Raw genomic sequence first — 68,624 nt, forward strand, 5'->3', positions numbered from 1 at the left:
TTAGTTCAGATCATGTGAGCTGCATGCACATTGGAATTGTACACTACAATGCTTTTTGGTCAAACAAATCTGTAAAAGTAACACATGGCTAATGAAATGGGTAGCTAGGAGCAGATAGTACCTGACAAAAAGATGCTTTCTTTGACTGGGTCAACTTAACAATTTAATTCATGAATAAATGCACAGTTTAAGTAAAATCAACACCTTGAAAAACAGAATCAGTCGACTAAAACAGCATCAGAGCATCAGAGATTAAAAACAAAATCTGGTTAAGTAAATCAGCTGACTGATTTTGAAAATCAATCAATTGAAAATCGTAAAAATGAACTTTATTTTTCCAGATTCAATTTTAATGAAATCAACATACTGAATTGTGAAAACAGTAGATTAAAAATCATACCAGATCAACATTTCATCATTCAGTGGCAGTTTAAGAGAAATAAACATGTTGAAATACAGAAACAACAGGTTGACAAATCATGTGTTTGCAAACAGAGGCATATTTAAGTGAAATGAACATGTTGAAATGCAAAATCAAAAGGTTGAATATGATAGTTTTCAATTTTTGCATACAGCAGCAGATTTTTATGAAACCAATGCATGAGTACATAAGATTAACATGCTACAAACACATCAGACCACATTCTTGATGTCTAATATGCCTAGTTCAGTTCTTAGCTTGTTAAACCTATCTCTAGCCAATGGTTTTGTAAATAAATCCGCCAATTGATTTTCAGTTTTAACAAATTTGATTTCACAATCTCCCTTTTGAACATGATCACTAATGAAATGATGCATAATCTCTATATGCTTGGTTTTAGAATGTTGTATTGGATTCTTGGTTAAGTTGATTGCACTAGTATTATCACAATACAAAGGTACTTTGCTTAACCTTACACCATAGTCTAAAAGTTGATGTTTCAACCATATGATTTGTGCACAGCCATGTCCAGCAGCAATATATTCAGCTTCAGTTGTGGAAAGTGCCACACAAGCTTGCTTTTTGCTATTCCATGAGATTATACTTGATCCAAGCAAATGGCAAGTACCACTTGTGCTTTTCCTATCCAATTTGCACCCTGCATAGCCTGAATCTGAAAAGCCAATAAGAGATATGTTAGAATCACATGGATACCATAAACCAACATTGGTTGTTCCTTTAAGGTACTTTAGAATCCTTTTTGTAGCCTTAAAGTGTGATTTCTTTGGATTTGCTTGAAATCTAGCACATAAGCATACTCCAAACTAAATATCTGGCCTACTTGCTATATGATAGAGCAAAGACCCAATCAACCCTCTATATTTGGTTGAATCCACTGGTTGGCCAGCCTCATTTGCATCCATAAGACAATTTGTTGCAATTGGAGTGGCAGCTTCCTTGCAATCCTCCATTTTGAATTTTTTCAACAAGTCAAAACAGTATTTTGATTGGTTTAAAAATGTTCCATGCTTGAGTTGCTTGACTTGTAGCCAGTGGCAGACCACTGTTAGAGCAGGGAGGGGCCATGGCCCCCCCTAAAAGTTTTAATTTTTTTTTATATTTTATATAGTTTAATTTTTTTTATATTATAGATATTAAAAAATATATTATAATTAAATTAAATATTTTATTTCTTTTATAAACATAATGATTAATGTTAATAAATAATAAAATATAAAATTAAATATAATAAAAAATAAAGAATAAAAAGATTTATCAAGATATTTTTTATTTTTTGATTTATTATGGTTTGAGTTTTTCACAAATTGTTCTCATCTTCCATTGTCACCTGTTTTTTCTTGTTTTTGAAGAGGAAAAGATCCATTATTTTTGCTCTTATTTCTCCTCTGTCCTCTTCCATTCATTCTCATGGGAGAGAAGAAGGTAATTCTTTGGTATCAATTGATAGTGAAATATTATTTTAATAATTTATTTAATGATCATCTTTTATATTAATTGTTTATTTCATGAATATAGAAGAAAAAACAGTGTACTGTGTCTTTTTTTATAACCGAATCTTAATTGTGGTTCCATTATATGTTTTGAGTTTCTTACAAATTGTTCTCATATCTCATTCTTAATTGTTTTCTTTTGTTTATGAAGAGAAAAAGATCTATCATTTTTGCTTTTATTTCTCTTTTGTTCTCTTCCATACTCAAGGGGAAAAAAAAGAAGGTAATTCTTTGGTCTCAATTGATAGTGAAATATTAGTTTAATAATTTATTTAATGAGTCTGTATTATATTAATTTTTTATTTTATGAACATAGGAGAAAAATATTATACTATGTGTTTTTTTTATAATCAAATTTTAATTGTAGTTCCATTATATGTCTTGAATTTCTCACAAATTGTTCTCACCTATCTTCTTTTGTTTCTGAAGAGAAAAAGATCTATTATTTTTGCTCTCATCTTTCAGAGGTTTTCTTCCATTCTTGAAGAAATAAAGAAGAAGGTAATTCTCTCTTGTCTCACTTGATAGTAAAATATTAGTTTAATCATTTATTTAATCAGACTCTTTTATATTAATTTCTTATTTTATGAAAATAGAAAAAAATGTTGTACTTTATGTTTTTTATAACTGAATTTTAAGTGTGGTTAGATTATTATTGAATTTTCTTTTGACAATATTTTAGATATGTGTGATTTCTTTGTTAGTTATTGTTATACTAAATTATGTATTTATTTTTTATTTTATTAGTGACAATAATTAAATATATAAAATTTATATGTATTATTTTGGCTCCCCCAATAATTTTGGTCAAGATCCGCCACTGCTTGTAGCCCTAGAAAGTAGGTAAGCTCACCCATCATGGACATCTCAAATTCTCTCTGCATAGCTGCAACAAACTCTTCACACAATGTGTTGTTATTTGAACCAAAGATGATATCATCAACATACACTTGAACAAGTATAACATCATTATCATGTTTTCTAATGAAGAGTGTTTTATCCACTACACCTCTAGCATAACCTTTTGATAAGAGAAAATTGCTTAGTCTTTCATACCATTGCCTTGGTGATTGTTTCAAACCATATAAGGCCTTTTTCAATTTGAAAACATGGTTAGGATAGAGATGATCCTCAAATCCAGGAGGTTGTGATACATACACTTCTTCATTTAGGAAACCATTCAAGAATGCACTTTTCACATCCATTTGATGCAATTTAAAGTTACACATGCAAGCATATGCTAAGAGTAATCTCACAGCTTCTAGCCTAGCTACAGGTGCATAAGTTTCATTAAAATCAATGCCTTTTTCTTGATTATAACCTTTAACAACTAGTCTAGCTTTGTTTCTTAAAATATTACCATCTTCATACATTTTGTTTCTAAAAACCCATTTAGTTCCAATTATATTCATATCATCAGTTTTAGGCACTAGAAACCACACATCATTTCTTGTGAATTGATTGAGTTCATCTTGCATAGCCACAATCCAATTACTATCATTCAAAGCATCATTCACCTTTTTAGGTTCAATTTGAGATACAAAAGCAACATGTTCACAAAATACAATCCTATGTCTAGTAGATACTCCCTCTTTGATATCACCTATGATGTTGTCCTTTGATAAACCTCTAGGTTGGATCCAATCCTTGGGCAAGTGACTGTCTGCAGCTTTTTTAGTTGTCTATTTTGCCTTTTTAGCCGATTGATTTCCTGCAACAATAGACTTTTCAATAGCAGAAATCTATTTCTGCAATAGATTTTTTTCATCTGCATTCTTTGGCCCTTGATCATGCAACTTTGGGTTAGTTTCATCGAATACAACATGCATAGACTCTTCAACAGTCATCAATCTCTTATTATAGACTCTATATGCATGACTTTGTGTAGCATAGCCTAGACAAACACCTTCATCCGCTTTTGCATCAAATTTGCCAAGACTTTCTTTGCCATTATTTAAGATGAAGCACTTACATCCAAATACGTTTACGTTTAGGTGACTTAAAACAGGCCTCCTCCCTTTGAAAAGCTCATAGGAGGTTTTCTTAAAAATTGGCCTAATCAACACCCTATTTAAAACATAGCAAACAGTGTTGACTGCATCAGCCCAAAAGTACTTAGGTAGTGAGTTTTCATTCAACATAGTTCTAGCTAGTTCCTCAAGTGACCTGTTTTTCCTTTCAACAACACCATTTTGTTGTGGGGTTCTTGGTGCAGAAAAATTATGGTTAATACCATGCTTTTCACAAAAGTGTTCAAACTTTTCATTTTGAAATTCCCCACCATGATCACTCTGAATAAACACTATCTTGGAACTCTTTTCATTTTCAAGCATCTTGGCAAGTCTTTTAAAAGCATGAAAAATGTCATTTTTGGCAGCTAAGAACAAAGTCCATGTGTACCTAGAGAAATCATCAACAATGACTAATGCATAAAGATTGCCACCAAGGCTCATGGTTCGAGATGGACCAAATAGATCCATGTGAGGCATCTCTAAAGGTCTTTCAGTTGAAACAACATTTTTGTATTTAAAAGAGACCTTAGTTTGTTTTCCTTTTTGACATGCTTCACACTCTATCCTTCTCAAACTTGAGTTTTGGTAATCCTTCAACCAGTTGTTTTCTATTTAGCCAATTGAAATGCTGCATGTGTATGTGACAAAGTCTTCTATGCCATAACCAAGTATCATCCTCTTTTGTAAGCAAACAATGGATGCTAAATAATGCATGATGCAGATCAAGTAAATATATATTATTGAATCTTTTGCCTATCAAAACAATACTACCATGTGCATCACATATCAAACAACTATTTGGTTCAAACATGACTTTAAAGCCTTTATCACATAGTTGACTTATACTTATCAAATTGTGTTTGAGTCCTTCTACGAGTAGCACATTCTTAATGTTGAAAGAGGATCAATTGCCTATGACTCCATTTCCAAGGATTTTTCCTTTGTTGTTGTCTCCATAGGTTACAAACCCTTCCTCCTTCAACTCCAACTTTGCAAATTTGGTTTTATCTCTTGTCATATGTCTCGAAAAACCACTATCAAGGTACCACAAATCTTTCTTATCACCTTTCATGACATGCAAACCAAATTTGGATTATTTGGTACCCTTTGATAGGTTGGGTCCATCATGGTTATGCCTTTCTAGATCCTTGTGGGATCCATTTCATAATCCCTTTAGGAACACCATATTTTCTAGCATGACAATTCTTAATAACATGACCTTTTTGCATACAGTAGTTGCATGAAATGAATGGCATGTCACTTGATATACTTTTTGAAAAGAAACTAGAGAACTTCTTGGTTTTCTTTTGAAAAGAAGGATTGAAACCAAGTCCAGCTTTGCCAAACACACAATTTTGAGAACCAAGAATAGCCTCTAAGTTTGCTTCCCCTCTTGTGAACCTTGCACAGGTCTTTATAAGGTATTTCACTTGATTTTTCAAAACTGTGCAGTTTTCATAAGATTTTTCAGCCGGTTGATTTCTAAAACAGTCGGTTGAATTACTGTAAATCATTTCTAAATGCTCAAAATCAGTTTTTAAATCAACTGTTTCTTTTTCCAGTTGGCTAACTTTGTTTTCCAGCCAGTTGTTTAAGCTTTTCAACCGATTGTTTAATGCAGAAATCTTGTTTGCTTCATTATGCAACTCTTCAAAATCATGCAACAATTGATTATAGTCATTTAAGTCTAGAGAACTTACTTGGCTTGAGGAAGATGACTCATAACCAGCCATGAGACACAAGTTGGCTTCTTCACTCTCATCTTGTGAGTTGTTGAATCATCATTATCCTCCCATCCAATGTAGGCACGTTTCTCCTTTGGCTTCTTCTCCTTTTTCCTATCAACACTCTTCTCTTTTTCTTTTTTAGCATTTGGACATTCAATTTTGATATGTCCTTCTTTTCCACAGTTAAAACATGTAAAATTAGAAAAATTTGATTCATTGCGTTTGGAAGTATACCTCTTGGGATTACCTTTGATACCTTTCCTTTTGAGATACTTACCAAATCTCTTGACAAGGAGATTCAAGTTCTCACTTTCACTTGATTTAGCCACCTCATCCTCGAGTTCCTCTGATAGCAATTGTTAGTTTTGAAATGGTTGAAAAGCCAAGAAGGGGGGTTGAATTGGCTAGTTAAAAATTTAGGCTATCTTTGCAAGTTAAAAACCACCTTTAATTGAATCAAATAGATCACCAAGTTAGGATACAAACAGTACTAAACTGTACACTTTCAATCGATCAAAAATAGAGTTAATCGATTGATTTTACTAAACAGATTCTGTTCTGGTATAATCAACCGATTGAAACAGGAAAACAGTCGACTAAAATACTGGGAAAAATGCAGAAATGCGAATTTGAATTTTAAACCAGAAACAATGCTCAAGAATGATCAAGACCAGTTCCAAATGATTATACAAACATGCTCAATGTTGTATATGCTATGAAAACATGCAAGAACATGAAAAAGATTATTAAAGCACAAGTTCTTTAAACTTTAAAATGAAAATCCAAGAGAGAAAGGTTAGAGAAGAGAGGACACCATGATATTTTTATACTGGTTCACTCAAACCTGAGCTACATCTAGTTTGTCAAGGCAACCTGAGCTTGACTTTGCACTATTTCAAAAGATTTACAAAGTATCAACCTTTACACTTTCAAAATATGCAAAACACCACAAAAAGACTCTTGAATGACACAAGAATCAAACCAACACAGCAAGAACACTCTTGTAGACTTGGAAAACCACCAGGCACACACACAAAGCTTGAGAAAGATCAAACCTTAGTGGTAGCACAACCTAGCCTACCACAACCCACTTTCGCCAAGCTTCAAACCAAGCCAAATGCTCCAAGAATTGATCCAAGATCAATCTTCAACAGTTGCAACACGTATGATCACGAAGGAGAGAGTTTCCACTAGTTTCCAAAACAAAATTGTGCTCTAAAATGATCAACAGACCTCTCTTTCGAAAATCACAGCTTTTATAGTCAAACTGTTACGAAATTCAACAGGCTGATTTTCAAATCAATCAGTTGATTTCACTTGACTTAAGTGAAATCAGTCGATTAAAAACTAAATCAACTGATTGAATTTGTTGTAGTTTAAGAATACTACATTCAACCTTTTAACCTGTTAAAAAGTCATTCAACAGATTAAAAGAGACATTTTATCCTGTTGAAAAACCATTCAACAGATTAAAAACACAATAAAGACGAAACTACATTTAATTAATGCTATAAGGTCGACAACATGAATTACAACCTACAAATACATTTTCTTAATGATGTAACTACATGGAGAGCACTTGTTCCAGCCTTGATCACCATGGATATCATCAAATTTCCTTTCCTTCATCAATGTAGGCTTCATATCAATGGTAATGGCTTCAAGATAGTTCAAAAGAGCTTCATTCAATCTTCATCAAATCTTCAAGAAGCAAACCACCTTGACTTCTCATGTCAACATTCCCGAATAAACTATGATAGCGACTCCAAATCTCTATTTCAAACCAATTTCTTTTTAGTTTGTCATCGCATTGCAATTTAGGTTGTGACAATAAAAACTATACAAAAGGGGTTAGTCAAATAATAAAAGTAAAAAGATATAAAAACAATGATAAAGAAGTTTCAAATTCGTCTTTCTGTTTGTCTCTTAGTCTTTTTATATAAGACTCATTTAGACTTGGACTTTATCTTTTTTGTTGCTGAAATCTTTTATCTTTTAAGGCAATATCTTTCAGTTGATATTATCTAATTAATTATCTAAAAATACCTAAATAATTATCAACAACAAAATCTTGCCCAAAATTTCAATTTAGTTGTTGTGTGTTTGACCAACTTTGTAATTTTTTACCAAAGTTTAAATGTTTGACCAACTTAGACCTGTTGATTGTTCAATTAGAGGCTGCCAAATGCCAGATCCCTCTTTCTTTGAATGTTAGGGTTTCTCAAAAAATCCAGGCACGGTGCAATTGAGTTTCTTCGACGAGTGCTACGTTTTGATTCTGTTACAGGTTCATGGCTTTGTTCTTTCTCCAACAAAGGGTTCAATCTTGCAATGAGGGTTCGAAGGTTTGGACTCGCATTTTGTGGTTTTAGGTGATGCACATGGAGTTTTGATGGTTTGTGGTTCTAGTTGGTTCATGGTGGCTTACGAGTAAGACGAACTCTGGTGCGTCGTTCTGGTGTGGCTCAGACTACTACTGGTGAAGTTGCAATTTAGAGTTTGTGATCTTGCTTTGCATCTTTGAGTGAGTGGTAGCAGTGTGATCAGGAATTTTTATTCAAGTGAACAAACGTGAGCTGCTCGCGAAGGCATAGGAGATGAGTGATGACGCTAGCGTTTACATTTATGGAGAGAAGATGTCGTCGTGTGATGGTTGACGGTGATTCGTGGGCTCGCTAGGAAGATGTTGGTGGTGGCCCAATCAGCCTAGGGTTTTTATTAAGGAGAAGGGAAAAAGATCACAACTGGCAACACCCAATTGGTTTAACTTTATGGTACCTATCTGAAAAGGGTGAAGTTTTATGAGTAAATTAGGGGGTGTAAAACAAAATTTTCCGAAACTTGCTGATTTTTGTTTAATTGAAATTATTTTTGTGACTTTGATCAATTTATTTTCATACCTTAAATGAGCTTAATCTTAATTTCAGCTACATGAACAAACATTAGAATATCTAAAAAAAATTTATTAAACTAAAAAGCAATTTTTAAGCCATTTTTATCTCACAAACTAATTAAGCCCAATTATCAAAAATTCTGATTTAATCAATCTTTTAAGCACTAAAATCAATTAAGTCCAAAATTTAAACATTAAATGAGGAAAAAAATATCAACTTATCAATTATGGATTCATGCCTATGATCTAGTGTGTTCAAAAGACCACAATTCATCACTATTTCATTATAAACGTAATTAATCATAAGCAAACATTATGGATTCATATTAAGTCACTATGTTTTTCTTGATTTCGTTTAATTCATGATGCTTAAGTGTTTCTTTGGATTCGGTTTGGTGATAGAATTCTTTTGCAACCTGTTTTAGCTTTTAATTATGTGTTTCGAATCAAAATCATTCAATGAGAAGCTTAGGTAATTATTTTAGTTTTCTTCATTAATTTTCGTTAACCTAGGATTTGTAACATTCAAATTTGTGTTCTAAGCATGTGTATTTGTTAATTTTAGTTTCGTAATCATTCCTTGGGTCATTTCAAAGCATTGTGCATTGGTAACCCATACTAAAAAATCACAAAAACTAAAAATCGAATTTAAGTTCATTATGTAGTTAGGGTTATAATTTTGGGATTTTGTGTATAATGCCTCAAATTGATTCATTCCTATTTCTATGTCTAATTGAAGTTAAACCAAGTTGTTTCGTATAATTTCTACATTCATTCCATTATTCCACTATGAATTATGCTCATGCATTGTGTTTACACATGAACATGCCACTATGTTGTTTCAACTTGAGCTTTTACTAATTTTAACTAATCTTAATCATTTTTTTTAGTTCTATTTAGCTATAGAATCAAGCATTAAAGGTTCTAAAATCTTATAGTTCATTTTATACATCTTTTCGAATCGAATATCATCATTAATTAAATCCATTTCATATACAAACATTGTTAGTTAATAGATTAGATTAGTTCAGTGATTAAATTTTCCCAGTAATTCATATACAAACATTCACATATTTAAATCGTTGTGTCCATGAATTGATAGCCAAGGTTTTCCTCTATATTGCATTTTAGGGGAAAATTAGTTTTGATTAGAATCTTATATGACTAAAAAGTTTTATCATCACTAGAAAGTCTTTTGCAGGTGGATCTTCTCCTATGTTCTAGTCTTCCAGAGCATTGATTAGGAGTCATCAAGCCACTCAGATATTGTCACTCGTCCAAAGGTACACACCCAGGATCCCGATAAGAACAAAATCTAAGATATTTCAATTATTCCATCCAAACAAATTATTTAATACAGATGAAGATAATTCAATTAACCTGGAAAAAGCTAGCAGAATATCCATACACCCAAGTTAGTGAGTATTACCGACCACAAAGCAGATTCACAAGCTGTAAAACAGTGGAATAGATTAAAAATGGGTTACCATGGTGAACCCTAGTTAGAATCATGATGACAGAGCTAGGAATGAAAAAGGTACGGTGGAGAATCAAAATGGACTAAACAATGGAGTTGAGCTAACGCAAAGAAGGGTAAGACCCAAACCCTAGCAGAGCTTCTACGGAGAGAAAAGGGAAGAGTGAAAGCATTGATTTTGGCAAGTGAGTGCAGAATGAGGGACCTTGGCTGCTTTTGGGGCCATGGCACCCTTTGGGCCAGCCTTTAGGCCCAATTGATTAGGGACAACCCTTAAAAATAAGAGCAGAAAATAATTGAGCCTTACACATTTTCTGTCTGGCCCTCCCCTCATTACACATACAATATTATATTTATATCACAATCCACTAGGGCAGAAAGTGATTTTTACCTCGCCTTATATGCCTCGGTTGTCCAGGAATCGAAGCATATAATGGCGCGGTGGCTTTTTTGCAATTTCAGACAACTTTTATGCCTCGGTTCAGCTTAACCCGAAGCAAAAGAGGCTCATATGCTTCGGTTCGCCAAAAACCGGTGCCAAAGGAGGCTCATATGCTTCGGTTACACAGACCCGAAGCCAAAAACCCACTAGTCGTTACCTCTTTGGCCTCGGGTGGGTCTGAACCAATGCCAAATAAGGCTATATGCTTCGGTTCAATTAATAACCGAGGCCATATGGTTTAATTAAGGCACCGAATTCCCGAGCCCCCTTTCTCTTCTTCTTCCCCGCGCCCGTCTCTGCAACAATAATCTTTCTCTTCTCCCTCCGACATGGCTGTTCCAGGCGTGGTGGTGATGTCGTCGACGTTCTAGATGCAACAATGGTGGCTCTGGTGGCGCGGATTCGCTGCTGCTCTGATCTGTTCGAAGGTGGTGGTGGTCTTGCGTTGTTGCAGTGGTGGTGATTCTACAGCAATGGTGGTTCGCTGCCTTCGTTCGCCAATGGAGGTGCTGCTATCGTGTGTTGCAATGGAAGAAGGCTCGAACAGGTGGCACTGCTCGCTTCATCTAGTGCGTCGTTCACAGTGGCGTGATGATGGTGGTCCGCATCTGGATGTGCGTTCGCGTTTCGCGCAGATTAAGTGCAGGTTGTGGATCTGTGTTGATGGTGAACGTTGTAGGTGCTATCTTGGTGGTTGCAGGTCCAGAGGGTGTTGTGGCGCGCTGTTGCGACGTGCTGCGACGCAATGTGTGGACGAAGAGCGGTTTTGTGTTGGTTGCAGGTGGTGGCTCACGGTGTTTCTGCTGCAGAAGCTATTGCAGTGCAGTGGTGCGTTGCGGAGAAGAAGACGAAACTGTGGTGGCCGGAAAGTTTGCTTCCGACAAGGGTGGCGGCTGCCATGGTGATGGAAAGAGATGATGAAAATTAGGGTTGCTCGAGCATAGTGCAGATGCGTGCAAGAAGATGGTGGTGGCTGCTGCGTTTCGCCGGCGAAGATGATTGGCTTCGGTTCTATTCTGACCCGAGGCAGAAATGGAACTCTATGGCTTCGGGTAACAACCGAGGCCAAAAGGGGTGCCTTTTGGCCTCATCCCAATATGCCTCGATTCCAGACCCGAGACAAAATGAGGAAAATAACCGGGGCAAAAAACCTTTACTGCAGTAATGATCGAACCCATTTAACATTTGTATGGACTTAAATGAATCTTTCTCTAAAACGTTCCACAAGACTTCCAATGTCATCCTCAGAATACTTTGTCTACAAGATATTTCCTTCACTTAGATACATATCACAACTTTCAAGGTTAACCTCTCTGGCTTAAAGTCATACACCAAAAAGCTTGTCTCATCGCAATCAACAATTGATAACTCTTTCTCACTTCGACAATGTAAGTTGTTAACTTGATTCTGTAATTTGCACAATTTTACTAGCAAGGTGTGAAGATCACTAGCTGCATAACCTTGAACTGTTCAACATTTCCTCCTCCATTCCAACTCGACTTACCAAAATTACCAATATTTTCGTAACCTGATATAGATGTAAAAACCTTAAATATCATGCCTAAACAAAAACAGAATTTTCTTAACTGATCTTCTATAAATTGAGAACCATATATGAGGCACAAGTGATCCTCTCCATGAAGAAAATATATATCCACCGGAATGAAACATACAAATTCTTTCGAATTATTTAGAGAAATCTTGTAAAATTGGAAATCATATTAAATAAAAGCAATTTGGATCAAATAGCTTGGCATAAGTCAAGACACTCTATTTCTATTTAACCAACAATAATCTTGAATACTTTTATCTTGTATTATATATATTATGTTGTAATATGCACTATTGTTGATATGACTTTCCATTTCCTTACACTTACAATTTAACAAAACCATTTAATAGTTGACTAATTCATTTTTGAAAGAGAGAGACAAGAAGTTATTAAACTCACATTGAAGAGGAACCAAAATAAATCAATAATATTGACATAAGAACAAACATATCGAGACAAAGAAAAAAGCCTTATTTAAACTCAAGGCACGTCATCATACATATATGGTTGAAACATATTATTAGGTTCTAAAACTATATATAACGGCTCCAATAAATTAACATTATATTCAGAAAGTGCATAAAATAATCATGTAACGCCCAATAAATAAAACCAAGTTGCATATTTTCCAAATAATGATTGTATTGAGTGATTCCTATGTCCCGTAATTTGCTACATCATAATCTCTCAATGGATAAAGCTGTCGTATAGGGGAACTAAATTGAATATGTATACAATGCTATATGCCCTCCAAATAAATTGAATGTATATAATGCAATGCATTTAAAAAAAATAATTTTACCTAATTACAACATGCAAAATTGCGAGAGCAAATGCTAAATATGAAAAGCAAATCTCGAAAATGATTTGAATATTTGGTACGTAGAAGAATCACGGAGTCTTGTATTTGTTTAAAACACATCAGTGTAACGTAACGTAAGCAATGATAGCTTTATGGGTATGATTGATTGGGTTTGTTTGTCTCTTAGTAGCAAAAAATGTAGGTAGAGTGTTAGCTACACGTGTAATCTCTGAGCTTATCTCGTGGGTGCTTACGATCGTTCAGCTGTTTGATTTACAAAAAATAAGACAAAGTGTGTTGCTTATGATCCCATAAGAAATAAAATAGGCTTTATACTAGGGTATATTCTAGTTCCATAATTAATTTCTCTTCCGGTGCCAAACCCTTAACACTGTGTTGTTGTAAGGGAACATTCCTTTGAATCTTCTAGGGTGGGTGACACTTGAAAGAGAAAAATATTTTACCTACCAAACGCTCTCTTCCCTTGCTACTCTAACGTTAATGCTACAAATCTTAATTATTAATTATAAAAACCAAAAAATAATTGTAACAACAACAATAATAAAAGAGAAAGAAACCACTCCTGCGGTTGTCATAGATTCAATGAAGGGCATGTGTCACATGCAGATGGGATCATATCAGAATAGGGAAGAAGCTTTTTGGTACTTTAATTAGTTTAAAACTCATAAACTTATACACTAGTGTCTCGTAACGAGCTGGCCTGTACTAGTTGGGTGCTTAAACTTCCTTTTATTATATACCTAAAATCTCTTTGATATTGCTGATAAAAAAAAAGTTATTGTTTAAAGGGTGCTAATATACATTGTTCCACATATATTGGTTTCACAGAGTTTCCATCAATACCAAAAGAGAATATGGCAACAATATGTATTTAGTATCATTACATCCCCATATAGTCTAAATTTTGGAGTTAAAATCCAAGCTATTATTTTGTGACATTGTTCAACCATTTTCTTAGAATTTTGTTATAGAATATATCAGTTTTTCTTGATTTGCTCATGTATATTTACTTCGGTATAGGTTCTCTTAATGCAGCATCTGAGTTTGATATGACTTGTCACTTTTCTTCTTCAAGTTTTTATTTAACTCCCGTTTTCGCTTTTGTTCTTCCTTATGTAAAACAAATATACAAGTTTTCTAGTGTACTTACATTTTTCTGTGTAGAATCAGAATTAAGATTAATAGACCATTGTATACAGTGTATTTATGAGTTAAGCTGGCCACAAATGAAAATATATTGGACCATTAGAATACGATTATTATCAAATCACAATTATTTTATGTCAAGGTTACTCGACCATTGTTCCAATATGCAATCCCCATGCTTTATAAAATATATGTTGTCTTAAATTTATTAGCACAACATGCCCTTTTAGTTAGTAACACATTTCAGCTTACATGGATAGAGATGTTAACCTTATATTTGGATGAAGTATTTCAATAACACTGAAAAATTGAAATGCATTGTATTTGAATTGCTTGTAATTAAATTTCCTTCATTTTATAAATAACTTGTTTGGATAAAGAAATTAAAATACCTGACATTTCAATTTCTTGTCTAGATAAAAAAATTGAATTTCTTGTGAGATAAAATTTCATTTTAACAATATTTAATTTAGGCTTAATTATGTTTTGAGTTTTTGATAAATTTGGTAACAGTCTCGACGACCCAGTTGGTTCTGCCCAATTCAATGACCCAGACAAGCTTGATCAGCCTAACGGCCCATACGGGCCGGTCGTGCCTGTCAAGTTCATTGACTCAACTAGGCCTGGCCCGCCTTACCAACTAGGTTGTCAGGTTTGTTTGTGTCATTGGGCCCACTCGACCAATCTGTATCATTGGGTCAGTCTTACCATCACTACAAAAAAAATTGAAATTACCGACAGAATTTTACCGACGGATATACTTCTGTCGGTAAATTTGAATTACCGACAGATTTTACCGACGGATTCTCAAATTTTAATTACCGACGAAAAAATCCGTCGGTAAAAAAAATTTCATTTACCGACAGAAAAATCTGTCGGTAAAATCCGTCGATAATTCAATTTTTTTTTACCGACAAATTTACCGACGGATTTTTCCGTCGATAAAAGAAGCGGGAAATTTTCCGCCCAAATTTGAATTACCGACGGATTTACCGACGGAAAAATCCGTCAGTAAAAAAAGCGGGAAATTTTTTGTCCTAATTTGAATTACCGACGGATTTATCCGTCGGTAAAAGAAGCGGGAATTTTCCCGCCCAAATCTCACCTTATAAGAAGACGAGGAGAAGAAGAAAAGAAGAAAAAGAAGAAGAAGAGAAGAAGAAGAAGAGAAGAAGAAGAAGAGAAGAAGGAGAAGAAGAAGAAAAAGAAGGAGAAAGAGAAGAAGAAGGAGAAGAAAAGAAGGAGAAGAAGAAGAAGAAGAGAGGAAGAAGGAGAAGAAGAAGAGGAAGAAGGAGAAGATGAAGGAGAAGAAGGAAAAGAAGAAGAAGAAGAAAAAGAAGGAGAAAGAGAAGAAGAAGGAGAAGAAAAGAAGGAGAAGAAGAAGAAGAAGAGAAGAAGAAGGAGAAGAAGAAGAGGAAGAAGGAGAAGATGAAGGAGAAGAAGGAGAAGAAGAAGAAGAAAGAGGAAGAAGATGACAACGGCGGCGGCGGCGACGGCGGCGGCGACAGTGGCGGCGACGATGGTGGTAGTGGCGACGGCGATGGCGACGGCGACGACGGCGGCGACATTGACGGCGACCACGAAAAAAAACGAAAAAAAAAATTGAAAGAGGGAGGAGGAAGAAGATGAATAGTGTAATTAATTTACCGACAGATTTTTGGTAATTACCGACGGATATTTAGGTCGATAATTATCGACGGATATTTTCCGTCGGTAATTACCGACGGATTTTACCGACGGATTTTTCCGTCGATAATTACCGACAGATTTACCGACGGATTTTTCCGTCGGTAATTACCGACGGAACATGATTTCCGTCGGTAAAATTTTACAGACAAGCATTTTACTGACGAATTTTTGACCGTCGATGATCCGTCGGTAATGTTGATTTAGCGACGGATTTTGGCCATTACCGACGGATTTTGACCGTCGATAATAATGATTTTTCTTGTAGTGCATTGGGTCGGTTGGTACCACTTAGATCGTTAGGCCGATCAAGCCTGTCCATGTCGTCGAGCCTATCTAGGTGTCGGGCTGGTTAGGCTGGTCGAGTCAGCATGTTGGTCATTCCCATCTAGGTTGTCATATAGGTTTAACGTACGAGTTATTGGGCCTGTCCGATACGTCTAGGTTGTCAAACCCACCCGACACCTCTAGGTAGTCTGGCCTGCCTGACCCGTGTGGGTCGTTAGGCCCGCCCAATCTGTTTGGGTCATTGGGCTCGCCTGACCCATCTTGGTCAATGGATCAGTTCGGCTCATCTTGGTTGTCGAGCTCGTTGGGCCCGTTTGGGTTGTCGGGCCCGCCCGACCTATTTGTGTCTTGGGCCAACCTGACACATCTGGGTCATCGGGCCCGCCCGGCTTATTTGGGTCGTCGGGCTTACCCGAGCTATTTGGGTTGTTGGACTCACCTGACCCGTTTGTGTCGTTGGACCATCCTGGTCCGTCTAGGTCGTCGAGCCCACCCAGCCCATATGGGTCATCGGGCCTGTCTGACTCGTTTGTGCCGTCAGGCTAGTCTGGTCCGTCTAAATCGTCTGACTAGCCCAACCCGTCATGGTTATCGGGCTTGTCGAGTTCGTTTGGAGTTGAGTCTAGAGTGAGGTTGAGTGAGAATAATTTCAAATTCCACCTATTTTGAGGGTATCTAAATTTCTACTAATTCTCTATCCAAACAAAACATTTCATTACAAAGAAATTTAAATTATTCAAAAAATTGAATTGTTTCATTAAAATACTCTATCCAAACACACCATAAAGGTAATGTCGTAATCATTTCCAACATCCCACGTAGTGTATTGTATCTTTTCACCTTGTGGATTATGATACATCAGTAGCTAAAGGTTACAATTACAATTAGACAAACAGGATCCCATAATTATGATCTTTCACATACACAAAATAAGTTATTAACTCAACCAATTTATGTATTTTCAATACAATGTGAAAAATGTGTAATGATAATTTTGTAGATAAGTTGTCAAAATTTACGTTTGACCTATAAGTGTCATACAGAAAAATTATATTTTACTCTTGACCCATATGGGTTAGACATAAATTTACGTTTGACATAATTTTTACATCTAACACTTATAGCTCAAACGTAAATTTGTTTAAATAAACTCTAGCGTGCTCTATTCCTTTCACTTTCTCCACTACGTCACAAACAAAGATAGATAGAATAATGGGAGGGTTGAAAGGTTGGACTTTAAGATGCATATGCGACCAAGAAAAGACAATAGTCTACAATTCCATCTATTTAGCTTATTTCTGACTTTGCCAACCATACCTTACCTAAGTTGTTGTTTCCTTGGATTCTCCCTATAGGTAGTCCTAAGTACTTGAATGGGATTTTCAAGTAGCTATAATTCAAGATCCCTAAATTTTTTTCCATTATACCCTTCTTTATCTTTGTTCTGCCTATTTTACTTTTTTATGGAAGTTAACCCTTAGTCCTACTACCAACTCAAAGGTTCTCATAATGGTTTTTATAACCAGTATATTATTAATGTTAGCTTCACATACAAATAATGTGTCATTTGTGAACTGTATAGTACACTTTTCCCATTTCCCATATTCCCCGCTCTTACTCCTTCATACATACACTTCTTAGTTTCCTATCTTACCATCCCTACTAATCCTCTACTTCTATTAGGAATAAGAATGATCAAATATCTTTTCAGTCTAATTACCTATGTCAAAATGACATTGACTAATACAAAGACTATGGATGATTTCATACAAACTTCATCCGACCAATCCTTTTACTATAAAATCCTAGCCTACCCAACATATAATACATAAATTCCCAACTCACTAAGTTATAGGCTTTTACATAGTCCGCATTGACTATTGTCATGCTCTTCTTTTTTTCTCTTAATCTCTACCACTACTCTATTAGCTACTTGCTATATATGTTCATCTTATTTTTTTCTAGACTTTAGAGGTGACCTTTTATACAAATTCCAACCAAATATATATACCTATTTTGTTTTGTTTTTTATGTACTAATATTATGAATGATGGATTACAACATGAAGGAATTTTTCCAAAACATTCAAAACAATTTATTGCTTGGATTACATCATGCTTTATAGTCTCCTAATTGGTTTTTATAAAGTAAAAAATTAAACTCATCTAGCATAGGACTCTTAGTATTACCACTAAGTCGGCATTAGTCAAATTTTGGCTAAATTCGGCCGAGTCAATCGCGATTAAAATTCGACTAAATTCAATCAAGTCGGGCCTTGCTGAAATTTGGTAATATTCGGTCGAGTTTGTCCTAGCCTAAATTCGATCGGATTTGGGAGAGTCAACTTCAACCGAATTTCGGCCAAGTCGACCCCAACACAAATTTGGCCCCACCCTTAGTCATAGGTCGAATCGAGTCGATGTTTGGGACGGTTTGTCCTACACTGAAGGTCAAGATGGCTAGCCTAAGCCAAAGGTCAAGATTGGTCAACCTAGCTCAGGCCGAAGGTCGACTTGGGCCAACTCCGGCAAAAGGTCGAGACGAGTCAACTTAGGTTGAAGTTTCAGATGGACCGACTTAGGCTGAAGGTTGACCTTGGTCGGTTTGGCTAAAGGTTTAGACAAGCCTATTCAGTCTGAAAGTCGAGACGGATCAGTCTAAACCGAAGGGCTAATAATATATTTAAAAATATTAATATTTTTTTCATGTTTAAGAAGAAAGTCCATGGGTTTATCGTGACCTATGGGATTTTTATGGGCTTTTTGGCCTTGTGGACTTTTTCAATGGGGGGCTCTTTTACCCTGTGGGACTTTTCGATTCAAACACAGAGCCGAGTTCTTTGGGGTAGACTAAATTGAACACTTTGTCTACCACTGATTTACATTTCCTTTGTTTTCAATTTATCAATATAGTTAATCAATGTTTTATCATCATTGCCTTTTAGAGATTGAAATTAAATATTTTCAAGGATAATACTAACATTAATTATTGCATTGAACCTATATTTAAAAAACATAACCTTACTTGGATCCTTAATCAAATTGTCTTTTTACTTCCACTTATTTTAACTTATTATCAATCCTCTCCATCTAATCCTAGAGTGGATGTATTCAAAGTTTGTATCTCCTTGTTTTAGCCAATTATTCCTTACCTTCTATTTCAAAATTGAATTTCCTTTATTACAAACCAATTTGAGTTTAGTAAGTAGCTTCATACATTCTAACCTCATAACCTCATCTTAGTGCTCACATCCAACTGATCTAGTTCTCCAATATACCTAGTTTTTTTTTCCTATGTGTTTATGATCCCAAACACATCTTCATTCCATGCTTTAGATCATATTTGAGCTTTTTCAGTTTATCTTTCATTACTACAATAGGATTCTTGGTTCCTTTATATGAATTCCTTAATTTCTTTAACATGTCATTAAACTTGTATGTTCTATTCCACGCATTCAAAATCCTAAATGGTTTCGATCACATTCAATGATGTTGTCTCTAATACCAAAGGTAAAATATTTTGTTGTAGGTCCAACAAGGCATATGACCTAATGGTCCTTCAAAGCATAAGATGATCCAGTTATATATTAGACGACCCAATGATCCACAAAGGAAGCTTCTCAATGATCCACATATGATCCTCCAATACAACTCTCACACGAATATGTTGTGCACAGATGAGATGAATCAATAGTCAAACGAGCTAGTGGTTCGTATCTCAAATGAGGTTGTGGTCCACACATCATATGTCTAGTAGTTTATCAGTTCAATAATTAGATGTCTAGTGGTTCAAAGATCAAACGTGATGAGCCCCTAACCCCTACCAAGGATGAAGGCAAGTACTTAGTGAAAATAAGCTTGTTTAAGAAGGAAGTTTCTTTACCTTCTTTCTTTTATTTAGTTTAGTTTTTCTTCTTTTTGGCTTAGGATAAAATATAGACTCATGCATTACTCCTTTGATTTTGTAGATTGCTCTTGGACACCCTTAGTTTGCTAAGGGGTGAAAAGCTAGAAGGATAAATAAGGGCCTTGGGAGCTTGGCCCAACATGTGGGGGCTACATTTGAAGAAGAGATGAGCTTTTGTTGACCTTCTAGATGGCTTGGGCACTTTTAGAGAGTAAGGAAGATATCATTGGCTACCTAGATTGCTTTAATTTATAAAACATAATATTTTTTATTTGCTAAGAGGTCTCTAAAACCATGCCTATTTAAGTGATCCTCTAGACCACATGTAAAGTGTTAATTAATATTGGATTTGAGAGACACCTTTGTGTGCATTTATGAGCTTTACTTTTATGAAAGTGTTCAACTCTTAGTTTTATCTTGAACCTTGGATCAAGTGGCAACAACCACCACTTATCTTGGGTTTGGTGAGATTGTTCCCCCCCTCCTAAGTGGCGGTAACCACCACTTATCTTCCATTTCTTTATTTTAATTGAACCTCTTTTCATCTCTTTTGAACTCTTAGAAGTGTAGTATCACATCTAGATAACTATTTGATTATCTTAATATCTAGTGGGAATCTTCTTGGAGCTTTCTTAAGAAACATTAACACAAACACCTTGCACTCACTTAAATCATAAGATGGATTTATATCATTTAATTAGATGTCTAGTAGTTCAAAGATCCAATGCCTACTCCATTGAACTTAACATTAATTAACTCAACTTTTCAATCTTCAAAACATTATATTTCTTCATTAAGATCGTAATCATAGCTTCTCATGGTCACTTCCTAAATCAATCTACTAGCATCATCTATAGGTTCATTAGATCACCTATCATTATACTATCTATAGAAGACTTTTGAGCTTTCTTATACTTCAGTTACACAAAACATAAGTTAGAACATCCATGAAGCATTTATGTAGTATATCATATCATTAAAACCCAACCCATGGATGATCCATCAAATTGTCTAGTGAAGTTCAATAAACTAACCTATTTAGTTAGACTCATTTGTCTAGAGAGTCTAACGAAGGTCATCTATCTATAATATCTAGCCGCTACCAAGGCTTTAAAAATTAATTTTAACAAACAAGTTAAAGTTCAATTAATTCCAATTAAAACTGTGAATTTAAACTCAATTATAATTAATTAAAGTTAATATTAAGTGTTCTAAATGTAATTGAAAATATACTTATTAGTACCCATACTCTAATTCTCGTATATTCCCCCCTCTCTCATGATAATGTAGCTTCATCAGTTGACACCGTTAAGTATCGGAGCCACCACTTTATTAAGACAAGTCTCATTCCATGAAGATAAAGGTAATCCTTTATACGGACACACAATACCTTATTCTCTACAATTTCTCGATTAGACCAAGGAACTATTGATTCGAATTTAGATTCCCACCAATCTTTGTTATCTTCAATTCACTTACCTACTTATGCGCCACATATCCCATTAAGCAGCATGTTGTCCCCTAGTTATTTTACTCAAGCATATCATATCCCTCGCTTGATCAATTTTTCCTTAAGGAATTCCATATCTGTATAACTTTCAACCCTCCATTAAAGATTTCATTGAGCTATGCCTTTTTTATTTTTTTAGTTTTCGTTTATTTTAAAATAGAAGGAAAAAAAAGTAATATGTAAAAGTTATAATAAGTTAATTTAGTAGTTGATGTATTTTTTTTGAGACCATTATATTATTAGTCAAAGTATTTAAGTGATCTAATTAATTAATTTTATGGCTAAGAGCATATATATGTCATGATATATTAAATGTGTAGATGCCAGCAATATTCTAATTTGATCAAGGGACCAAATTAGGAATATTGGAAATTAAGTAAGTAACTGATAGTAGTTACACAAGGGGTTATGGTCCTCATCTGCGAGCGCACTACGTTACGCATTATTCCTGCTCCTTTCTCTTCCTCCCCATCAAGAGATAAAATATAGAGGGAACCTTCAGGTGCTCTACAGTTGGAAGACTAGGTATCTTCTTTTTATCTACTGTTTCCAATAATAAGGTACGCTTCTGCTTATAGTCTTTTGAGAATTTGGGAACCGTATATTTATTTATGAGTTCATTGTACTAATGTTTTCATAAACCAACAATTGGTATCAGAGCGGTGTTAGTTTATCATTATATTTTATTCCCGTTTAACATGATCTCACGTTTTTCTCTAATTTTACGTAAAACCCTAATTGTGAGGTTTAGGGATTTTAATTGTCTTCGCTGCAAATGAAAAAGAATGTCGCAGTTATATGAAAACAGAGCCAAATGAATTAAGGATGAAAGAAAAGAACAACCTTGTAGAGTGAGAAACGTGAGGGGAGGAGCGTTTTCTTCATACAGTTTGTAAACTAAAAAAGGAAACTTTATTTGTGGGGTTCTCCAATATTAATTGTGATTAAATAATTAAGTGATTAATTAGGATCTGGCTTTCAAGATCATGAATTGGACTTGCAGAAGAAAAAGAGGGGACTGAATTGGAAAGGCAAAGTAAAAGGTAGAAGTGAAGAAAAGGACATGTTTGTTCTTTGGCTTTGCTTTATTAGCTACAATTCTTCATGTTCCATGGTAGAGTCCTGGAACTGTTATCTAGCTGCAACTATGTTGGAAGTCTCATATCGACTAGAGATAAGGTCAATTCACAATATATAAGTGAGGTGCAAACCTCACCTTACAAGCCAGTTTTGTGGGGTTGAGTTAGGCTTAAAAACTCACTTCTAACATGGTATCAAAGCCAAGTTAAAGCCTATCTTAGCGAACTTTCTTGGACATTCCACCCGATATCGAGCCGCTAACAGACCACCCACTAATTTCTTGTCCCACGCACGAGATGAATATACCTCGGCATGAGGGGGTGTGTTGGAAGTCCCACATCGACTAGAGATAAGGCCAATTCACAATATATAAGTAAGGTGCAAACCTCACCTTACAAGCCGGTTTTGTGGGGTTGAGTTAGGCTTAAAAACTCACTTCTAACAAACTATTTTCTTTCCCTCTTGAAATAGTTACGCTAATGCGCGAAATGAAGATAAATTTGTACGAGGAATCTCTTGCTCCTTCGAAAAGTGTGATTGGAAAAGTGTTCATTTGGAAGCACCTTAGCTTGCATGAGCATGATTAAAAATTCAATTTAATGTATCAGCGAGAGGAAGGCACACATTGACGTAAGGCATGCGGCATATATAAATGCATTAAAGTAAGCATGATTAAGTTTCTTTCTTTATTTATTTATAAAAGAATAAATAAATAAATAATTTTGGTTATATATATTTGGTTTTAGAATAATTAAGTATTCAAATTTTGGTTTCGTTTAACATTTTATTTACGAGCAAATTGAATTGAGATGTCGCCAAAGTGACCTATCTTGAGGAGATAGTCCATGAAAAATGTTAAATGTTCGTATTTATGTATATCCATGCGAGTATTGGTCGGTCCAAAGGAAGATCAATATTTGGATGGATTATATACACACCTGTGATAATAAACATGTGATAATTATAAGGTTTGGCTTTGTCGACCTAAATCAATCCAAAGATGGGTTTGGTGTTGGACATGCTTCATTATCAATGTTTGATCATTACAACAAGATACCCCTAGCAGTTAATATTAGTGTCCAAAGACTTGATATTAATGGTGTATTAGGTGTCTTGAGATGGGCTAAACCATTATTTGAATTTATTTATTCTTTTAGGATGTGAGCTTAATTATATTCTCTTGTTCTAAATTCGGCTATAATTCCTTTTATATTTGTCAACCTGAACCCAATTCTAGTTCTTAGTAGAACAAGTTTTAAGAACTCGAGTGAGAACAGGTAATTGTTCTTGGCTGCAATCTTGACCTTACACTAAGGTTTGAGAAATTCACTTCTTCTACGGACTCTAGTATCTTTGAAGAGATAAAAGGATATGAGAGGTGAGATTGATCAAATCATGTAAATCTTTCATTGGTCTACTCTAAGATCAATTTAGCTTTAGTACCAAGAAATAGTTAGTGGTTAGCTTTGGTATAACAACTAAACATTAGTGTTTCAATGAAGGGTTACATAAGCTACCGAAAGTCAATTGATTTTGCATTCGTTTGGAAACAATATATTCAGGTAGTCTTTAAATTCAAATATAATTGGAACCAGTTCACTTTTAGGTAATGATAAACTGTATATGCTTGTTAAGTGACCTTCTTATAATGAATCCATCGATATGGAATGATGTGGTACTAAGCATAAAATTGTAAATATTGATTTAGGAAAACGCCTAGGTCACACCTCTAAGCAAAGAGTTGAACGACATATGTCAAATGGGATCTTGGATTCCATTGACATCACAAACATTAATGTTTTTGTTGAATGCATTAAAGGTAAACATACCAAATCAATGAGATCAGAGGCTATGAGTTTTGTAATCCCAAATTAAAGACAAGTTTTGAGACGAGAACGGTCACATTCTTTAGGATATTGAGTTTGGGGGAAGAATAAGGTTAGATACTTTGTCTTTGAGGAAGAATCGATGACAATTCTAGATCCGATTCATACACCGATTCATATAGTTGCTTGTGATGAAGCAAGTTCAAATCTTCAAGAACAAACTCAAGATCCTCAAGAACCTGTGCTTCATGAGCCAATATCTTTGCAGATATCATTACAAGATCCTAATTCGGAAAAATGGATTGAAGCAATAAATGAGGAGTATAAATCCATGTAAGACAATATGGTTTGGGGACTTGTCCCATTATTATAAGGTGTGAAACCCATTGGTTGTAAGTGGTTTTTTAAGACCAAGAGGGATTCCAAAGGTAATATGGAGAGGTAGAAGACTTGTATTGTGGCAAAGGGTTATACTAAAAAAGAAAGGAGCTTCATCAAATGGATATCATGACGACATTTCTCAAAGGCAACATTGATGAGACGAATTATATGGTGGAACTAGAAAAATTTGTATTAGGAAACTCATAGAATATGAGTTGCAATTTGACAAAATCCATTTATAGCTAAAACAGGCATCTCGTCAATGGTACCACAAATTTCATCAAGTGATTCTCTCATTTAGTTTCGAAATGAATGATGTTGATAGTTGTGTGTATCACAAGTTCAGTGGGAGCAAGTTTAGCTCAATCTCATTCAATGTCCAAAAGGAAATTTGGAAATTTAGGAAATGCAGTCGTATAGAGTTTTGATGTATTTACAGAGAATAAGAGTTTATATGCTCACATACAGGTAGCCATATTAGTAAGGGATCATTAGGTATTTTGACTCAGTATTTTGCAAGATGCTATGAGGCATCAAATAAGGAATATGGCTGAGGGATTTTGTCACAGGGCTGTGCATTATGAAGTAATTGAAACACCACTTAAGTTACATTGTGACAATAAATCAGTTGTGTTGTATTCTAACAACAATAAGGTATAGAGTGAATAATTTTCAATAGAACAATAAGGGAGAAACTCCAAAATGAAAGATCCTCTCACTAAGGTATTACCACCCATGGTCTTTCATGAGCATATTGCTCATATGGGTGTTTTGTTGTTTAAGGAATCTTTGGTTTAGTGGGAGTTAGTCACTTTTATGTGTTTTGTGTTATATGTTTGATTTTATGCATGCATGCAAAGTCTTTGGACATACTTTGGATATTATTCAGAATTTACACTTTATATTTTAAGGTTCTGATATTGATCTCATTGATATAAAATAAGGACCAGTTGAAAATAGATGTGTACAGATCACCTTCACGTAATTTTCATGCTACACATGTCATGATGAATCCATGTCATTTAGTTCTGTCAGCATTAATGACCATTGTCAGGTTTAGTTGTGATTAATGCAATTAAAACTATTTTGGTTTTATATGTGGATGTAATTAATGGACGGGATCTTTAGAGTATGCTCAAGACATATAATGGCAATTTTGAGCTCATAAAGTCTAATACATTTATAAGGATTTATAAGGATATACATATATATATATATATATATATATATATATATATATATATATATATGATCAGTGGGAGATTGTTAGCAATTTGGGTCATATATATATATATATATATATATATATATGTGTGTGTGTGTGTGTGTGTGTGTGTGTGTGTGTGTGTGTTAGGACCATTATATTATTAGTCAAAGTATTTAAGTGATCTAATTAATTAATTTTATGGCTAAGAGCATATATATGTCATGATATATTAAATGTGTAGATGCTAGCAATATTCTAATTTGATGAAGGGGCCAAATTAGGAATATTTGAAATTAAGTAAGTAACTGATAGCAGTTACATAAGGGGTTATGATCCCCATTTGTGAGCACACTATGTTACCATTATTCTTGTTCCTTTCTCTCCCTCCCCATCAAGAGAGAAAATCTAGAGGGAACCTTCAGGTGCTTTAAAGTTGGAAGACTAGGTACCACTTTTTATCTATTGTTCCCAATAATAAGGTACGCTTTCACTTATAGTCTTTTGAGAATTTGGGAACCGTATATTTATTTGTGAGTTCAATGTATTAATGTCTTCATAAACCAACATAAATGTGTCAAACTGTGTAAACAACTCAAATGTTATCATGAAAACGTGTTGGTAGAGTAATTTACCTTGTACATTGTTTTCCTAGTTATATAGTAGAGTAGATATAGTAGATTTGTTTCAAACATTTTCTTTTTATCTTATATCTTATTTGAGTCATGTGTTCATTAATTTTTGAATTATTAGCCTTTTCATTCTATTTATAAAACATAATTTTATGAGATGAATTATTAAAGAATCTTCATTATTTGAGATTGAATTTTGAAATTATAAAATAATATGCTTAAACTAGCAACTATGTTGTGAGGGTTATTTTAAATGTGAATATAAATCTTGAAAAATTAAAACACAAATTAAGCAAATTACTTAAGCATGGATGGGTGGCCTAAGTGTGATAGCATAAGAAATAATATAATGTATTTGTTTTATATTCTTTTTTAAACTTAAATTTATTTTTAATTGAGTTCTCTATTCCACATTCAAATTAATTCAGTTAATTTGATTATTCTTATTTATTTCTTACAATTTGATTCTTTTAATCGCTTAACTTACCTGACTTTACAAGTTTATTATGATTATTCTAAATATATTGTTTTGATTACTTTTGTTTCTTAAAGTGTTTTGTTCACATATTTTGTTTTGTTCTATTTTACTTTACTTTTTTATTTTATGTTTTTTAAGTTTTGCTTTTAAAATTCAATGAATTTATCTTTGAGTTTTTCATTTTTTTTTTCCCCCTTGAATTGAACTTGGATTTATCAGCTCTTTTACTTTAAATGTAAAACCTATGATGACTTGATTGAGAATTTTTCCTAAGAACTAAATATAAATTTGAAATATAAATTTGAGACCAAAAGTGTTAATGAATGCAAATTTGACCACTCATTTAACTCTTCTAAAATTAACTTCTTATTTGATTTTTGTGCTTTAAAATGTTGATATAAATAGAATTTATTCTGGGGTAGCTAATTGAGTTTGAGATATAAAATCATGTTGAAAATAGTTTTTTAGTTGCATAAGTGTTCTTTGAATATTTTGAGGTGTTCTTATGTAGTCGAAGCTAAGTTTAAGTTCATGGATTAGCTAAGTTACAAGGAATTAAAACAAACATTGGAAGAAAAAGACAAAAACACATGTAAGAAGTGAAGAAATGGAGAAAATGAAGAAGGAAATGGTTGAGGAAACACCCAACAAAAATTGGACTTGAAGAAATAATATGGAAATGGAGTACGACAAACAAATGACGGACTATAAAGATTATGTGAAGGTTTCCCATTGCAAGGACTTTGATCACGTATTATTATAATTGATAAAAGATTATTTTAAGACAAAATTTAGATTTTGAGTGAAAATTTAGGTGGATTTGATTCACAAAATCTATCAAGAATATCAATAAACAAGATCTCCACTATCTCTTCAAATTTGATTAGATCTTCTCAAATCTCTACAACAACATATATTATCATGAAGATAACATAATTATTTAGAGATAATTGATCAATAGAAAGATTATATCATCAACAACAATTGTCTAAGAAGGCTTAGTCCAAAACCTATATAACGAGACATAGGGAATGCATTAGGTTACCACCTTTTGGTGGCTAAATTTCACCAGCCCTTCATCTCCACGTCCTTTCCTTCTCTTTTAACCTTCTCCCCTCTTCTTTCCACACATTAGAGTTTAGGGATTCTCATTTTTATGCACTTGCATACTGTTTCAATTCGTATTCTTCATCATGGTGATATATTTTTATTTACTTTTGCTTTGTAATTTCAATTTCATGGCTTGCTAATTCAGTGTATTAACTTATTTAAAGAGATGCTATTAAGCTTTGAGGTATTGTTTGGTTTTTGTGTTTTTGTTCTCTTTTCATCTTGATTATGTGTTGAATGGATAATCTTGCTCTATTAATGCTTAATTTACAGATTGGGTATATTTGTTTTTGGTTGAGTTTTGTTCATGCTTAATGAATGTAGCATGGCTGCCACAGATTAATAGATGTAAGCATTGCTTAATTGCGTATTGAAACACATTTTTAACCTTCACTTAGTGGATTTTGAACGAGTGGATTGGGTGAGACCAAACCCCTAATTTGTGAGCCATCATAAGTGAAATTACACTCAAATTCAAGGAGTCAATATTGTTTTTATCACTATTTCATTGAACCTTTTGAATTACATTTTAATTTTGTGTTGCAATTTTGAATCTGCCAAACCCTCTTTTTTGTTTATGTTGTGTTTGCATCTAAAACCTTTGTTTGGAAATATTGGTCAATAGGAGACGACCTTAGGATCACTTCCTAACTACTACATTTAAACTGTTCTATTTGGTCAGGTACGAACTCGGTCAAATTTTTTAAGTCTAGCTAGTGCATTCTTTTATAATCTCCTTTAGCCTTCCTCCTCTAAGATTGGCCCGACCTTCTTATAGTTCCTTAATCACCACTCAATTCCCCTACACCGAAACACCAATCTTCACTTTGCTTCCACTGAATCACACCATGGAGCCTCCTTCTTCCATTAAGCTCACTCAAGGAGGTGTTAGAATCGTGTAGCGGAATGTTTAATGTGTGGACAAAAACTAAGACGGAGTGAACTCGTTTAATTAATAAAATTAATACTTTAAAAAGTTTTCCAGAAATTTTACTGTTTAAATTAAAGTTTCAATTCTTTTAAAGCAAGTGCAAATAAATAAATAAAGTATTAGGAGATTAACTAAATCACTAAAATAAACACAGTACAATTAGATAAGAGAGAAGGGTTTAGAGAACATCTCTCTTGAATACACAAGAGATGAAAACACTTCCTCTAAAACACACAGAGGATGATCAGTTTTCCTAGCAACAACAACAGCAGTCAATTTTCCAAGAACCCACTTAGGAAAGGTTATCGCTCTACCCACACTAGGTTTTTCAAAGCTCCTTTCTTATTAACACTCAGACAGTTCTTTAGCAATCACAACACTCAACTTCCGATGCTTAGAAAAAGGGTCAAGAAACTAAAAAGACAAATTCCAACTGTCAATTATAACTGATTATCACTTATGATAATCGATTATTCCAAAGCAGTTCCTGAAAACAATAATTCTTGTTGATAATCAATTATCCACAAAGATAATCAATTATTTGAAAGACTTTATTCAAAATTGAAGAAATCTTATGATAATCGATTATCACAGTGTAATTTGAAAAAATAAAAACGTTCCCAAAGAGGTTAAGTGCTTGTTGTAGTTTTACTTCTAAGCTAACTTAAACGTACTTAATAATATAAGAACTTATTACAAGAGACTTTAAACAATAATTAAATGGTCTTCAAATAATCTTTCAATATTTGCTTCGTGGTTCCTTGCAATTGTCTTCATGAAAACCTTTACAACTCAACTCTTCTTGTTTGATTGGTTCTTCTCCTTCTCTTGAACCTTTTGAAGTGCTTATTAACATCCAGATAGTTTACTATCTTAATATCCACTAAATTTTTTTTAAAGAACTTATCACCGTATTTGAAATGTATAAAAATGAACCAACAATATCACACATCACTTATTCTATATGAACCAAGTACTGCAAGAAGATGATAAGAAAACTAAAAGCATGAACCTTGCTTTAAAAACAAACCATAGAAGTAAAGCGAGTATCTTAGTAAGAATGCTTGAAGCAATGAACGAGTCTGATTTAGAGGATTTGATTGATAAATTGTTTAATTTACAAATTTTAATTCTTTTAAATTGTTATAAGTAATAATATTATATCATATTGCTAATAAACAGTATTTGGAATTATGACTTGATCTTCATTCAATAATATATAACGAGTATCACATCGGATTAGAATATTCTTTTAATTTTAAGATATTAAAATACAGAATTTGTAATGGTAATTAAAACACAGTTAGTATACATTAATTAAAAGTATATTTAAGTCAAATAATTATAACAAAAAGAGAAGTGCGTAATAAATATAAATATAAATTTATTAAAATAAAAAACAATTACAAGAATTATAAATTATTCCCATAAACTGTATTGAAACTCTTTCAATCGTTCTTAAGTGGACCAATAAAGCAACAGGGATTCTTTCAATAAGAAGGGATTAACGAGGAATAGAGAAACCCCCTTTTATTCTTAGGATCAGAGAGGAAGCACAGACACCACACAGAGGAAACAGAGGCTGGAATCAAGAGTTTGAAGTCCAAACGGAGGCTGATATCAAACGTCGTGATTTCCAACCCAACACCAATTTATTGTTCTCCAACTCCTCTACTCTATATCCATCGTTAAACAGTCCTAATAACAGATTCGCTTGGCAGTGATTAGCGAAGCTTACGGGAACTCCCCTGAACCCCGCCGCACTCAACCACTCCTCCCACGACCCTCTGTCCTCTCCCCCACTCCGGTACATAAGGCCTATAGAGTTTGCTATTCTTGGCCCCAAAAACACGCGCTCCACCAAAGCCCGGGCCCATTTCTGCATGGGAAACCCAACCTCCAACGAATCAAACACCGCCGAGTAGTGCTGCAGTGAATCCATAAACAGGCCGACAAAGCCCGCATCTCCACCGCGCGCCACTTCTTCCTCTACCACCACGACAACCCTCGGGTTCAACTCCTTCGCACCTTTCAGAAACGAAGCAACCGAACCTGAGGCTCGGAAGCTCAGGTGCGGCAAGTGCAGCATGCAGTTAAAGACCAACGCCTCGCCGCGAATCAGTTTCAGTGACGAAGGTCGAAACGTTTCGCCGTGGTCCAACCGACACTGATGAAAAGAAAACGGTTGCCCCACGGATGCCGCGAACGCCGTTAGCCTCCGTCCGGTTTCCTGAACAGTGGCGATGGATCTCCGTCCAGAGGCGGAGCCTCTGGACAATGCAGTGATGCGGAGGTGTGGGGCAGTTGGGCCGGTGCTTCTTGACGAGAGGGACTGCATTAGGGAAGCCCATTGGGCCCCTTCGGTGACGTCGAAGTCGACGATGTGGACCCGTTTTTCGTGGGCCACGGCCTCTAAGATGGCCTGGTTGGCGGTGAAGTGAGCGAACTTGACGTAAGGAGACATGTCCTGGAGAAGGTGGAACGCGGTGAGCGTATCCGTGGGATTGGGGGCGTCAGTGGTTATGCTGTGCGCACTCCCGGTGCCATCTAGCAGATTTTGCAGTGCGCTGCCAAAGTGCGCCGCGAGTCTTTCGATGTTGGTGCCGTGGGTGGGGGACACCAACTCGTTGAGCCGAACCAATATCACTCGAGCCAGGTAGTGGCTCTCGGTGCCGGGGGTGAGGGCCTCCGCCGCCGCCATGAGGAGGTGCACCAGGCGGAGGCCCTTCTCGTCATGGCTACTTAAGTCGGAGTCTTGGGGTGTGGTTTGATCTGGGGTCAAAACGACGTCTTCTTCGTGGACGATGGAATCAATGAGGGTTTGAAAATTGTCTTCGCCGGCGGCCAGGGATCCCCAATCGACGAGAGGGGACCACATGTTGGTCCAGTCTTCCTCGGAGGAAGAACTGGTAGTGATGCTGCGATTGGAAAAGTCGAGGAAATCAGGGTCGTCCATGACTGCGCCTATGGGTGATGAGCTTAGTAAGCTCGCCATGAGAGAGAGAGAGAGGGAGAGAGAGAAAGTAATTGTACTACAACAGTAGTAGAGAGGTGTGTCGTACACACTTTGGTTAGTGGGAGATTTATAATTAGAATTAAGTTGGCTGAGAAAGCATAGGAACAAACACCATTATTTTTTAACACCTATATTATTTTGTAGCAATCAAAATATAATTTTCTTATTAGGTTAATTAAATGATATATTTAAATAATATATTTCATGAAATACAAATAATATTTTTTTGTTTTCAATTTTTGTTATCATTACTTTTTATATTTTTTATTTGAATTATATAAAGCACTTGACAATACAAAAGTAGTTAAGTTCTTGGGAAAATTTCGGAACTAAGATTAGATAAGGTTGGGTTTTAATTTGTTTACATAGTGATTTGTTTTCCAACTAATTATTACACCTAAGAGGAACTTAAATATTAAATTAGGAGAGTAAGACTAAGTTAAATCCTTCTAAAAATCAATAAAGATCTTAATATAATTTAACATAAATACTAGAGAGATTTATTATCCCACACTTACAAATTCTTATATGTTATCTGCAAACTACTCGTTAATTTGGGAAAACAAACTACAAATTATAATTAATTAAAGTATCATTTCTCAACACAAACAACATTTAATCGAGCTTACAAAGAACTAGCCACCATTTATTGCGAAAAGAGATGTGAACTTCTAATTAATTTACTCAATCCAATAACAATTGTTCCTTCATGTGGTGATTAACAAGAATCTTAACCCAAAAGAAACGAGAAAAAACAATTACTTGACTTCTGTATATTAAGAAGATAATTATGAAGTAAAATTATATTGTTTATTGGGAAATACATGACCAACATTGGAAACAGAGGATTGGCTTGCTTAAATTAAGGACTTAAGGCGTATGTTCTTGCATGTGCTGATTAAGAATAACCCTAACCTGATAGAAACGTGAAAAACAAGGACAAAATATACAGGAAGATTGGCTTCTTTAAATTAATGAGATTGTTTAAGTAAGAACACATGTCATTTAATATCTTTAATATTCTTTAGAAAATCAATACAAATAATACGTAAAAGTAAGGTGATTTTTACATACAACAAGTTTTTTTTAGATATTAATAAAGATTTAAAGGCACTATAGAGGATAATTTCATTATGGTTTATTCATTTAAATTGTTCTAAGTTGAATTAATTATTTTTTAGCACAGAAATTTTTCATATTAATGAATTCTTAAAATATATTAAATGTTTATTTTAATATTCTTCCAATTAATGTATTATTATTATATTATATTATATTATATTATACTTAATATCTAATTTTGTAACATTTCATTTAATAGTGTAATATTACTAAATTAAATTTCATGGGTAATGATCCATGAGCAGTTACAACAAGATATGTAACAACACTTTTACATTCATCCAAAGTTACAATGCTAGTATATAAGGTTTTTCACATCTACAAACTAAAAGAACTAAAAGTAGACAATAGATACTAACAACTTATTATATAACAAAAAAAAAAACATCACATAACTAAGAAGTTCTAATCTAAGAACTAGACAACTACCTCAACCTCTCCCTCTTGGGTACCTCACTACCTGCTTCCTCGTTTGTTCCCACTGGTAAAGGTGATCATCGCAAAATAAGAACAACAAACACAAGACCAAAGAACAAGAGAGGGTAAGCTAATATAGAAAAGAAGTGTCATAAATCATGAATCAAATCATATTAGGAAATTAAGTAATTCACATCATTAAAGCTACAAACCACATCATAAAAGACCCATTAGACTCAATTATCCGAATAACCAGCATTAATGTAGAACTACTTGGAAGTTTTTGCACTTGTGATGGATAACCTCCACCTACAAGGTTAATCCTATACAGGTCCCTAAAACTTCAACGTGTTCTTTCAACCAGGACCTCCTACTACTCTCAACTCATAATTCATTCTCCTTTACATGAGTACGAATGATTAATAGTGTTAGGATAACTTCCATTTCTGAGTCCCTGCATCAATGCACACCAAAGCACATATACTTTGAAAGGATTTTCCCTTGACAATATGTTCATCATTCTCAAATCACAGTTAAACAAGTCTCATACGTTATATCATCAATATACAACACACATATCCATTAACAAGGTCATCATTATCACAACTTCATACATCATTATATTCCAAAAGTTCATATCATCCTCACACATTCACATAATCATCAAGTATATTACACAATAACTTAATAACATATATGCAAATTGGTTTGGGGGGTTAAAAATAAAACTGCAACTTGTACAAAACTCCAAAAAGTATGTTTTTACATTCAAATTAAACATAAATGAATCAAGAACTTAATGCAAAAAGAATCAACCCAATTAGATACCTATAGTAAAAGGTAGGCACTAAACAAGAGACAAAGGTCAAAGTTGTCAACAACCTAATATATGGAAATCTTACAAGAAAAACTTCTCTCACTATAGACTTTCAAACCAAGATCACAACGGTCAAAACAAAGTATCATATGTCTAGGAACTGCTGTAAAACTTTCAATTCGATCTGATAGTTAACAATACGAGAATTCAAATTTTTCGAGATGACTCAAAGCTAGAAAACTCAACTCGCCCAACGAGAGGATTGCTCGCCTAGTAAGGAAAACTCTCTGTCAAAATTATTTTTGTTATCGGCTCAATGAATAGTAGGCTCGCCCAATGAGTCTACATAACGCAAAAATGCAAGTTCTGCATTTTGATAGTGTCAAATGAACCTAAAACCTTGTTTAAGCCTCATATAAGTCAGGAACATTTCCAATTCCACATTAAAATCTCAATTTCCATCGAATTTATCTTTAAGTCACATGCATTCAACAAAACCCCCAAATTGCTCTAATCTATACATACTCAAATAGAAAATTAGGGATTTTTCATCTCACACCCATATAGAACAACATCAACAAATCAATTTGAGCTGCCCAACACAACATTAACACACAACCAAACATTCAAACAAAATCATTATGCAAGAAGTAAGGTTTAGTTTCCCTCACCTTTGAAGACAACCTAAAACTCTAAGAATCCTCAACTCCCCCTCGAACTCACGAAACCTCTATCCTCAACCTAGAGACAACGCAACAAGTATTGGACCAAACCAAAAGGCCACTAGTTAGCAAAAAGTTAAAACAATGATTCTAGGAGCACATGCAAATCCAAGAAAGGTTGCATGCACTGCCAAACATATTGGGCATCAAAGGGGGCAAAAATTTCAACTTACACAAACAGAGATTTTGCTTGGTTGGATTTGAAGAGGGCCCCGTGATGATCACAACCTCGAGCTTTGATCACAAAAGGGATGAAATATGAGTGAGAAATTAAATGAAGAAGATGAAGGTTTGTAGTGGAGAATGGGTTTTGGAAGGGAAGCTCTATGTTTGTGATTTTACAGTGGTTAGTTTAGAGCTTTAAAAGAAAAAAGGGGTTTTACAAATTCAATATGAAACAATTAGGTTGGTTTTGTAATTTTATAACTTTATGATTTTATAATTTTAAAATTTTGTAACATTCCATTTTATTAGTATAATACTACTAAAATAAAACATTTTTTATGAATATTCAAAAGACAAATAATCCAATGTATATTGTATATTAGTATAGTCTTACAACATAGGGTTATAGTTATATCACTTATATACATTTTTAAACTATTATACTATGATTCTATTACGAAAATGTACATAACTTGATCCAATACCACTCAACTGCCAGACAACTGACTCCTGAAACCATAAGAGGTGTCTCTATCACGTGCATATCCATCTGCGCACACCAATAATGCGATCATTGCAAAAAAAAAAAGAACACAACACATAGTAGACAAAAAATAAAAGAGTGTAAGCTAATTTACAAAAAGGTATCATATATAGGATATAATTCATGTTATAAGATTTTATCAATCATTTATCAACACATACAATTTACAAGAGAATATTATAAAAGATTAAAGTAATGTCACCATAGAATCTACTCATAAGACCCATGGAATCACGACAAACACATATGCCAGCATAGAATGTACTCATAACACTTGTGGGCTTACGCTACACATACGCCACCATAGAATCGACTCACAAGACCCATGGACTTATGTCAAACACAAACGCCACATATAATCTACTTAAGAGACCCATGAAATTACACTAAACAAATACGACACCATAGAATCTACATATGAGACCCCAGCCAACTATGCTAAATGCATACTTTACTTCATCATACTTATTCCATACAACTCAACTCATCACACCAAAACATACAACAACATTATTGCTCGACCATTCATAACTCACAACAAAATAGCATGCATCCTTGCCATTTCGCATCATGTCATTCTATTTCAAATAGAAGTACATTATATATATATATATATATATATATATATATATATATATATATATATATATATATATATATATATATATATATATATATATTCTACAATCTCTACATACCCAAATGATTCATATGCTTTTACTAATATCCAAATTAATCTGCACTTTCTTACACAAGTATTCAAACATGCAAAATGGCAACTTGACAACATAAGTGCAAACTATTTGGGATTTTAGAAATAAATCAGCAACATGTGCAAAAATTAAAAAATTATGTTCTTACATTCAAATTACATATATTTGAGCCGAGAACACAATGCAAGAAGAATCAAATTAATTAGGCAACTATAGAAAAAGTTATGCAACAAACAAGCATCAAAGGTTAAAGTTGTCAACAACCAAATCTGCGAAAACCTTATGAGAAAAACTATTCTCCTTACAGACCTCAAATTCAAGATATGACCAGTCAAAGTGAAGAATGTTCTATCTATGACCATCTGTTATAATCTTAGCTCGATCCGATGGTTAATGAAATAGGAATCGCAATTTTCCCAAGATTGCTCAATGTTGGAAAAAGGGTGGCACCCAATGGCCCAAAAGTGGTTCCTAACACCAACAAGTCAGTGAGTTCATTGTCTAGTTTGCGCCCTGTAAGACCAAGGAAAAATAACTATAATTCAAAGGTGATACTGGATGCGAGGAATATTAATTGAATTAATACATAAGGTCATAAATATAAATGAAGTATAGCACAGTTGGTTAGAGCCTTTTCATGACCTTGGTGATTAAGGGTTCAATTCATCTTGGGGTGGAGGTGCTTAGGTGAGCATAACTTATATGTGGTGATGGCTTATAATTTTATTTGGCATGTTTATAATTTATTTGGTTTTCTTTTCTTGAATTCATTGAATGGGTGGATATACTTTGATGTTGATATATGTGTTGAATGGCAAGAAAATGTGATGGTTGTTATGGTTTGGGAGTGTTGCTTGAGTATAGGGGGTTGTGTGTTTGAACCAAGGGGAAGTTAGCGTTAAGTGTTCGTGGAAGGGGTGCTAAGTTTGTTTTTCTTGATTCCCTTACATTAACGTGTATTAAGGGTAGTTTTCTCCGTTGAATTGCAAGGAGAGTACTTTATCCTCTCTTTTTTCTTTCTTTTTTTTTGTTTTGTTTTGTGATGAGGGATGTGGTAAAGTAGTGTCCTTTTTCTTTTACAGTTGGGGAATCATGTTGGGTTAGTGTTTTTTTTTTTTAATAAAAATTAGGTCATGTTGTGTCGACGAATTCATGGGGTATTTTGGAATTGATTCTTCCCTTTATCGTCTTACAATCTTGAGATAATGTGGTGAAGACCATAGTAGGATCAAATTTTATCTTTCTTGGAATTATGATCTTTGGTGTGTTGAATTGTGTGGCTTGGGCGTGTTAATCTTATTCTTATAAGAGATGGAAGAAAATTACATGGAACATGTTGGTGTAACTTTGAATAGATGTAATTTGTCTAGCTATGTATTTTGGTATATGGGCATTGGAAATATTTTAATAACTTTCTGATAATGAAGAATTAGAGGAATGATGCATGAGAGCAAATGGGGTTTTTTTTATCATGAGTGGTGTTAAGTTTCAGCTGGAAATTATTTAGGGTTAATTTTGATCAATTTTAGGTGAAAGGTGCATGAAGTGAATATGATTTCAGTGTGTGCAATTGTCTTGGATTTTGGGCAGTAAAAGTTCAGTAACAATAAGAGTCCAAGAGGTTGTGTCAATGATTTGTTGAATGCAATGCTTGGTTGCATAAGTGGTGTTGTATTGGTGGTTGATGTGCATGAAATGGAAGGTTGGAAGGTAAGGAATAGAATATTGTGAAGTTGTATGCATAACGAATGTACATATGCTAAATTCTATATGTTGGGTGCCTTTGAAATGACCAAAAACTGTGTTTGACACTACTTTTCGTATTTCTACGTGAGTTTACGATTGGTCTGGTGCTAAGCGTTAAGCAACCTGTTTTACAAGAGGTTTGGCATTGAGCGTTGGCTTTGGCGCTGAGCGGTGAGTTTATGAGGCGTAAGGTGTTAAGCGTTAGTCTTCTTGTGTTTGGCGGTGGTACTTACGAGGCAAATGGTGTTGAGCATTGGGTTGTCTACTTGTGGTGTTTTGCTTGGTTTGAATGATGTTGCAGGCTCTAAGGTGTCAGTGCATATACATTATGATTGGTGTGACACTTTGTAATGAATGTATACCATGACATGATGATAATGCGTGTTTACTTTTATGAATGTGAGAATTATATGCATATAAGTATGGTATGGTGCGATGTGACATGATTGGTATGAGCATGATGAGACATTGTTATGCTTGTATATGAATGTGATTAAAGGTAACTCTGAGTGATTGTATTGGAGGTGCACTTGGTCGAGGATCTCAATATGAGTAATGGGAAGTTGCATACTTTGTCGGGACTCGATAAGAGTAATGGGAGATTATGTATCTCGTCGGGGCTCTTGACATGAGTAATGGAAGTGGTATACTTCGTCAGGGCTTGCTACGAGAGTAATGGGAAGTAGCATCTTCAGTAAATTACGTATGAGAATTGGTTGGGTGGTTAATTATGAGATAATGCCATTTATTTTGATATTATTGGTGGTAATATGTTGATGATCACATGTTGTGACTTTGAGAACATGTGATAGGTGATAACTTATATGAGTTTTGATATATATTGTGGCAATGTTAGGTGAGTTGCATGTTAATGTACATTGTTATGTGAAATGTTACATGGTTAGCTCACCCTTACATGTTTGTAGTTGTGGTTTCCACCTATGATGATCGTATAACTTGTGTTATACGGGAGTAGATATTGATGCAGATACAATTGAAGAAGCCTAAACTGGGGGAGCTCGTGGGGATGCTTTGGGAGCTTTCTTTTTTTATTATTATTTGAAATTGTTCTTTTGAATAAAATGTAATCATTAGTGGATTTGATTTTTGGACTTGAAAAACTTTGTCTAAGTTTCATTTGGATGTTTTTTTTTTAAAACCAGTTGGTGGTTGAACGATGTTTATTTTGGAAACTAAACCTTGTTTCAGTTAAACCTTCAACAGGTGATATTTTGAGATAAAATAATTGTGAAAATTTCTATTTAATAAATGGTATCTGTGTTTGTGTTTAACATTTTGGAAAAAAAGTCACACATGGCATCTCATAAGGGGGTGTTACACGCCTTACAATATCAGTGCAACCTGACGCTATACCATAATAGAAAAACATCCATATTTAAGTTAATATGGGTTATTTAACACTTCTTAAGTTACTTCCTACTTGGTTAATGTGCTAACATTTAAAATCTTTAAAAATATTTCACTCAGTCTGTGTCATAATACTCAATTTAAGACTCCCACCGAGACATTTAAAGACAATAACATACCATAGATTCTATGCATACAACCACTTCCATGAAATTTCATAACATTAAACAAGTTCAACAATTTAAACACAGTGAGACAAGACTAATCATAGCATCCAAATTACATTGAATAATCAATAATTAGAACAAACGCAACAAATAAAAAAATAATTAGTTTCCCTTACCTTAGAAAACAACTCCTCAAAGAAGCCTCAAACTATCATCGAACTTGCAAACCCTCTACCTCAACCTAGACACATCGAAAACACAATTGGACCAAGTCAATAAAGTCATTGGTTAGCAAAGAGTAAAAATCAAGGGTCTAGGATTACACAAAACCCAAAAAAAATCGCATACAAAACCGAAAACAGATTGTGTATCGAAGGAAACCGAAGTTTGGACTTACCCGAATGAAAAATCTATTATGTTGGACTTGAAAAGAGTTCCGCGACGATCACAACATGATCATTGGACATGAAAAGGATGTAATGTGAGTGAGAAGTTAGATGAAAATATGGAAGTTGTGGAAATAATCCGTTTTGAGAGAATGAAAAGGGATCATGTAATTGTGGCTTAACACGAGTTGGTTTTGAGTTTTTTTTTTTTTTAAAACAAGGTTTTACAAATTTTATAATTAGTATTTTATACTTTTATAATTTTGTAGTTTCAAAATTTTATAGTTTTATACTTATTAAGAGTAATAATTTTAAATTTTTTATAATTTTATAATTTTATAGTTTTATAACTTTATAGTTTCATAACTTTATAATTTTATAATGTTATAATTATTTAATTGTATGATTTTATAATTTTATAGTTTTATAGTTTTATAATTTGATAAATTTACATTTTGACAGTTTTATGTGAAATTTTATAATTGTATAATTTTATAATTTTATAATTGTATAATTGTTTAGTTTTGTGAGTTTGTAATTTTATTATCATCTAATTTTTTATACTTTATAATTTAATTTATAGTTTTATAATTTTTATTGACTTTAGGAAAAAATTTTGTTAAATACTATAAATTATTGCAAGAGATTTTCATCATCTTTATTTCTTGTAATGAAATACTATATAACCATATTTAAATAAGGTGTTAGTATAAGATAACCACTGTGTCATATAGTTAAAAAGAAATCGTAACATCAATTACTTAATTAAAAAAGATTTTAAAATATTGACGACTTAATATACTATAAAAATTTAATAAAAACTAATTAAAGTTTTCAAATTTACCAAGCCTCAAAATTTAACTAAGACAAAATAAATTGAAGAGTTGGCATGAGAAATAATTCACTTATGAACTTATATTAAGAAAAAAAAAAGTTAGGATGAGAATCTTATATTCAATCTGATCCTCGTATAGTTGCTTTGTCACACAAACTAGTGATTATTTTAATTCCTTGAAATAAACATTTCAGTGACATTGTCCGTTAACATATTCTAGTTTCATTATCCAAGTAAAAACAGCATAAACCTTACTTTATGGTTAATTATAATGCAGACTACATGAATATTTGGGCTCTCTCTTTCTTCTATTTGATTTCTTATATTTTGCATTTTTCTTTTATGATAGTCCATTTGTCACCTAAGTGAACTTTAAGTTTAATGTAATATTACAAAATCAATTTATTAGGTAAAGTTTGCACTCATATATATATATATACATAAAATCGTCTTCTCTTTAGTCGGTATAGGATCTCCAAGACATTCTTCATGTCGAGGTATATACATCTCAAGACACACTCCTCACGTCAAAGTATATACATCTCAAGCTTGGAACTAAACATTAATAGAAGGTCGATAGTGGTCTGATAACAAATAACATAATAAATCCAATAAAAAATAAACTTTGTTAAGATAGACTCTAACTTATGACTTTAATATTGTATTATAATATGTAATTTTAATTTAATTCAACTCTATAAAACTAATTTATAAAATAAAGTTTATAACGACATATATACTATAAAACTTTCTCATCACTTGTTAATATGGACATAGATTTGAATGCAGGAAGTCAATAAGAAAATGGGAAGAAAAGAACAAACTACGGTGAGATTCTTAATGTACCATATGTTTCCATCAATTATCATACAAAAGATTCCTTAATTTATGTTGGTACAACCGTTCCTTAATTTATTCAACTGTTGTGACTGCAAGAAAATCACTTAGCAGTAGATATGTCCCAAGGTAGGACACAAAAATTGACCAAACCCACCAATTTTTTAATCCTTATATAACTGTTTGATTTTCACATTGTTGATACGTGAATTCTTAAATTCTTTGGGTTTGTTGGCTAATCATGGCACAAAGTACTAAATTTAGTATTTGGCTAGTCATTTATCTATTGTATAATAAATATACAATAAATTGCTAGTATGTTGAGAGCATTTGTAGACCCAACTGAAATACCATAGAAATGCTAAAATGAAACATCGTGTTGAATTTATTTCTATTGATATAGTCTTTATGTAATAAAATTGAAGAATTATTAATATTTCATACCATAGTATGCATCTTATTAATTCATAATTTTGCTAATAAAAAAACTCCATCAACATTAGTTCATCATACGTTTAAAAGATCAATGTTTTTATAGTAATGGTTTTAATTTATCATAAAATTGCAAATTTTGCTAATAAAAAAACTCCATCAACATTAGTTCATCATACGTTTAAAAGATCAATGTTTTTATAGTAATGGTTTAATTTATCATAAAATTGCAAATTGGAAAGAGAAATGTGATTCTAGATTTATTCAAATTATGTGTGTGTATTTCTTTTAACTTAAATTGATACATGAGTTCATTTATTAGCTACATATCGTCATCGATATTTTAGACAATCCATATTTAATAAACTAATTGAAAAAATGAAAAATTTAGTAGGCAGTAAATAAATCATTGTTGAAGGTAAAGTTTTCACCAATAGTAGTATAGACTGTACTATCATTTTTTTTTTCAAACGGTGCCGTGTAACTACTAACTAATCTATTTGGAACTGCATTCTTAATCGTAGAAAAATTCTCTAAGAGTCAACTTTTACAACATAACTAATTTTTCTAATAAAGCATCACATTTGAAAACCCACTTAAAAGAATGCGCAACTTCAATAAAAGGTAAGTGAATGCTAATATAATGTTTTTTATCTCTGAGAACAATTTGTCCATATCTTTAGAAAATAATACAATTTTTATAATATTCAATTAGGGTGGACTAGTCACCAATATAACTTCTAAATACACGATTTTACATACTCAGTCCGAATTACACAGGTACTCGAAGAATACTCTTTAATGACTTTAGCATAATCTTTTACGAATATATCTTCCTTCTATTTCTCTTCAAAACTCGAAACTATCTCACTATGAGACAATTACTCAGTTTTTTAGAGTTTCATACTCCCACCTCACAGACACTTTGTCCAAATTCGCTAAGCACAACCATTAATTTGCTTGGCACACTGCAATAGAAGAATATTTTAAAACCTCGTTTTCTTAAACATGGAATGATGCTAAATCAATGTTTCCATCCCCAACCTGAAAAAAAAAAGATGGAGTGGGAAACATGCGTGAGCCTCTAAAAATGTCAACAAATGAACACATGGTAATTAATATCCAAATCATTGTTTATTCTTCTTATAAAATACAAGGTGGTTGCAACACGTAACAGTGGAACAATCGCATTAAAAATCGAAGACGAGCCAGTAATAGCACAACAATTATTGTTGATGTTGCATGTGATATAGATATTTCTTATAAAACCACTCCTACTCACTCTCGAATGAAGCGAATGAGAGCAACAATCAATATAAAACACACTAAATTGATATAACAACAACCACACTTTTGACTTTTTTCCTTTCGTTTTTTGCCATTAGTCTCAATCGATTTTCTTCACTTTTTCTCCTTCTCGTTCTTATTCCAAAAATTACTAATACATTTAATGTTCATGATGGAAATGTGTCAAAATGACTTATTTCTCCCACCCAGATGTAAAGGTCAACCTGGTGATATAGCTAACTAATACTTAAAATGTCACGTTAAGGAATCCATTGGGAACCGACTACTTTTAAGACCAGAAGGTACAATATATATTGGCATTTATATTATAGAAAACTATATTATCTTAAGGGGTTTCTCAAAAGACCCTAAATACTCATTGTCGATGTTATACATTAGTATAACGACTCATCAGTCTTGAAACATTTGTAACATAATTGTCATATAGAGTATTTTCCTTTTTATATGATGCAATCTATTGCTTATAAATAAAAATGTCTTTGGGATTAAAATATTTATTCCTAAGATAGAAAGCATTAACGAAAACTGCATGGATTCATAGAAACAATAGTCAAACATTCAATTTATCCAATATTAAAATATCTTTTTTCCTGAGAACGTTGAAGCCTAGTAGAAACATATCCTCGTTCATGCTCTTCTCTAAGAGCCATCAAAAATAACATTTCAAAATAAGGCACAATTTCTTCATCATCCCCATCAAAACTGTTTTCAATTATATCTTAAACTAAAATCTAAAATTATATTTGATATGGTCTTGCTTTTGGTGCAATTCATATAACAAACAGCTAATGTAAATTTTAAACCTTTTATCTCTATTTCTTTGGAGTCTTCAAACAAAAAATAAAAGGAGTTTAAAACAAAGAAAACAAAGGATTGAGATTCATTCATAAAATTCTAATAATCAAGACGAGCTACAATAGGTGATTCCATTTCATTTCACGGCTAATGAAATTAAAGTTTGTTTCAGGATCTCTAGAACGAAGTAGGAGAACTACCTTACATGATCCAGAGCTCTAATCTCCAAAATGTATGTTGAATTTGTTAGCAATGCCTCATATTTTGTCAATTATTGATTTAGTGATATTTTTTTTTTATATTTCTTTGTTGAGACCGTGAATTTTCTGTTCTGTGAGAACTACAACTAGAAACACTGTTTTAAGTAAAGCATACAAATAAAAAATAACAAGAGAAACAAAATTGAAAGGCGTAAAAGATGAAAAAACAGTTAAGGTGGTTTTTGACGCAATGAAAGGACATTGGACGCATCAGTTAGCAGAGTAGATCACATGATTTTCAGCCTTGTGAAAAAGGGTAGAGAAAGACCAAAAAAGAAGCTGAAGAAAATATTGAAAGGAATCTCATGGTGAATAGTTTTAACCAAATCCAATGCTATGGTGGAATTATGTGATTTATGTAGTCAATCCCTAAGTAGGTTATTCATATTTCAAATTTTGAATACAAGGCTCTTCATCTTAAGCAATAATAAGCATTGAATCAAAATAGGAGAGGAGGGGGTTCTCCAGAGGAAAAAGTAGAGTGGGTGGAGGATTCAAGGTTTGAAACGGATGTTTCAGAGCAAAGTGAGAAAAAATCTGGTGTCTCTAGAAGATACTAATGAAGATGGGTAATTATGAATCAAGCAATGTGAGTCTTGCTTGCACAGTAGAAAGAGCGTGGGAAACAACATCCAATTAGGGATTTTTTAAATAGTGAATAGAGGAGGGAAATCTCAACTTCTCACCTGAAAAGCTTCAAAAATAATGCTGTTTTGAAAAAAAAAAAGGGTTTTGCAAAAAGGCTTGGCCTAACACTGCCAAGGCTGCCATGTTGGCCATGACTGCAGCTCATATAGCCGTTATTCAAAACTTTGTAGCAGTTTATGGCCTCTGCGCCACTATAACACCCTATTATTGATAACTATAGTTCCTTAATCACTCTCCATATTGGACAAACCTTCACGGAAGTTCGTTTTTGAAGTTTATGACATATTCAATGGTAACATCCTTGATTTGTAATTCATTTTCAGACGTATGATACGGTCCCACTTTGAAGTTCTCACAAAGCATTCTCCCCTAGTGTCTACATCACATTCTTTTTGTATGCAGAGAATATTAGACAAATATTCCTGAGTGTCCATCTTATATTTTTCGGAGTTTGTCCTAACGATCCCCAGTTTGGATCACATTTTCTGATAGCAGGCTGGAGTCATCAAGGCCACCAGGAAAACATCAAAACCCATATGGTTCAATGATTAAACTGAGGAATATTGTTTTATTAGAATAATAAAAAGATGTCCCTCTAGGATTGACTCACAGAAATAATTCAAGGTTTTTATAAGACCTATCGGTGTAACAAGAAAGGTAAAGAGAAAAACTTCGAATTTTCTTTTTTTTTTTTTTTAGTTTATTTTTCTTCTTTCTAGCGCATAACATTTTTTTGTGTTTTCATTGATCAACCTCCATGCCTCTTCAACTAAACACAGACCTAAATGAAACCTTGCAATCCATTTTGGACAAATCAGCCAACCTTCAAATACAACTTAACACTAATCAAGAAAACCACGATGGTGCTACATCGCCTTTAACCAAGCCCTGGAATCTCGCTAAACTGCTTTGGAAATTAAGCACATTATCCTCAACCATGCCCTCACCTCACTACTGTACTATCCACCTTATCTTCTCATTCTACTACCATACCACCACCCCACGATATGGCCTTTGACACTCTTCATATTTCCTCAAGCACCACGTCTTCCATTCCACCCCAAGTTTCCATCCCTTCCAAGCCGTTTTTACTACAACAACAACCACCACCCAACTCTTCCAAAACGTAGCAACTATCTCACAAGGGGATAAATTGTAACCTTAGATATCAAATAGATACAAAAATGGACAAGAAGCAAAAGAGAAACCTTCAGATTACTCAAATTATTAAGAAATCAAATTTAATAGCCATTCCAAAAATCCTAAAGTATAGCTGGACCAGACCCTGTGAAGGAACAAAGCGCAAGGACATTGCTTGAATTGTCAAATTCTCCAATGACCAATGCAGCTGTGGTTTTAACTATGAAAAATTATATTCATCAAACATACAAATGTTAGGAATCAATTAATTATTATCAAATTACATACGTTCCTCAGTCCTCCTAATCCTAGTGGTAGTTTCTTGGCTCATGAGTAAAAGCTAATGATATATGACAATAAGATACAACATTAAATTTAAGAAACAATAGTATACAGTTGTCTTTTTCTTCAGTATTCCCTGGGTTTCCTTTAACTACAAAGCACTTAGTAGAGGAAAACAAACTTAATAATACTTGGTATGAAAGCATCACTGAATAGATAATATGCCCCATGGTGATCAACTACAAATTAAACAAAAACTGATTTCGTACTTCTGTTTTGATTCAGTTTTGATGCTCCAGAATCAGAGTGCTAGCTCTAACCACCCACAGATGTATGCAAAACTTAATTCATGGTGAGCAATGAAACACTATGTTCCGGCTGTTGCTCTTAAAATAAATGACACAGATAAAAAGAAAAAAAAAGGAGAAATGAACAATAGCCCTGCAAATAAAAAATAAGTGCTGAAAATTTGTAGCCATAAGATTTTGACAACTTTTCAGTATTGAATGTCTTTCTTTCCATGTAGCAAAAACTCCTTCTATTAGACCAAAAATAAACACAATAACAATACCCTGTCCAATCATATCAGATATACAATTTTACTAACCTTGTTTCACTTTGAGGCACTACTGTGATTGTCAGGGGTAACATAATAAAGAGCCTTCGCTGCTGCTATCGCAGAATCCCCTCTCTTAACAATTTTCTGTAGTTCCTCAACCTTCTCAGACAAGGATGCAACATTTGAGTTGGTCGACTGAACCAACTGATTAGCAGTTTCTAAGGAAGTGCATAACTGAACAAAAAGGGTAAAATAATATATAATAAGTTGACTATGAAGACAGATTAATTGTAAGAACAAAAGGATGAACTACTAAATCCCCTTGCCCTTCCCTCATTAACCAATAACGATAATCATAACAATGATAGATAAATAAATAATCTATACATTCACAATGTAGTAAAAGGATTATACATTGCCCTCTTATCACAAATTGCCCTCTAGGTTAAGCTTATTGACCTTTAACATAACCACCTTAAAAAAATTTATACAATTTTTGTTAAAGTGTAATAATTTTTCCACCCTGATACATAGAAATTAAACTCTAACAATAATAGGAGGAAGTCTAAAATGAAATTTTCCTACATTATCCTATGTTTTGGATTTAGTTATTCTCCTAATTTTGAATTGGTCTATTGTGATGGCTTATCGTGGGTAAGGGATTGGGATGAATGGCACCATACCTTCAAAGTGAGAGAAGTCCAGGAGTGGTCGGTGCCGGAGAGAGCCGAATTCAAGTGATCGTAGTGTTCCTGAAACGACGAAAAGGAATGTCGTTTTAACGCGAGTTAGAATTTGAAGTGGCAATAGATGAAAAGCGCAAAGAAGGAACCTGGAAGAGTGTGGGGAGGTGAGGAGGTGGATCGTTATCGTTGAGATTGGAAGAGAAGAGAGTGGGCAAAGCTTCGTGACGGAGAGAGTGTCCTTGTTGTTCTTCTCCGACGTCGTTCAGGAGATCTCCGATGCATAGAAGTGGCCCTCCGATTCCTCTCATTGACATTTTATCTCTCTGTTCTGTTCTTTCCAACCAAACCAAAGTTTGAGATTCTTTTTCTTTCCTTTCCCCCTTTCAACGGCGGTGAAATATTGTTTGGAATCTTATTGTTGTGGAAATAATATAATTTTTAAAAAATAACTTCCAAGAATAACCCATATTATTATTACTTTTGTTGTAATAAAAGTATGTTATATTAAAAACATATGACAAGAAAAAAAACAGTAAATTTAAAATAACCTTGTTTCTAGAATGTAAGTGTTCTGATCCGAAAACGTATTAGATTAAAACGGTATAATTTCTTCCTTTCTGTCTTAGTCCTTCTCTCAATCTCATACCCCTCATATTTCATCAATGTGTTTTTATACCTTTCTTTCATAACCACTTTGTATTGGACTTCGCTTTTTAAGTATTCCCACTACGTCACTGTTTCTTAATTCACTCTTGAAATCCAGCCCACGTCTTCCTAAAATCTAGGGATTCAAAAATCGGTTTTTTTGTATGTCAGTTTCTTTATTCCTCTTATGGGCCTATGAATCACATCATTAATTTGGGCCTGCATGGACTGCGTTCGCGAGCTTTCTATAAATATAGCTGATCTATCCGAGGGGCCCGACCTGATCCGACCCCTCCGATCTTTTCGGCCTCTCCGACCTTCCTGCACCTCGGTGCCCGGTACACAGCCCTCCAACCTTATTTTGTGCTAGCGCAACATAAGGTTGCTTGTTTTATCAAGAAAAGTCCATGGCCATATTCTGATAACGAAGTGACGTTTTTCATTGTTACCATATCCGCATTTATTACTCCCTACCTACCAAGACACGTGTTCATTCATCAAGCGCTCCAGCTGTTCTATCCAATTCAAATCTAGCGGCCAAAATTTAAACCCTAAATAACTGTTTCAAATCCCTTTTATTCACGCTTCTTCTTCCATTTCAACTCATTTATACTTAGGTTGGTTTTCTGCTTTGTTCTTTGGCTTCGCTCTAGCAACCTTCACCTTCCCAGGTATGCTTCTCTTTCGCCTACTATTTCTGGTGAATATCTTGATGAAACGCGTGTTCTATAATTGCTTTGAGTTTATATTGTTCTCTGTCTCGTAGATATTTTATTTTTGAGTATCTGAATACAAAAGTAAGATTGGGGTTTTGATGGTCTATTTCAGATTGCTTGCTTGTCCCTGTTCATCCCTGTTTTGAGTACTAAGATTGCTTAGGGTTTTCTATTTGGCGAGATGATTTCTTACGATATCCAATACCCTTGGGCTCCTTTAGATCTTAAGCAAGAATGTACTGGTTTTTGTAGTGAAAAGAGAGTCTAAACCTTTAGGGGTAAACAATCCTTGTGTAAGAGTGATGAGAATGACGTGATTGTGGGGGTGTGTGAGTTAGACGAGCCTGTCTGTAAAGATGGTACTCTCCCTCCTCGGGAGACCTTCACCTTCATATATGCCACACTATTCGAGAGACTCGGATTTCGACTTCCTTTCAACAATTTTGAAAAGGGATTATTAACTACTTTAAATGTAGCTCCTGCGCAGTTACACCCCAATAGTTGGGCATTTATACGGGCCTTCCATATCCTATGCGGGGGTCTCGGTATCCGACCCACTCCTGCTATGTTTTTGTATTTCTTTGAGCTAAAGGGTGGCTCGTCCTGATCAGTGTGGATGTCTTTAAGTGGAGTAGAGGGCCGAGGTTTGTTTACTCTATACCAATCTTCCTATAAGAGGTTTAGGGGAGCCTTTGTAAAAATCTTAGCACCGGCACACAATCCTACTTTATTAGAAGGGTTTCCCTTATACTGGACAAAAACTCCTCTCCTAAAGAGAGCTCGCCCCTTTGAAGAGCTAGATCCGGCAGATCAGAAAGGTTGTGCAGAACTGGAGGGTCTAGAGGTCATTTTCAACATCCGTAAGATCTTAGACCTCGAATATCGAGAAGTAGACTTAAAACTATTCATTGGTATATACTTTGACCTTGTATTTGTACTTTCTTAACTAATTCTTATTGCCATTTGCATTGACCCTTACTATTTTTATGATGTTTTCTAGAGAAACAAATGGCCTTGTCTTAGAAGGACCTACTCCGACGAATCAAACAGAAAGGGAAACCAAAAGAACAGATTCCCCGATCCCAAGCTCGGTCTTCAAAAATCACTCTTGACAGTGATCCTGAAACGACCCAAAGTGATTCCCAATTAAAAAAGAGGAAACTAGGTCATAGAGAAAATGAAGGTGAGATTTTCGAGTCCATTAACTGTATGCCGACCATTGACGTGACTGGGACCAGTGCACTTGTTGTTTCTAGGTCAAGAAAAAGCTTTTGGGACGAGGACTTTGAACATCTCGCTATGGGCGAGCTCACAACTTCTCCGTAACCGATGGTACGGTGCTTTCTGGTAAAACTGTCACCTCGGCCCGAGAGGATGTGTTACGCTATCTGCATCAGGCCGAGGCTTCAACACTTTTTCTGGTTGATCGTATGGAAGCATTGGAGTTAAATGAATTTGTATTAACAAACAGCCTTGAGAAAGCTAAGAAGGAGACGATGCAACTCCGATCTGATGCTGTTGAACTTATTAAAGTTCGCAAGACTTTAGAGGAAAAAGAGATCGAGCTGATTTCTTTAAAAACCAAACTGGATGAGCTAGTGCCCTTAAAGACCAAGCTTGAGGAATTAACGCCTAAGGTCGAGGTTTATGAGACTCAGATATAAGAGCTGACAACCAAATGCCAGAATTTGGAGAATGAGAAAGAAGAGCTTGCGGATCAACTTTGTGCCACTCTGAACTAGGGGTTCCAACTAGCTCTAGATCAAGTAAAGATACTCTGCCCTGACGCTAATATCTCACTTGCGAGTATTACGAAGGAAGTGATAGAAGGTCAACTAGTAGAGATAGGCGATGAGTAAGAAGTAGGGATATGTAATATGCTTCTTTTGTTTAGAGAACTATTTGCTTGCTTTACTTAAGTATTTCTTCAACGTGTCCCCCATATGAATGTTTGACTTGTGAATTTTGGTGCGTTGCTTAATTACAAATGTATGGCAATGCTTAAGACTTCAGACAAATTCATAACATATTGAAATGACTTTGGATAAAACACAAATCAAGGAGTTGTCAATAGAGTACCTGATTGTTTCTGCTGCCACCATTATTTTGTCAGCGAGATGGGACCAAAATGGGTGTTCGATTTAAATTCTTCTTGTACGCGATCTAGTTGTAACTATTTGAATGATTTGGAATGCTTGTGAGGGCTTGTGGGGGAGCGTCGAGATCGGAATAAAGTAACCTTTAGCTTGTAGCTGAGATTTTTCCAAGCGCGTAGCGAGGTCGGACCGACGTACAGCCCTCAGCGTACTGAGGCTTTTCCAAGCGCGTAGCGAGGTCGGACCGAGGTACAGCCCTCAGCGTACTGAGGTTTTTCCAAGCGCGTAGCGAGGTCGGACCGAGATACATCCCTCTGCGTACTGAGGTTTTTCCAAGCACGTAGCGAGGTCGGACCGAGGTACAGCCCTCAGCATACTGAGGTTTTTCCAAGCGCGTAGCAAGGTCGGACCGAGAGGTACATAGCTAAATTTTAATAGATCTACAGAATATTTAGCAAAATGTCTTAAAGAACCCACCTCGTTAAAAAACCCTCCCCTTTTATGGAAGGGAAAAAGAGTGTGGGACCCACCTCATAAAAAATGGAAAGAGTGTGGGGTTTTATTGATAGGAATGAGTGTTTGTAAAGAAAAAGAAAGTAATAATTTATACAAAGAAGTATTTAACTAAAATAGAATCGTAGATTAGCAGCGTTCCAAGTTCTAGGAATTGTTGTGCCATCTAGCGTCTCGAGTTTGTATGCTCCACCAAAAAGAACCTTCTGTACGCGGAATGGTCCAACCCATTTGGGTGATAGCTTGTCTTCTAGTTCGATTGCATGGGCTTTTCTAAGTACCAAGTCGTTTTCTTTGAAATCGCGAGGCTTTACTTTGGTTTTATATCGTCGTTCCACCCGTCTTTTGGTGGCTTCGCTGGTGATACGAGCTAACTCACGAACCTCTTCCAAGACATCAAGGTTTCCGCGAATGCTCTGCTTGTCGGCCTCCGAGGCAACTTTCTCCCTTGATGAGTTTCCGAGTTCTATGGGATGGAGGGCATCAGTTCCATATACCAGATTAAAAGGGGTTTCGTGTGTCGTCGACTGAGGAGTTGTATTATATGCCCACAAGATTTGAGGTATTTCTTCTGGCCAGGAAGTTCTTGCCGAGCTTATCCTTCGTTTGAGTGCTCTTAAGATAACTTTATTGGCCGCTTCAGCTTGACCATTCGTCTGTGGATGTTCCACCGATGAGAACCTCTGTTTGATCCCTACCTCATTGCACAATTTCCTAACTTGTGAACTTGTGAATTGAGTTTAATTATCTGATATAAGGTGATGAGGTTGGCCGAATTGGCATATTATGTTTTTCCAGATAAACTTTGCAATCTTTGAAGCCGAGATAGAAGCAACTGGCTCTGCTTCAATCCACTTTGTCATGTAATCAATAGCGACCACTAAAAATTTCATCTGTCGAGCTGCTAGAGGAAATGGTCCCAAAATGTCAATGCCCCATGTATGGAAAGGCCAAGGAGCATTGATGGAATGTAAGACCTCGGGTGGAGCATGATGTAGGTCAGAGTGTCTTTGACATTGGTCACACCTTTGCACATACTCAACGCAATCTTTCTTTATTGTAAACCAAAAATAGCCTGCTCGGAGTGTCCATAACATGAGAGCTCGTCCTCCAATGTTACTTCCGCATATTCCTTCATGCAGCTCGATCAAAATCCTCTTAGCCTCTTCTTCATTCACACAAGTTAGGATGGGTCGAGAAAACCCAAGGCGGAAAAGGTGACCATCTAACAAAGTGTATCTAGAAGAACTCTTTTTTATACGGTTAGCTTCTGTTGGGTCTGAAGGTAACAATCCGTCAGCTAGGTAGATTTTGATGAGAGTCATCCAGGTTTCCGAGTTGTTACTCCCATGAGAAGTCATGACCACGGCTTTGTCCGAGCTGTTTACGCGCGAGGTACTTAACGTTTCCTTGATAACTGACTTTTGTTGCCCTGGTTTAGTGCAGCTGGCCAATTTAGATAGCAAATTTGCTCGGTTATTGTCCTCTCGGGGAACATGAATTAATTCAAAGGTGGTAAAGGTTGTAGCTAGAGATTTTATATATTCCAAGTATCATGCCAATTGGGGATCCCTAGCAGCGAAGTCACCATTGACTTGTCCAGTCACCAGTAAGGAGTCACTCCGATCTGTGAGGTGTAAAACTCCTATTTCCTTGGCTAATAACATTCCTGCGGCTAGAGCCTCATATTCTACCTGATTATTGCTGGTTTTAAAAGAAAATTTTGGGGATTGCTCCACGAGAACCCCTCCGGGTCCTTCAAGGACTACTCCAGCTCCACTTCCCCGTTGATTAGAAGAACCATCTACTGATAGGAGCCATCTTGTGGTTACCGCATCCTTTCTGCTGGCGTCACCATCGCCACCAACCGAAGGCAGGGTAAGTTCCGCTAAGAAATCTGCCAATACTTGTGCTTTAATGGGTCCTCGTGGTTCATATGTGATATCGTATTCTCCAAGTTCCAAAGCCCATTTTACTAGACGACCTGTCATATCTAATTTCTTGAGGACCTGCTTGATAGGGAGGTCAGTTTTCAATATTACCTGAAAACGTTGGAATAAGGTCAGAGTTTCTGTGCGGTGATTACAATATTCAAAGCCTCCTTCTCCAAGGTTGGATATCTTTTCTCCGCGCCTCGTAGCGATCGGCTGACGAAGTATACGGGTCGTTGTGTACCATCTTTCTCTTGTACCAAGACCGAGCTGATTGCATGCTCGATCACAGTTATGTACATTTGCAGTGAAATTTCAACCTCGGGCCGACTGAGTATTGGAGGTCGGCCTAGGTACTCTTTTAATTTTGTGAAGGTCTGTTCACAATCAGGTGTCCACTGGAACTTATTATTCTTCTGCAAACATTGGAAGTAGGGATGTCCCTTATCACCACTTTTTGCTAAAAATCGAGCTAGTGCTGCCATTCTTCCTGTTAACTGCTGCACTTCGCGTATGCAACTCGGACTTTTCATGTTGATGATCGCCATGCATTTATCGGGATTAGCCTCTATTCCTCTTTCGGTTAACATAAAACCTAGGAATTTACCTGCTCTGACGCCGAAGACACATTTCTCAGGGTTTAAGCGTAACTGGTATTTGTTGATGGTGTCAAATAACTCTTGGAGATCATCTGCATGACTTCCTCCACTAGTCGAGGTGACCACCATGTCATCCACATAAGCTTCTACGTTACGTCTGAACATGGGTTATAGAATTCTGTCCATCATCCTCTGATATGTTGCGCCTGCATTTTTTAGTCCAAAAGGCATTACCCGATAACAAAAATTTGCCTTTACTCCCATGAAAGCAGTCTTATCCTCGTCCTCCGGGTGCATTCGGATTTGATTGTACCTAGAATAAGCATCCATGAAGCTTAACAATCCGCAACCTGACACTCTATCAACCAAAGTGTCTATGTTGGGTAGCGGGTAGGAGTCTTTAGGGCATGCGGTATTCAGGTCTGTGAAATCGACGCACATTCGCCATTTACCGTTAGCCTTCTTCACCATTACTATGTTGGCCAACCATTCGGGATACTGCATCTCCTTGATATGCCCAGCTTCTTGTAATTTCAAAATCTCCTCCACGGCGGCCTCCGCCTTTTCTTCATTTAGCCTTCTCCGTCTTTGTATTTTGGCCTTAATTTTGGGATTTACATTTAAACGGTGACAAATGACGTCTGGGTTGATTCCTGGCATGTCTCTGGCGGTCCATGTGAAGGATGCGAGGTTGGATCGTAAAACCTGGCAGAGGTCAACTTCTATTTTTGGATCCATGCCCGAGCCAATTTTCACTCTCCTGCCTGAAGAGATTTCGACCTCCTTTAAGTCTCCAACAGGTTTTGGACCACGTCGTTCTTCTGCAGACCTCGGGTCTAACTCAGCTTGCCCTGTTTCGTCATTGACAGGAGTTGTTTGAGCCAAAGCGTAAGTCCTTCGGGTACGCAAACTATTTTCGTAACATTTGCGGGCGATTTCCTGGTCAACCTTCATGGTAACAATTTTCCCTTCTGTTGGAAATTTCATTTTCATATGGGTAGTAGAAACGACTGCTCCCAATTTGTTCAAAGAAGGTCTTCCTAGCAATAAGTTGTAGGAAGAGGGTGCATTTACTACTAGATACCGAATCACGATGGTCTTTGCTACATGCTCGTTCGAAAAGGTCGTCCTCAAATCCACATGACCCCGGACCTCAACTTGTTCGCCAGAGAAACCCACTAAAACCCCGTCGAACGATTGCAGCTGATCTTGGGATACTTGCAGACCTACGAACGCATCCTAGAACATCACATCTGTCAAACTTCCTTGGTCGATAAGAACTCGATGAACATTTCGCCCCATCATGACTACTGATAAAACCACTGGATCGTCTTCATGAGGATAGACATCTTTCATGTCTTCCCAGGAAAAAGTAAGTGTCGAAGTTGGGGTTGGCGCTCCTACGGTAGTTGTCGTCATGATGCTCCTGGCTTATCGCTTTCTTGATGACTTGGTCGGACCACCACCTGCGAAACCCCCGGCTATGGTATTAAAATCACCAAGGATTGGGATCTCATGTGGCTCTCCCATCTATTTTTGGCGTTTTGGTCGTTCATTCTCGGTCTCTAGACTTTCCGAGCTGACTTACCTTTGGATCATTCCTCTGCGCGCAAGACTAGCTAACTAACCCATCAGGGGATAACAACCTTCTGTATCGTGGCCATGGGTTTTGTGGAATTCACACCAAGCAAATGTGTCCTTTCCCAGTAATCTTCCAGTCTCTAAAGGGAATCGTAGATATTGTGCAACTTCATCATCTTTGATTAACTGAACTTTAGGTTTGGTTAAAGTTGGACAGATTGGCTTGATCATCTTTCTCTGAGGTGTTCTTTGTGTGGAATAAGGGGTAAATTTATGGTTGGGTCTCTTATGGGGTGAAAAAGCTTCCATTACCTGTCGCCTGGTATCTTTGTTCTTACAGTCCGGATTAGGATGTTTTTCATATGCTCTTTTCCATTGCATGGCTTCCTCTATTTCAATGTGTACCGTGGCTCGACTTCTCACCTTGGCTAACGACATTGTCGGAAGTCTGATTAAAGAATCGCTGAAATGGTTCGCTCTCAACCCCTTGACGAAGGCTCCTACTAACATCTCCTCGCTGGGATTAACGAGTCTCACACTTACGTCGCACAAGCGATTTAGGAATTGCTTCAGCGACTCCTCTGGACGTTGTTTTATGTCAAACATATCGGCGATCTGCAACTGTTTAGGTCGATTTACAGCAAACCGCTCCATAAATACTTGGGAAAACGCAGCAAAGGATGCAATGGAGGTGGTGGGAAGCTTACTGAACCACTTGAGGGCAGTGCCTGTGAGTGTTCCCACGAACATTTTGCAACGAATAGCGTCGCTTCCCCCAGAGATCAACATTTGAGCTCGGAATGCCTTCAAATGGGCCTCAGGATCGCCCTCACCAAAGAACGGTGGAATTTTCAGGATGATAAAATGCGGAGGAATCAGCTCGTCCATGATTCTATTTGTAAGACCACGGTCTTGGAAGTGACCACGATCCCTCATCCATGTCCTCAACTCCTCATTGCTCTTGCGCAATTGCTCCTGCTGACACAATGATTCTTCCAGACGTTGACGAGATTCTGATGTCTCCTTTCGCAACCGCTCGCTTTCTGCTTCTACTTCTGCCCGGCGTGTTGTTTCGCGCTCTTGCCATCGTGTTTGTTCATCACTCACTTGTTTCCGCATCGCTTCATTCTCTCGACGCAAATTTTCTATGTGCTGCATGATCTGCTCCATTGTAGGAAGGTCGTCTCCTCCATTGTTTCCTGTTGGTGACGTGATTGCCATCTCAAATCTAAGTGGATAGGGATACTAGTTTTACCTGTCCCACGGTGGGCGCCAATGTTCTGATCCGAAAACGTATTAGATCAAAACAATATAATTTCTTCCTTTCTGTCTCAGTCCTTCTCTCAATCTCATACCCCTCATATTTCATCAACGTGCTTTTATACCTTTTTTTCATAACCACTTTGTATTGGACTCCGCTTTTTAAGTATTCCCACTACGCCACTGTTTCTTAATTCACTCCTGAAATCCAGCCCACATCTTCCTAAAATCTAGGGATTCAAAAATCGATTTCTTTGTATGCCAGTTTCTTTATTCCTCCTATAGGCCTATGAATCACATCATTAATTTGGGCCTGCATGGACTGTGTTCACGAGCTTTCTATAAATATAGCCGATCTATCCGAGGGGCCCGACCTGATCCGACCCCTCCGATCTTTCCGACCTCTCCGACCTTCCTGCACCTCGGTGCCCGGTACAGTAAGATTAAAAAACTGTAAAGTTAGTTATTTTTTCTAACTCAAAAAATCATTCAACTCATCCATTAACCAGTATTTTTATTTAAAAAGTATATGATATTTTATTTTTTTCAAAAAAGTTATAAATAAAGTTCAATATTTATACACATGTTTTGGTCTTTGGTTTCTTTGATGTTTATGTTTGTATAGTTCAAGTGCCATTTTACTACTTTCAAAGGTGAATTTTGTTAAACTCTAACTGAACATGAAAAGTTTGCAGTGTATTAAACTTGGCTGTTCTCAGCTGCAGGAGCATTCCTGGCTATTCCAGTTGAGATAAAGCTTTTGGCACCATAAGTACTATGTTAGGATATCTGCAACATCTACTATATATATCTATTATGTGTATAAGAAAACAATGTACTATTAAAATTTCTTAAATATCCATTATCACTCTTTTGAAACCTGTAAACTTCATCGATTTTTTGGTCTTTTAATTTATTTTATTTTTTCTCTCTCCTCTGCTATTCTCTTTTTCCGCGTCAACTCTATTTTCTTTATCACACCAACACATTTTTCTTTCACCGCTCTTATTTCTTTTAAGTTTATATTTTTTTTACTCTTTTATTCATAAATAATTTGATTTTTTTCTGAACTTGATTAAATGGTTCATATTTAATACGAAACGTAATACACGAATACTGTCAAAAGATAAAATAACACTGCACCACTTAAAATATTAATATTTTAATAAAATAATAATAATAATTTAATCAATGTTTTTAATTTAAAATTTTTATACATATTATTGTATTATTGAAATATTTTGAAATGAAATAATTCTGAAATTATAATTTTCCATTTTAGAATTCCAAAATATGTACTTTTATTAGTAATACTAATATTATTAATATTATTAGTAGTATTTTTGTATTACTATTACTATTAATATTATTATTATTTGTAATTTTATTATAAATGTTTGTTTTATTAGTATTAGTATTATTAATATTATTAAAATTATCATTATTATTATCACTAATATTATAATTAGTATTATTATTATTGGTACTATACCTATTATATTATTATTATTATTATTATTTTATTTTTGTTATATATTATTATTATTGTAAATTGTTTATTTTATATTTACATGTACTTTTATATAAAAATTTTAATATTTATTTTATGTCTTTTATTTTTTATGGGATCGACATGTTTCATAATATATAAATGTTATTATTATTATTATTATTATTATTATTATTATTATTATTATTATTATTATTATTATTATTATTATTATTATTGAGATGGTATCATAGCTCCTAATCCTAGGAGTATCTGACCGTAGCATAAAACCTTAATTCATAGTCGTCATTGTCGTGCCACCTTGACCCACTTTGTTTTTTTGTGCAACTTTCATCGTTGTCATTGTTTTTCATTGCAGCCTTCATTGTTGCCTCTGATTTTGCTAGAACCTTCATCTTTGCCTCAATTTTTGTTGCAGCCTTCATCGCTGCCTCAATTTTTGTTGCAACCTTCATCGCTGCCTCAATTTTTGTTGCAGCCTTCATCGTTGCTAGTCTCACAACTTTCATTGTTGTTCCTCTATCTTATCGCAATCTACATCCATGGCTGATACTAAGGAATCCATTACTTAAATAAGGGAAAAATCACAAGGTGTTGGAGAATTGTAGACTATTCATTATGCTTATCGGCTAACTAGGAAGAATTATCTTAAATGGTCTCAACTCATCAGGCTCATATTGAAGGGAAAAGGAAAGGGCACTCACCTAAGTGATAATGCCCTTGTGATGAGTGCGTATTTTTGCCCTCATTTAATGTTTAAATCTGGATTTTTAATTGAATTTTGTTCTTAAAAGATTGATTTAATTGAGATTTCTTATAATTGGGTTTATTGAGCATGAGATACAAAAAGATGTTAAAAATAACTTTTTAGTTGTATAAATTTTCTTTGGATATTTTGAGGTGTGTTAGTGCAGCTGCAGCTAAGTTGAGCTCATAGATGTGTGGAAATAAATTGATTAAAGTTTCATGACAACTTAAAGATAAATCCAATAATAGGAAATTATCAAAATCACAAAAATTCAAGCCAAACATTACATGAAGACGACAAGAAAAGCTTGAAAACTTGAAGAAGTTTGGTTAAGCCAAGAAGAGGAAAATGACAACAAAAATTGGACCTTGTGGTATTCTTTATCTTTATAATAAAAAATAATCTGGGAAAAATATATCTTGAGATATTTTATTTGATATTTTTAAATAATTATCTTATTTAATTATATCATAAAATATCAAAAGATAATAGCTACCAAATCTTTTTAAATATGACAAGATCTTCTTAAATCTGTTTAGATCCACAGCAAACAAATATATAGATATTGGATTATTTAGAAGATATTTTGAGGACATTGTAAAGGGATGATTTGGGAATATAATACAAATATTAGTTGGTGATAATTTATCATATATTAGATATTGATATTATCAACCAACTATATTTGTCAAATAGTTTATCTCTCCATGGAGGGCTAAGCTTCAAGGGTTTGTTCCATTGTAATTTCATTATGGATTTTGAGGTTAGAATGAATAAATATGTTTGTTCTTTTGATTCTTGTTGTGATTTATTTTCATCTATGTCTTTTGTGTTTTAATCAAGTAAAAGTAATGATTTTTACATTATAGCAAGTTAGCACGGTGTTAAATCTACATAACATATCAATCATATGAGTTCAAAGGTATTTAATTTTAATTGAGAATGTACTTTGATTAAATTTAAAAATTTTCATCTGATTGAATGGGTTTTTTACAATGATTGATATTGTACTTTGATTAAAGGTGAAAACTTTAACTAGAATTAATCAAGAATGTACTTTGATTAATTAGCTTTTTGCTTGATTTTAGAGGTAAAAGAATAGACATGATTAGGCATAGTAATATTTAACTAATAATGTACTTTGGTTAAATGTACTATGACTAATCTACAAAGTTCTTACTTTTAATTAAGAATGTACTTTGGTTAATGGTGAGAACGCCAACAAATTAATTGAAAATTTACATTAATTAATTTGCAAGTCTACAACAATAATAAATTGAGCAATAATTTTTATATAATCGATGATGAATATATTTTGAAAAAGTAGTGGAATCAATCTATTTTCTTTATTATTATTATTTTTATCTTATTTTATCTTTTTCCATTTTTATTTCTTTCTTTCAAATACTATTTTATTTGACTAACCGTTTTGTATAGATTTTATAAGAACTAATTTGTTAGAAATCGATTTCGTGTTCGTTGGGAGAACTTTAGGAGCCAAACAAGGAAACAAATTTGTTACAAATATATTATGTAAAGGTGAAAACTTTAAAAGCCAAACAAGGAAACAAATCTGTTGGAGACACCAATCAACTCAAGTTTCTATGGATGGAATTTGATCACTATCGCGTTATAAAAGCAAGGTGTCCAGAAGATTCAACAATCCTTAAAGATTACATTGAATAAGATAGGGTTTATGATTTTTTGGTAGGCCTGAATTCTGAAAATGATCAGGTCCATATTCAAATTTTGGGAAAAGAGAAAGTCCCAAGACTTAATGAAGTGAGAACTATCATTCAGAGTGAAGAAAGTAGGCAAAATTTGATGTTAGAAACCCCAATTATTGAAAGCATAACAATGGTAGTTGAAGAAGGAAAAACCATGGTTGTTAATCAAAAGAAAAATGGATTTTTCATTACGAAAAAAAAACACGAGGAAGTTTGGTATAGCTACTACAACAAGACACACCACACACGAAAGAAGTGTTAGAAATTACATGGAAAACCTCGAAGTTGAGAATGGGGGCAAAAAGGAGGTTCTAAAGAAAAAAAGGAGGACAAGGGCAACTACACACTGCTAATGGACATAGTGAAGAGGTTGGTCACCTAAACCATGAAGATATAGAAAGGGTAAGGTCTTTATTGAGTAAATTGGAGAAGCCCATAGGTACATGCTCCTTAACATATTTTGATAAATTTCCATTTTCTTTCGGACTAAATGTTTTAGATACCCTATTTACCCACTCCTGGATATTAGATTCTGGGGCCACATACCATATGACACCCCTACCCAAATACTTTTCCACGTATTTTCCATGTCCTAGCAACAAAAAAGTTTTCATAGTAGACGGGACCCTTATAACAACATCAGGACAAGGAGAGGTCCAAATAAATCCATACATAACATTAAAAAATGTTTTACATGTCCCTAAGTTGTCCATCAACCTAATTTCTATCCAAAAACTTACAAAAGATCTCGCATGCAATGTTGTTTTTCAAAGCAATGCTTATATTTTACAAGACAAGAACTCGGGGAGGATGATTAGACATGCTAGATAATGGAATGGTCTATACTACATAGAAGATCTTAATGTGCCTAGTAGAAGACACTCACTTATATCTGAATCAACCATGACCAACAAAGAGAAAATCCATCTATACCATTGTCAGATGGGACATCCTTCGTTCCAAGTTGTGAAAGCAATATTGCCTTCCTTGTTTAAAAACTTAGATGTGGGGAGTCTATATTGTGAGGTGTGTGAGTTTGCTAAACACAAGCATGTACCTTTTCCTATTAGTAATAAAATGAGTCTTTTTCCTTCTTCTCTTGTTCATACTGATGTATGGGATCCAGCTAATGTTCCTAATATCTCGGGTGCAAAATGGTTTTTAACCTTCATAGATGATTGTACCAGGGTGACTTGGGTTTTCTTATTGAAACAAAAATCTGAAGTTAGCTCTATTTTTATTCGGTTTGTCTCATTGATTAAAAACCAATTTGGAGCCAATGTTAAGAGGATTAGGTCTAACAATGCCAAGGACTACTTTAATTATGTTCTCAATTCTTTTTGCCAAAATGAAAGGATTATCCATGAGTCTTCATATGTCAACACACCCTAAAAAAATGGGATTGTAGAAAGAAAAAATGGGCACCTATTAAACCAAACTAGAGCCATGCTTTTTCAAAATCATGTCCTTAAGAAATTTTAGGGGAAAGCCCTCCTTACTATTACCTACCAAATCAATAGGTTACCCTAAAAATTCCTAGAATCAAAAAGCCCCATGCAAGTCCTATCCTTATTCTACCCACACTTGGACCCTACAAATAAAATCCAACCTAGAATATTTGGTGTGTATCATTTGTACATGTTCATAGTAGTGAAAGGGGGGAACTTGATCCTAAGGTTGTGAAGTGTATTCTTAAGATACTCGACTACACAAAAGGGATACAAATGCTTCCATTCTCCGTCAAGAAGACTCTATGTGTCAAGGGATGTCACTTTTAATAAACAAAAGAGCTACTTTAAGAAATCTCATCTTCATGGGAGAGAATGTAAGAGAGGAATATGAGACTCTAATGCTTCTAAATATGTTTTTCAGGCCTGAAATTGGCACAACTAGTGCTGCTAGACTTGATGTACCTGAAATTAGTACTACTAGATCTGTTGAACCTGAATTTGGGAGCACTATTGGATCAAAAATTGGGAGCATTGTTGTTGAACCTGAACTTGAAAGGACATCAGAATCAGCAGCAGATCTAGCACCTCAACTTGAGACTAATAATGGGAAATTTGGAAAAAACTTGGTATATTTAACGAGAGAAAAGAAGGTCATTCCAAATTTTGTCCATGTCCAAGAATTTGATCCACTACCACCACCATTACATGAGGTAACATTGTTTAATCCTATTAATAATTCTAATGACTATGTTGTCGAAATTTCAGAAGTACATGAGGACCAAAACCTTGACCTTGACCTACCCATTGCTCTTAGAAAGGGAACCAAAACATGCACTCAACAACCAATTTACCTTCTATCCAATTTCATATCCTTTAAAAAAGCCTTGCCTACCCATAAAACATTTCTCACAAACCTAAACATTATACACACACCTTCCTCTATATCTGAAGCATTGTCTGAATAGAAATAAAACAAGCCATGGACGTAGAAATAGAGGCGTTAAACAAGAACAAGACTTGGGAACTTACCACTTTTCCAACTAGAAAGAAATCTATAGGGTGCAAATAGGTAAATACAATCAAGTATAAATTAGATGGGACCATTGAACGTTTCAAGGCAAGGTCAATGGCTAAAAGGTTCACTCAAACTTATGGAGTAGATTATTTGGAGACTTTTACCTCGGTTGCTAAGATGGATACGGTCAAAGTAATATTGTCACTGGCAACAAATCATGATTGGGACCTACAACAGTTTGATGTGAAGTATGCATTCCTACATGGAAATCTTGAAGAAGAAATATACATGGAGTTACTCTCTCATTATGATGAACATGTTGCTACTGGAACTATTTGCAGGCTAAAAAAGGTTTTATATGGGTTAAAACAATCCCTGAGAGCATAGTTTGGAAGATTCACCAGAGTCATGACAAGTTTGGGCTATAAAAAAAGTCAAGGTGATCACACTCTATTTATCAAACATTCAATTTCAGGAGGATTCACAATATTACTGATGTATGTTGATGATATTATAGTAATTGGGGATGATAAAAGGGAGCAACAAGAGTTAAGTTTACCGCAAAATTTGAGATTAAGACACTAGGTAGACTTAAATATTTTTTGGGAATTGAAGTGGCCCATTCTAAGAAAGGAATCTTCATATCTCAACAAAAATACATTACTGACTTGCTCAAAGAAACAGGTAAGACAGGTTGCAAACCCGTAAATACTTTAGTTGATCCAAATACAAAGTTAGGAAGTGTGGAGGAGGATATTGCAGTGAATAAGGAAATGTATCAAAGACTTGTGTGTAGTCTTATTTGCTTGTCCCACACTAGACCATACATTGTATTTGTTGTTAGTCTAGTCAATCAGTTTATGCACCAACCAAAAGAAGCACATTTACAAGTTGCCTATAGAATTGTTCAATATCTAAAAGGGACACCGAGAAGAGGAATTTTTTTTTCAAACAAAACAAGAGTGTAAGTATTGAAGGATATACAAATGTAGATTATACTGAGTCAGTTGTGGATAGGAAATCAACTACTAGATTGTGGAAACTTGGTGACTTGGAAGAGCAAAAAACAAAATGTGGTGGCTAGATCAAGTGCTGAAGTAGAATTTCAAGCAATGGCCCAAGGAATATGTGAACTTCTATGGAAAAAGATTATATTGGAAGACTTGAAGATAAGGTGGGATGAACCTATGAAGTTATATTATGACAATAAATTTGTAATTAGTATAGCCCACAATCTGGTGCAACATGATAGAACCAAACACATCAAAGTGGATAGACATTTCATCAAAGAAAAGCTAGATAGTGGCTTGATTTGCACTCCATATGTGTCCACTCAAAATCAACTTGCAGATATTCTCACAAAGAGCCTGGACTGTATCAACTTTGAAAGAATTATATCCAAGTTGGGAATGGAAAACATTTATTCACCAACTTGATGGGGAGTGTCAGAATTGTTGATTAATTCATTTGAATTGTTTTTCTTGTCATTGAGGGCTCATGAATTACCAATCTAACAACACAAAACAAAAGAAACTCCAAGCTCGACTTGGAGGCGGGAACTCTCGTTTAAAGGAACTAGCTCAACACATTTTGGGGTTGTTGTTGGTCAGGTAAAACAAAACCAAAAAGTTGTTTATTTTGTAGGTAAATCAGGGCATAAATTATTAGGTAATTAGAGATGGACGCCAAATTTACAAAAAAATGAGAAACTTACCTAAAGATGGTATGAGAAAGAATAAAGCAATAAAGTGGAAACTAAAACAACTACGTGCAAAGAGACGACACCAAATTTAAGGACCAACAAGACAAAAGAATTAGTTAAAACAAAACAAGTGAAAAAGTTTAACAATGAGGTATTCAAGACAGGCAATGTACCATCATCAGAGGCCTAATCTGATACTAGAAGATGGTGGACGGGTTATGACAACCTTTTCGTCTTAGAAAGACTCAAGGTTGAAGGGTTGCGTATCATTCTGGTTGTTCAGAGCCTGACTCGATACTCAGAAAAGGATATTAAACGTCCAACAATCGACCTAAAATTTATAGGTCATGGAATTCGCCCTAAATCGATCCTATATTTAGTTTAAATTTTATTAAAAAAAGAAATATTTTATATGTTATTAATTTTTTAATAAGGAAGATTAGATAGGTAGGCATTATCTTTATATCTTTATCTTTTGTTATTATCTTTGTAATATTTATCTTTTGTTATTACTTGTACTTGTAATGTTTTCTTATTACAAGAATAAAACCAATTTGTAACATATTTACTTATAAATAAAATACTAATTTCGACAACTAAGGATGAAATTATCTTGATTTAAAGATAGTCACTTTGACTTTAAGTCAAGAGATTCTGATCTTTTTTATCTTCGAAAAGGCGCTCAATCTTTTACTAGAACAATCATGTAAAAAATTCATAAACATTTTAACTTTAATTAAATAATTTTCTTATGTAAAAAATTAAATAAAAAAATACTTTTTTTATAAAATATCACTAAAATATTTAAATGATTAGAATAAACTATCATGGTAAAATATTTAAGTTTATTAAAATATTTTGTTAAAATAAAATATTTATATCTAGTTACAATATATTTATTATTTATTATTAAGATAACAACTCACAATATTTAATAAAATATCTACAGTTTGTCAGATATATTAAAATTTTAAAATGATCTTATTTTATTATTCAAAAATCATATAAAATAATTATATTAAAATTTTAAAACAACCTTTTGTTAGATTAAATTTTTTTAATTATTTTTATGAAAATATCTCACTTAAAATTTCTCAAAATCTAGTTTCTCATTAAAAGTCATTCATTTAATTATATCATTTAAAGCAAACCAAATATTCATGCTGAAAGTATATTTTAAATAGCTCAGCATATATTTCATACAATATCTCAAGGCAAAATTTTTATAAAAAGACATTTAATTTTTAAATTTTGAAAATTTTAAACGAAAAATCAGTTTATTAAACTTTTATGATTTATAAATTTCACTATTTTTTGTTCCAGTTATAAAATAGTTAAAAATAAAATTAATAATGATAACAACGATTATATATATATATATATATATATATATATATATATATATATAGAGGCAGAACTTGGAAAAAAAATTTAGGGATGTCAAATTAAATTTGTTATATATAATTTTTTTTAGTTAGAAAAAAAAAGTTTTTCATTTTTTCTCCTCATTTCATCTGTTTAAAACAAACACATAATAGTAGAATTTAAAAAAATATGACTATTATTTGTTATTATATCATGATACCAAACCATGATATCATTTTATATCAGCCCTTTGTACCTCATCAATTTGACTTTGTGGGTATTGTCAAATTTGAAGACGCTTTTCCCGGATCGCGTTCTAATAAATTTTTAAATTTATTATATATAATTCTAGGAACTTTAGAGATTTGATTTTCATTATCTTGAATTCTTGGTTCTCATGAAAAGTTTAGTTAACATATATGCATTTTTTCATCTTTATCAAAAACCTCCTTCTTTAAAAAAAGAATTAATTTGTTTACCCTTTATCATAATGTTTCTAATATAAATTTATCACATCTCACCTATTTAGAAAAAAATAAAATTTATATTTAGAAATCACAATTATCACAATGCAAGACATAACAAAACTTATACCAATTTAATTAAATAAGCAACACAGTATAAATTCAAAACTTAAAAAAAAAAATTTACCATAGGCAGCAGAAAACACAAAATCCTTAACTTTCATAATTAAGGGTTATAATAATTTAGGAAAAAGTATAATTAGGGTTCCTACCATTTTCATAAAAGAATCCCTAAAATCATAATTAAGTTTATACTAATTTGAGATAAACTTAATTTGGAGAAACATCCTAAAAAGATTAATAAATTCATCATACATAAATCATAATAAGATACTAAACTTGATCTGTGAGATCATGTGAGAATTACTTCAATCTCAATCTATGTGTTCCCCAATTCCCCAACCTCTGTTTTCCCATCTATCTCTTTATATTTATTTCTCTTCACACACTTTCATGATAATTTACACGGTGAAAAAATTCTATAACTAAAAAAAATCATAATCTCTTTTATAGATCAATGTCTCCATTAAATTTTTTATTTTATCTTTTATTATAATTTCCATAGTATAAATTTAATATAAATAATATATAAATATAATTAAAATATATATACATATATATATATGTAGACATATATATATATATATATATATATATATATATATATTTATATTTATATATATTACCTTTTATATAAAGTTAACAACGTATATTACTTAAACAATATATTATATATCTTATAAAATACTAATTTTTTTTTATGAAGGTTGTTATCTTCTCACGTTTTTTTATATACAAAAGAAATTATTTTATTAAGTTTGTATATTTATTAAATTTATAATAAGTACATAAATTTATTAAATTCATGATTGTGAATTTTAGATAATGCAAGAAAAAAAAATCATTTATGAGATTACTGTAAAGCCAACCTATTATTTTGTCAATATTTAAGGGTTGCCCCAATCAGTTGGGTCTAAGGCTGGTCCATAGGGTGTCCAAAGCCCCTAAACCAGCCTAACACTCTCACTCTCTACCCACTTTCAGAAAATCAGCTTCTCAAACACTCTCTTAGAACAACAGTAGTGCTCTGCTAGGATTTGAACCCCATTCGTCATCAAGCTAGCTTAGTCTCGTTTTCTAAGTCACGTAAGTGGTTTCTGTTCCTGCTCTTCCTCTCTGGTTTAGTTCTTCGTGATTACTGTTAGGGTTCCCTGTAGTAACATCGTGTTCCATCTGTATA

The 68,624-nt window shown here is 34.3% G+C and overlaps 2 protein-coding genes and 1 long non-coding RNA gene across 4 annotated transcripts; 1 reads left to right on the forward strand and 2 right to left on the reverse strand.

Annotated features, from left to right (window-relative positions):
* Nucleotides 1-30,403: 30,403 nt before the first annotated feature.
* On the reverse strand, nucleotides 30,404-32,117 carry LOC114193500 (protein NODULATION SIGNALING PATHWAY 2-like). Its single transcript, XM_028083327.2, has one exon. The coding sequence runs from the start codon at nucleotides 32,029-32,031 to the stop codon at nucleotides 30,625-30,627; it is 1,407 nt and encodes a 468-aa protein (XP_027939128.1). The 5' UTR covers nucleotides 32,032-32,117; the 3' UTR covers nucleotides 30,404-30,624.
* A 10,835-nt stretch (nucleotides 32,118-42,952) lies between these two features.
* Nucleotides 42,953-58,342, reverse strand: LOC114193315 (histone-lysine N-methyltransferase). 2 transcript variants are annotated; one of them, XM_085665287.1, is made up of 5 exons: nucleotides 58,258-58,342; nucleotides 48,148-48,313; nucleotides 47,999-48,067; nucleotides 47,364-47,549; nucleotides 42,953-43,367 (listed from the first exon to the last, which is right to left on the reverse strand). In XM_085665287.1, the coding sequence occupies exons 1-4, from the start codon at nucleotides 58,329-58,331 to the stop codon at nucleotides 47,370-47,372; spliced, it is 489 nt and encodes a 162-aa protein (XP_085521413.1). In that variant the 5' UTR covers nucleotides 58,332-58,342; the 3' UTR covers nucleotides 42,953-43,367; nucleotides 47,364-47,369. The 2 variants fall into 2 exon arrangements, with proteins under 2 accessions (XP_085521413.1, XP_027938852.2); XM_028083051.2 differs by lacking the exon at nucleotides 58,258-58,342 and having other exon boundaries at nucleotides 48,148-48,351.
* Nucleotides 48,943-51,418, forward strand: LOC114194741 (uncharacterized). Its single transcript, XR_003606426.2, has 3 exons — nucleotides 48,943-49,317; nucleotides 49,475-50,273; nucleotides 50,363-51,418. It is a non-coding gene; the product is annotated as an uncharacterized LOC114194741 (long non-coding RNA).
* Nucleotides 58,343-68,624: the final 10,282 nt, after the last annotated feature.

This window comes from Vigna unguiculata, chromosome 8 (genome assembly GCF_037176805.1).
Source record: "Vigna unguiculata cultivar grain cowpea cultivar isolate G323 ecotype 2 chromosome 8, ASM3717680v1, whole genome shotgun sequence".
Classification (NCBI taxonomy): Eukaryota; Viridiplantae; Streptophyta; class Magnoliopsida; order Fabales; family Fabaceae; genus Vigna; species Vigna unguiculata.

Coding starts and splice junctions, on each gene's coding strand:
- LOC114193315 (XM_085665287.1), bottom strand. CDS start 58,331: ATGTGTTGGTGTGATAAAGAAAATAGAGTTGACGCGGAAAAAGAGAAT. Junction 48,314..58,257: donor GGAGAGAGAAAAAATAAAAT/AAATTAAAAGAC, acceptor GAGAGATAAAAT/GTCAATGAGAGGAATCGGAG. Junction 47,550..47,998: donor GGACTTCTCTCACTTTGAAG/GTATGGTGCCAT, acceptor CTTTTTGTTCAG/TTATGCACTTCCTTAGAAAC.
- LOC114193500 (XM_028083327.2), bottom strand. CDS start 32,031: ATGGCGAGCTTACTAAGCTCATCACCCATAGGCGCAGTCATGGACGAC.